The 72,089-nt window shown below is 39.8% G+C and overlaps 2 protein-coding genes across 2 annotated transcripts; both read left to right on the plus strand.

Moving 5' to 3' along the window:
• Window positions 1-18,287: 18,287 nt before the first annotated feature.
• On the plus strand, window positions 18,288-20,279 carry LOC141129047 (serine/threonine-protein kinase SBK1-like). The gene is made up of 3 exons (XM_073616787.1): window positions 18,288-18,462; window positions 19,007-19,209; window positions 19,602-20,279. The coding sequence occupies exons 1-3, from the start codon at window positions 18,288-18,290 to the stop codon at window positions 20,277-20,279; spliced, it is 1,056 nt and encodes a 351-aa protein (XP_073472888.1).
• Window positions 20,280-21,147: 868 nt separating this feature from the next.
• LOC141129054 (ribosomal protein S6 kinase alpha-6-like) lies at window positions 21,148-58,760 on the plus strand. Its single transcript, XM_073616798.1, has 8 exons — window positions 21,148-21,200; window positions 36,078-36,253; window positions 36,803-37,005; window positions 37,398-37,778; window positions 39,084-39,115; window positions 56,685-56,860; window positions 57,589-57,791; window positions 58,179-58,760. The coding sequence occupies exons 1-8, from the start codon at window positions 21,148-21,150 to the stop codon at window positions 58,758-58,760; spliced, it is 1,806 nt and encodes a 601-aa protein (XP_073472899.1).
• The last annotated feature ends 13,329 nt before the right edge of the window (window positions 58,761-72,089 follow it).

Raw genomic sequence — 72,089 nt, forward strand, 5'->3', positions numbered from 1 at the left:
GATCTCCAAAAGCTTCCCAAATGCTTTGTAAAATCTTTGTGCACATAATTGTCGTCATACTGTGTGTAGCTGCTGCACATCCATCAATATTCTTGTATTTTTCCTACAGATTTTTTTTTCAACTTCAAAATTCACCATGGTCTTCAACAAATTGCCCAAATTCTTCCAAAAGTGGTTTTTTTTTTTTTTTTTTTTAAAGCTTTTATTTCAGAGTATTGAATATAATCCATGTGATAAGCCCAGTTACCTGGATTCATCTCAATGGTCTCAAAATGTTTGTGCATTTTGGACTAAGAGCCTTCAGGATTCCATATCCACCTTTTGTGGCGTTCCCCTTATTTTTGGTAATATTGGCCACCCACAATCTGTTATCATTTTGTATGGGGTTTTCTATCATATTATTTTATTCAGTAGGCCACAATCAAACGTAATGTTGTTTTCTGCATTTCCTTCACATTTGGTCTATGGTTTCCCATGTCTTGCTTGATAAGATCTGGCAGCATGGGGTAGACTGGTGAGGGCGCCTCCTTACCTTTTTACTTTCACATCTCAAAAAGACTATTTCCCTCAGGATAGTAGAAAATCTGGATTTTGCCAGTGTCGGGGGATATATTAATAAAATAGCCATGCCATAGCCATGCAGGCAGTAAGGATACCACCTGCCGTGGTCAAACCTTTTAAGCTTTTTTTATCATTTTTACATGTTTTCACCTGTTCTTCAAACAAATGCTGGACATATGCCTAAAGCCTAGTACACAGAGTCGGGTGACATCGGTCAGTTTAATAAAAACTGGCTGACATTTGGCCCACGTGTATGGTGTCATGATGTGGATACATACATTTTTTTTTTTTTGGAATTCATAAAATACTCAGTCAAGGAGATTCCAGACCAGAGGAGAGCCCCCCCCCCCTCCCCACCAGGGGAAAGGTTGATTGAATTAAACTCTCAAGTGGGAGGTGGAAATTAGTATGCAAGCTCCTATATGTATAAAGAAGAGACCCAAACAATGGTGCCACTTTACACAACCCAACTGACAATGTTGTGACCTGGTGTTTTGAGATCAGGATATCAAGGTCTTTGTTCAAGGAAGACCCATGTAAACAGCCCCATTGTTTTAAGAACAAGGTTGCCCCTTCAATAAGAACTTACGTTGACACAGATGGTGTATGTTTTGACTATGTTTGTTCTTTTTACTTTTATTATTAAAACAAGTGTGATTTAACTGTACTTCTGTCTCGGTCCGATTTCATGGTTTCTGACATTGTGTTTAATTATTAGTGTAATTATTAGCGGTCTAAATTTCTTATAATCAAAGTACAACGAGATGGAGACAGCGAATAAAAGGAAGACAAGCAATCACCATATCACAGTAACGTGAAACATATTCAAATACATTTATTATATAGTACATGACACCATTATTCTGATTGCACAACTGCCATGATCACTAATGGGCGAGTGAGAAATGGACAGTTACTGCTCACATTTGGAACCAACCAATCATAAGATGGTAAACATGAGGTGGGGAGGTAACAATTCATCAGTAGGATTGCACCCCATAAAAGCGGAAACGCACATGATTTGTGACCGAGGACCAAACACCCTCACGCTGATACACTCCCTGGACGAATTTGAAGCTCGCTGATAATTGACCACTCCACCATCTCATTGGACTTTGCTGCCCGAACTAGACAAATATACTTGTAATTCTTTGGACATCTTCCCCTTTTTAACCATTTAAATACAGGGCATGTATACCCCCTTCCTGCCCAGACCAATTGTCAGCTTTCAGCGCTCTCACACTTTGAATGACAAATACTCAGTCATGCAACACTCTACCCATATGAAATTTGCATCCTTTTTTCACACAAATAGAGCTTTCTTTTGGTTGTATTTAATCACTAGTGGGTTTTTTATTTTTTGTTCTATAAATAAAAAAAGACCAAACATTTTGTGAAAAAATGTCTCTTTGTTTCTGTCATAAAATTTTGCAAATTAGTAATTTTTCTTCATAAATCTTGGCCGAAATTTACACTGCTACATATCTTTGGTAAAAACGCCCCAAATTAGTGTATATTATTTGGTCTTTGTGAAAGTTATAGAGTCTACAAGCAATGGTGCCAATCTCTGAAAATTGATCACACCTGATGTACTGAAGGGACTATCTTATTTCTTGAGACCCTAACAAGTCAGGACAGTACAAATACCCCCCAAATGACCCCTTTTTGGAAAGTAGACATTCCAAGGTATTAAGTAGCATGGTGAGTTTTTTGAAGTTGTAATTTTTTCCCACAATTCTTTGCAAATTTTTTTTTTTTCAAAATTGTCATATTAACAGGTTATTTCTCACGCACAGCATATGCATACAACAAATTACACCCCAAAATACATTCTGCTACTCCTCCTGAGTATAGCGATACCACATGTGTGAGACTTTTACACAGCCTGGCCACATACAGAGGCCCAACATTGAAGTAGCACCTTCAGGCATTCACCTATTATACTTTTGAAGGCCCTGGAGCACCAGCACAATGGAAATGCCAACAAAATGACCCCATTTTGGAAAGAAAACACCCCAACGTATAATCTGAGGCATAATGAGTCTTTTGAACAGTTCATTTTTTTTGCCAGAAGTTTTTGGAAAATGTGGAAAAAAAATGAAAACACATTTTTTTTTTACACAAAGCTGTCCATTTATAAGATGTCTTCAAAACATAGCATGTACATAGCATAAATGATACCCCATAAAAAGCAACCAACCAAAATAATTCTGCCCCAATCTTGGAGAATTTTTTGGTGGGTTGCCTGTGTATTTTTCACAATTAAGTATCTATAAGGAGTTGACATTGGATATTACGGACATAAATTAAGCTGTGGGACTGGACTGGACTACCGCTCAGCACCTGTGGAAACCATCCGGTGGGAAAGGCCCGGCACATTGGGACATCGCTTCAGGCTCCAGTCATCAGGATACTTCTCCAACAGGATCTCAGATCCAACAAGCCTTGTATGACCCCCCTGAATAAGGGTGGTCACTGGCTTTCTGGTAAGCCTCCTGTCTCTCTGTGGTGGTGGTCTCATGTGGTCAAGTCTATCTCATGTCCCACGATCTATGATGTTTACATTCCTTGTAATAGGAATAAAAGTGATCCCATTTTTTTGTAAAATAACAGTGTAAAAATAAAAAAATTAAAAGGTAAAATAAGAAAGTTTTTTTTTTTTAAAACGCATCCTGTTCCGGCGACCTCGCGTGCAGAAGCGAACGCATACGTGAGTAGTGCCCGCGTATTAAAACAGTGTTCAAACCACACATGTGAGGTATCGCCGCGATCGGTAGAGTGAGAGCAATAATTCTAGCCTTAGACCTCGGTAACTCAAAACATGCAACCTGTAGAATTTTTTAAACGTCGCCTATGGAGATTTTTAAGGGTAAACATTTGTCGCCATTCTACACGCGGGCACAATTTTGAAGCATGACATGTTGGATATCAATTTACTCAGTGTAGCATTATCTTTCACAATATAAAAAAATGGGCCAACTTTACTGCTGTCTTATTTTTTTATTCAAGAAAGTGTCTTTTTTCCCAAAAAAGTGTGCTTTTAAGAACGCTGCGCTAATACGATGTGGCAGAAAGTATTGCAACGACCGCCATTTTATCCTCTAGGGTGTTAGAAATATATATATATATATATATATATATATATATATATATATATATATATATATAAGAGGTAAATAGAAAACACCGCGCTAACCAGTAAAATAAATAAAAGCTGCTGCATACAGTTTGACAAAAACAACAAAATAGGCATATGGAAAAATGCAGCGCATGTACAAATGAATGTAGGTCTTTAAAATGGTGAAACAGTAAAGAAATCACTAATTGACCACAGGTGCCTTGAAACACAAACGTCCATAGATGGATGTGAATGTCCAACCGCACAGGAGGTGTAAGTACTCCAAGGGGTGGTGATGGTCTGATGGTTGTCAGAAAACACCTGGCATCATACAGCGACTTCCCAACCGAGAAACCGGGTCCCAATGGGTCATTCAGAGAAAGTGCAAAAAAGCCTCTTACCAGATCCTGTGGATTCCCATGTCAGCGACAGGGAATCGCATGTGCAGTTTGTCACAAATGACGTGGAATGGGAGCTCAGGAATCGCCAATCTCTTGGATTGTGGTCTGTATGGATCTCGGCCGGCAACCGGATGGGTCCTCACAACGAACCGTCCTCACACTGAACCTCTCATGCCCCTGTTGAAGACCCCTAGGTCGAAACGCGTCGGATACATACACCACTCTCTTTGTTGCCCATTTGTTTTTATCCACCGTGATCACGCTTTTATTTGTGCATGGTCGTTTTTGTCAATAAAAACACCCTTTTTTTATCTGCACCATGTGGAGGCACATTCTTTTTGTTTCCACATTTACCGCATGAGATCCAGTCCCTCCAACTGCTCCTTTCGGGGGACCGTTTGTGGAACTTCTGATGCACGCTGGGACGGTTCAGTGTGAGGACGGTTCGTGGTGAGGACCCATCCAGTTGCCGGCCGAGATCCATACAGACCACAATCCAAGAGATTGGCGATTCCTGAGCTCCCATTCCACGTCATTTGTGACAAACTGCACATGCGATTCCCTGTCGCTGACATGGGAATCCACAGGATCTGGTAAGAGGCTTTTTTGCACTTTCTCTGACCCATTGGGACCCGGTTTCTCGGTTGGGAAGTCGCTGTATGATGCCAGGTGTTTTCTGACAACCATCAGACCATCACCACCCCTTGGAGTACTTACACCTCCTGTGCGGTTGGACATTCACATCCATCTATGGACGTTTGTGTTTCAAGGCACCTGTGGTCAATTAGTGATTTCTTTACTGTTTCACCATTTTAAAGACCTACATTCATTTGTACATGCGCTGCATTTTTCCATATGCATATATATATATAATGTTTGGGGGTTCTAAGTAACTTTCAAGCAAAAAAACAGTTTTTAACACCAAATCTCAGAAGGAGGCTTGGTCCTTAAGTGGTTAATGAACCTTTTTCTCACAAAATTGTAGGGATTGTATGTTACCGTTTATATTTTTAACCTCAACATTTACAGTGTGCAGGGTAGTTTATAAATCCATCATTTTCCCACATTATTTGTCTAAGCTGTGTGTTGAAGCCGTTTCTAGGGGAAATTGGGTATAGACCCGCATTGCAACTAAATCGGCTATTGTGGTCCCAGGAAAATTGTCTATGGTCCACTCTAAATTGGCAGATTCTTAGAAGTTAGAACTTATTTCAAATGTGGTATATCTATCTTTTGGCTCCTCAAGATATATTTCTGTCCTTTCTTCTGGCCGGAGAAAGTCAGAACGTTGTCTTATGAGCAACAAGAGATATTAATTTTACTAGTTTCAGACACGGTTAAACACCCCCTTTTATAGTTGGTTGGGGCTGTCCCGGGGTTATTTTACATTCTTAAGAGAAATAGTTTTATTGTTGTTTTGATGTCTTTGAGTATGTGATGAAATATTAATCACCAGAAATTAAAATTTTGTATGAAGTTGTTTAATGTATACTTGTATATTAATAAATTCTATATACTTATTAATTAACAAACTCAGGAAATGATTGTGGTATACTACTGATTGTCTAAACAAAATTCATATTTAATTAAGTTATTTATTAGTTGCCGTAATAGGCTGGAGGCACTGCGAAACACTTTACTTTTATTCAGACACTACTTTTTTTTATAATTTACCATTTGCCAAAACACTAAATTTTTATTTTATTAAAATTCCCCATATTTATTATCATCAAAATTCTATACCACACTCGCAACAATGACAGCCGGTTCGACAGAAGCCAGTCATTTGGCTGACTTCTTTCGGACGAGCATGCTGGAAAACCAGCAGCAGACCGGATCTCAATAAGCACTTTCAGCCAATGGCAGAGAGCCCTGACCGGAGTGTTCTGGTGGGGGGGGGGCTGTCCCCCTATCAGAACACAATAGCTCAGTGGGGGAGATCGCTCTACTAACATTGGATTGTTAGTACATCGGCTCTGGCCGGAGCTGTCAGATTTTTTTTTTCCGTTCAATTCACAAAAAAAAACCTAGTGGTGTATACCAGGCTTAAGGAGTATCTTTACATTTAGCATCACATACAAATTAATTGTTCTTATGCTTAAATGCTACAAAGTAGGTAAATATGAGCTACAAAGCAGCCGTTTCTAGCAGACGGAACACATGGTTTCCAAGTAATTACATTAAAACTTTTCACTAACACGTTGAGAAAATGCAAAGAAAAGAAGTAATTGTAAAATAAATAACACAAAAGGTAACCAAAAAACATAATATTTTTAAACTATTAGTCTGAGACTGGAGTATTCAGTACACCTAAGGTGTTGAAGCATAGACATTTACCATAACAATACGATCTACCCTGAACAGTTTCAGTCTACACCCAACAAACAATATATAGAGGAGGAACTGAGAACAATGGTGACAGGATTCAGTAATTACAGGAAACAATCAAACAATTGTAGAGGTGATACCTCTACATACCTAGACAAACATTTGACAATGGATTCCAATTCCAACACCCAAAAAATAGTAGAGGTGATCACCTAGACAATGGCTTCCATTTCCACCAACCAACAATTATCTACCAATGGTAATCTTGATCCGCTTGAAACTCCACCCCCCCAATAATAACCTCCCATAAGCAGATCTAGAGGTTGTGGTGAAGGTATTGTCAGACTGGTATAACTTGTGGTAAAAGGATGAGACACTTAAGTGAAAGTCCTTCCACAAGAACCTGAATATGGCAATCCAGCAATCTATTAATATACAATGTAATTATCAGTCATGTTATATTAGCCAGTCTAATAGAGTAGCTGGTTATTTCCTGCATTTCCTCCACATCTGGTCTATGATTCTCTATGACTTGTTCAATAAGATCTGGCAGCATGGAGGTACACTGGTGAGGCCACCTCTTTATCTTGACCCCCAAAAAGGCTTTGGATTTTACCCATGTCAAGGGATTTATTAACTTCTTCAGTTAAAACAATTTGGCTCCCAATGTGATCTGGGTCTGTCACAATGGCACACGCTCTGTTTTCTGTATTGTGATGTCAAAGTGAACATTTAGAGTAAAGTGGGGCAGATTCCGGGAAACAAAATACAACAAGTACAACGTGACAGTGAAGATACAAAAGATCATCATTTCAAGGAAAGTTCCTCCAGATCTCTCCAATGAACATATAAATGTCGGAGCACATGGGGGATTCTTAGAAGGTACATTCTACTAAAACAGACTAGCAATGCAGCCCTCAAACTTTATATCTAAATCTTCTACTTATATAAGAGTAGTGTACACCACAAGATTTTGCAAAGCATTTGGGAAGCTTTTGGAGTTTAAGAATCTTTGTTAAGCCTCGTTGTTTAAAGAATAACTTCAGATTCAGGGCCCATTAACAATGAAGAATTTCAACCTTTATTGATTATTGGTTTCCCCCTTTTATAATTCTATATTAATTTGAAGATTATATACTGTATTTATTATTTATATCTGGAAGCTTGTATGTGTTTACTTATACAGATGTTTTATACATGATCTTAAAAGTAAAACTCTAATAGCCTAGATCACACTCATGTAGTGACTATTATGAGATCACTTTTTATAGTTTGTAGGCTTATAGCCTCTCGTTGGGTTCCACCCCACCATCGTACCCTTGGGGATTGGATTTGGGAAATGGACAAGCATGTAATGTTTTGAAAAATGTTTGAAAAACATACTTACATTCAATATAATGCTTCTTAAAAGTTTGTGAAGATATGAAGAAATTGGATAGATACATCACTTTCTAATCTCAATCTTAACATCTTCAATACTGGGCACTTTTACCCCCTTCCTGCCCAGGGCCAATTTTCAGCATTCAGCGCTTTCACATTGTGAATGACAATTCCGCGGTCATACAACATTGTACCCACACTAAAGTATCATCATTTTCCTCACACAAATAGAACTTCCTTTTGGTGGTATTTAATCACCACTGAGTTTCTTGTTTTTTGCTAAATAAATGGAATAAGTGAAAATTTTGCAAAAGAAAATACAAGTTTTTCTTTGTTTCTGTTATAAAAATTTGCAAATAAATATTATTTCTTAATGAATTTACACCAAAATATATTATGCTACATTTGTGTGGTGAAAATAACCCAAATCAGTGTATATTATTTGATCTGTGGGAAACTTATGGGATATATCTGAAAATCAATCAATCCTGAGATCTAAAAGGCCCAAAAATGCCAGGACAGTACAGATACCCCTCAACTGACCCTCTTTGGAAAGTAGACAGTCCAATGTATTTAGTAAGAGGCATGGATAGTTTTTTAAGTTGTAATTTTATGTTAAAAATGATATATATATACACACACATATACATACACACATACACATATATATATATATATATATATATATATATATATATATATATATATACACAGTGGGTGGGGACGGAAAGAATTCAGACCCCCTTAAATTTTTCACTCTTTGTTATATTGCAGCCATTTGCTAAAATCATTTAAGTTCATTTTTTTCCTCATTAATGTACACACAGCCCCCCATATTGTACACACAACACCCCATATTGACAGAAAAATACAGAATTGTTGACATTTTTGCAGGTTTATTAAAAAAGAAAAACTGAAATATCACATGGTCCTAAGTATTCAGACCCTTTGCTGTGACACTCATATATTTACCTCAGGTGCTGTCCATTTCTATTGATCATCCTTGAGATGGTTCTACACCTTCATTTGAGTCCAGCTGTGTTTGATTATACTGATTGGACTTGATTAGGAAAGCCACATACCTGTCTATATAAGACCTTACAGCTCACAGTGCATGTCAGAGCAAATGAGAATCATGAGGTCAAAGGAACTGCCTGAAGAGCTCAGAGACAGAATTGTGGCAAGGCACAGATCTGGCAAGGTTACAAAAAAATTTCTGCTGCACTTAAGGTTCCTAAGAGCACAGTGGCCTCCATAGTCCTTAAATGGAAGATGTTTGGGATGACCAGAACCCTTCCTAGAGCTGGCCATCTGGCCAAACTGAGTATCGGAGGGAGAGCCTTGGTGAGAGAGGTAAAGAAGAACCCAAAGATCACTGTGGCTGAGCTCCAGAGATGCAGTCGGGAGATGGGAGAAAGTTGTAGAAAGTCAACCATCAATGCAGCCCTCCACCAGTCGGGGCTTTATGGCAGAGTGGCCCGACGGAAGCCTCTCCTCAGTGCAAGACACATGAAAGCCCGCATGGAGTTTGCTAAATATAATAATAGTATATATATAATATAAATATAATAATAATTTTTTTTTGTGTAATCTCCTCTAATATTTAGGGCTTTGGCTATATTATTCTGAAAAGACTCTTTAAACACATAACCCGCTGGGTTGAATGAAAAAGGAAAAACTGGTGGTGTGTACCAGGCTTTAGACTGGAATATTCCACACACAGGATCAAGACACAAAATGTATAATAACAAATGAATCCACCCTGAATAGTCTGAGCCTACACACCCAACAGACAATAGACAGAAGATACGGAGAACTATAGAAATGGTGACACAGTGTGTACTGTAAAACACAACAAACAATAGCGGAGGTGACCCCCCAACCCAGGTGGACAATAGGAACAGTAAATATTGGCAGTTTTATGCTAATAACTACCACAACCAATTCAACTGACAGTGTTAGTGGGGTAGTAAGAAAATGCAGGTGATGAAACAAATAATAATACTATTATTAATATTATCATTAAATATTAATAAATAATATCAGTGATATCAGTCAGCACCCACTTTCCACCGTTCAGTAGGGGAAGGTCAGCAATGAAACTCACATCACAAACTGCAGGTGAAAAATAGTATATTGTACAAAAATTACAGTACAGTGAATAGCTTAGACAATACAATCACACTATAATAAGTTCGACAGAAAACTAACCAACAAGAATATCCCATATTAGCACTCCGAGGAGATTGAACATTCGCTGGTCTCTATGTGTAGGTCAGGTCTCTCTCTTCCATTCTTATCATTGAAGACTCTACCTATTGGTCTAAAGACAACAATCATATCTGTCTCATGAAAGTGATTGGATGACAACCCAAGACCCTTTGATGTGATGGATATCCAATATTAATTAAGATCTCTCCCTGGTATTCAGATTTATATTTAAAATTGTTTGTAAAGTTACAAAAAAAAGACCCAGCTCCATTCAGTTCAACTAATGTGTGTGACTTTTATTCTCTAACAGTTTCCATAGCCCGGTATATTCTGATCCTGAAGAAGGCATGTAGAAGTTTTTTTTTTAAGTTGTCAACACTCTCAGTCAGTATCACTTCCTGGAGAGAAAGTTTCACATTTTTACCACTCTAAAAGTAAAGAATCCTTTCTTCACTCTAATAGGGCGTACACACGGTCGGACTTTGTTCGGACATTCCGACAACAAAATCCTAGGATTTTTTCCGACGGATGTTGGCTCAAACTTGTCTTGCATACACACGGTCACACAAAGTTGTCGGAAAATCCGATCATTCTGAACGTGGTGACGTAAAACACGTACGTCGGGACTATAAACGGGGCAGTGGCCAATAGCTTTCATCTCTTTATTTATTCTGAGCATGCGTGACACTTTGTCCGTCGGATTTGTGTACACACGATCGGAATTTCCGACAACGGATTTTGTTGTCGGAAAATTTTATCTCCTGCTCTCCAACTTTGTGTGTTGGAAAATCCGATGGAAAATGTCCGATGGAGCCCACACACGGTCGGAATTTCCGACAACACACTCCGATCGGACATTATCCATCGGAAAATCCGACCGTGTGTACGGGGCATTAAGCTTTTTACAAAAACAAAAAAATATGCCTGATGACAATAAAACCAAACTGAAAAGAAAAATCCAAGAAAATAAAGCATGTTGTGTCTTTCTCCTCTCTCCTCTCCTCTCCTCTCCACTCCCCCTTAAAAACCATCCACATCATCATAATATGACAGATCTAACCCCCCGGGGGGTCAACAATGATTCTTGTAACACCCTAGTTTTGAGTATTTGAAAATGTTGTGTAGCAATGTGTTTCTTGTATTCTAATTTTAGCCCTACTTTTCCCTATCTTTTTTTAATGTAGAGCTCTTTTCATTCCACTATGCTTCTCTGTCCTGTAATTACCATTTCCAAAGTTCTTTCTAACTTGAACACCTGTAATAAGCTCCAAGTCATGACATCTCTTGCAAATATAAGTTTGTTAAGCTTTATCTTCTGAAATGACACCAACTCAGACACTCCAAGACGCCCCACGTGATTCTAAACATTGGCCTGTCAGTTGGTCTGTTAGCATATCAAAGTAGTCGGACATCATGGAGACAACACTGCCTATTACCTGGCTTCCACCTATTCACCTGCGTCTGAAGACAAAGGGTGACCCTAATTATGATGGGCAACATTTGGCTTTCACATAATAATCAAGGAACTAACAGGAGAGCCTTTGTCTCTCTTCAGAGACAGTTGTTGGTCTTCTAAAAAAGTTCTTCACACATCCATACTTAGGTCCATATCTCATATAAACCCATATTAATAGATAAATCTCATTTATTCCCTACAAATACTGACTTTACTGGACAATGACATTGCTTAAAGTGCACCTCAAAAGGCAATCTAAACTTTTAATAACAAAACAAAAAAAATTCTAACCTCTATCTGATTCACTGATTACATATAAAAAGCTATATACCCTAGAACATATTATTCATGCACAGAAAGATAAAAAAAACTGTCATCGACTCCCCTAACACTCCCCTCCCCCCAGCAAACGGTGGGAGAGTAGAGGAGGGAAGTTCAGCAATGTTGGGGAAGGCACAAGAGGATCGGTGTCTGCAATAAGGCAGTACAGCCATCCCTCCTGCTAGTAAAGGCCCCTATTATGAACTGATGAGGCTGAGTCCCGGTACGGGAGGGTCGGCCGTACTGCCTTATCAGTGAGCCTGGTTGAACACATATCTTGCAGTAATGATGAATGACACATATATAGAGCATTGTACCATAAATGTCTACTGCATGCTTACCGTGTATGTCCCTCTATTGGAGGCCATTTTTGTTAGCTCAATCAAGCTCCACAAATAGTACAACCAAATGTGTGCTCCTTTCCACTAATTATCTGTGAAATATTTACCAAAGAACTAATTTCTCTAAACTTCTATCAGTGGCAAAAAAAAAAACAGTGGAGACTTCTCATACTAACTCTGTGGATGAGCAAATTTCCCCATGTCCACCCACTGCTTGTATAAGATTCATGGACACAACAAGAGTCTTTTAGAGAGTTTTGAGCATCTTTGTTTAAGACTTTGAAAAGTAACCAATAAGTCCCAGGACCCATTTACACCTAGATATCCCAACATGGTTTAGGAAGCCAATTGATATACGGTATATTACCTACTTTATAGTTTCCGAGGTGGATAGAGTTTAATGTTGAATTTTGTAGAATAAATATATATATACATACACACACACATATACACACACACACATATACACACACACACACTGTATGTATATTTATTTTATTATTATTTTATTAAATGAAATACTCAATTGCATAATATTTATTGCAAATAATGATCCATTATATATTATATAAAATATACTATTGGTTAGAATACTAAGACATTTTATACATTACCTTTAGAAATCTCAGCATCTAGAAACTGGTTTCCTTAATTAAATCATTTGAAATTAGTTTCAGGGTAACTTTCCCGCCCTTAACACACTGGCACAGTATAAACAAACCCCATTCTTATGGACCTATTGGCCACACCCTCCTAGAGCTCAACCCAAAGTCTCCAGACACACATATAGACCTCCATTCCTTACTCAGTGAATCTCATTTTGCTTGTAGCAAAAGTGATTTATTTTCTCCATTGACCACTTCCCACCGGAATAGCTTTGGAGAAGACCATATAGACTTCCTCAGTGATACCAACTTGGAGACATCTATATCTTCATTGTTTAAGGTAAGTCATACAGAACCCCAAAGATCTATAGACCTGATAGTTTTATGCTTTAAAAAGCTGGGATTTTTCTCTGATTGAGGAGATGTATTTAGCAGGAAATGGAATAGTAAAAACTTTTTAATATTCTAAAGGGCCTTTTATTTTAGAGATGGATATATTGATTGAATATCCCCATTATTTTACAATATTTTATTTTAAAAATATTTCAACCTCATGCTTTACATTCAGATGTTCATTCTTCATGTACCGTCAAAAGTAAATTAAACAGTTTCATCTTAGGTTGTCCTAATTTTTGCCATTCCTGTAAATTTTGCTATTCCTGTCTGTCTTTTTTTGGACATAGCAAGTATTTTTCCTATTCTCTTAATTTTCACTTTCACCATATTTTACAATGACAACCTAACAATACAGATGTCTTAGCAGAAAGTTAAGTAGAAAAAAAATCTAAAACTTTTTGTTTTTATTGTTCCCTGAATTAAAATGATTTACATTATTTTTTTCCTTTGTTCACTTGCCTGTTGTGGTCCTTCATGTGGGATTAGATTATTTTCTTTTGTAAAGAGATCCATAGATTGATTGATTGATTGAATATCCATATTATTTTGCAATATTTTGATTTTAGAACCCAACCAACCTCATACATTACATTTAGATTTTCTATCTTCATGTCCCCTTTAAATAAAATTGAACAGCTCCATCTTAGGATGTCTGTTAGATGGTAGATTAGCAGTTGCATGTTAAATGCAATTCAAAAATCAAAAGTTTTTCATCTTTCACCATATGTTACAATAACAACCTAACAATACAGAAATCTTAGCAAAAAGTTCAAAAGAAAACTTTTTTGTTTTTAATGTTCCCTAAATGTAAATTATTTAAATTATTTTCCTTTTTTTCACTTCGCCTGTTGTGGCTCTACAAGTGGGATTAGATTATTTTCTTTTGATTAGAGATCCATATATATTGATTGAATATCCACATTATTTTTGCAATATTTTGTTTTTAGAATCCAACCAGCCTCATGCATTATATTCAGATGTTCTTTCTTCATGTACCCTTGAAATAACATTAAACAGTTCCATCTTAAGTTGTCTGTTAGATTGTATATTAGCAACTGCATGTTCACCATCAAAAGTTCTCTGTCTTTTTTGTACTTCCAAGTGTTTTCCTAATTTCACCCCAGACAAAGGTTTTAATGTTGAAAAAAATGTATAAAAACCGCACTATGAGAACTAAAAACTAAATTAGGAAGGTGATGGCAAGATGATTAACACCCAACCATCACTTAGGGAGCAGCAATGAATATGTACAGCATCAATACACACACAAAAGGAAAAAATTAAAAATCGCGCTGCCCTTAAACATTATTAGATAGTGAGTATGACATCTATATATAAACCTACGTGATAAGTGTTACATGTGTATATATGAACCAAGACCAATAGATAACAAACAGGGAAATTAATATACCATGCCGGTAATATTAAACAATAATAAAATAATAATCTGCTATTGAATTGTCTATCGATCACTGGTCATTTGTCATTGTACACGTTAAATGTCATTTTTATTATTGTTTAATATTACCGGCATGGTATATTAAGTTCCCTGTTTGTTATCTATTGGTCTTGGTTCATATATACACATGTAACACTTATCACCTAGGTTTATATATAGATGTCATACTCACTATCTAATAATGTTTAAGGGCAGCGCGATTTTTAAAGGTTTTAATGTTCCCTTAATTTAAATTATTTTTCTTTATTTCACTTGCCTGTTACTGCCCTACAAGTGGGATTGAATGTGTTTTTTTAATTAATTTTTTTAGAGATCCGTATATTAATTGAATATTCAGGATCTTTTTTTAGCATATAACCACCCCCATGCATACATTGAGGTGTTCGTTCTTCATGTATTCTTGAAATAAAATGAAACAGAAGTGGGGACAGTGGCGTTTTAGCAGCACAGTGGCTGCAACTGATGATCTTTTTTCAAAAAGTGGGGCTGAGTGAGGTTGTGGCTGTATTTTTTATTACAGAGCACACAGCATTACAGCACCTAGATAGCACTAGTGTATTTAACTGCTTGAGGGGCTTATTTTGGGCCTGTCTGGTTCACATGTATGTGTTTTGGTGGCCCACATTTGCGCAGGCACAGCAGCCTATTCATTTGAATGGGCTGCCATGCCTGCGTTTCCTGCAAAAAAAATGTGCATGCATCATGTAATAGGCTGCGCACACCTATGCCCCCCAAGCAGTGAAATACAGTACTGTCTGTCCATTCTGCTTTTGCACCATGTGACTTACCTGCAGTTCCTGCACCGGCAAACTTCCTGCATTTTTTAGATGTTTAGGCCACTCTTTTAAAAACACAGTGCGTTTGTGTGTGCGGGAACTGCAGGTAAGTTGCATTGTGCAAAAGCAGAATGGATTTCAAGGCCACTGCATTTGTAAAATGCTGCATGAACCTTTTTTTTCTGCAGGAAACGCAGGCATGGCAGCCCATTCAAATGAATAGTCTGCTGTGCCTGCCCAAATGTGGGCCGTCAAAACACATACATGTGAATGTGTGATGTGACAATGGCTTCAATGTAATTGGGGTGCTGTGATGTGTAAAGGGGAATGATGACATGAAGGGGACTCTAATGTAATGGGGGCGCTGTGATGTGTAAAGGGGCACTATAATGTGGAAATGTCTGTAATGTAATGGAGTGCTGTGACATGAAAGGGAACTGAGGTCACCGTGGGACTGCTGTGTGTTTTTTTTAGATAATTCTGTGTGTGTCTGTTTTTTTGAGATGTTGGGTTGAAGAGCAAGATTGCATTGGGCGGGCAAAAAAAATTTGCCCAAATGTTTAATAACCACATTAAAGACGGCCCTGACTGTAATCTATGCCATCAATTCTCATAGCTGATCTCCTCCATCCCCTATATATGAGCTCCTCTATCCCCATAGCTGAGCTCCTCCACCCCCTATAGATGAGCACCAATATCCCCATAGCTAAGCTCCTCCATCCCCCGTGGCTGAGCTCTTCCATCTCCCATAGCTGAACTCCTCTATGTCCCATAGCTGAACTCCTCCATCTCCCATGGCTGAACTCCTGCATCCCCCATAGCTGATCTTCTCCATCCCCTTATAGCTGAGTTCCTCCATTCCCCTATGGCTGTTCTGGAGTATTTCTGACTATGACTATTTCTGAATATCTTTGAATATTTTTGAATGTTTTCAAATATTTTGAAAAATAATAGAACAATTTTGAATATTTTTGAAACCTAGATGATAATGTATTAACTATGCGGATGTTGTTACTATTTAATATGGTAACTTGGCCTAGGTTTGCATGTTTGTTTGTTTTTTTCCTTTCTTTTCTTGGTGTTTTTTGTTATTAGATGTTTATTTTTTGCAAAAATATTTGAAATAAAAAAATAAATAAAAAACAATTAAAACAAACTTTACATGGCTAAAGTGTGCCAATGTATTTTACTTCAGAATGTTTGGAATATAGCGGTTGATAAAAATGTTCATTGCATAATAATTATAACAATCAGTAAGATTACTTGGTTTCAGGCTGAGGTTTCAACCCTCCACACAACAAAACAGAATACACAAACCCCATTGATATGGACCTACCTGCCCCACCCTTCTCGATCTCTTTCCAAACTCTCCAGTCTTATGGTAATGAGCAGCTCCTGTGTGCCGGCCAATCAGAATCTCCCATCAATTAGCAAAAGCCACTCTCTCCTCCCATATAAACCCCACATATATCCAGCCTTACTTCCACTTATCTTACTATTACTTGAAGCAATAGTGAGTTTGTTTTTCCATTGGCTATTTCATATTGCAATTATTTCAAGAAAAATTGACAAGTTGGGAAGTCTACAAAGATTCCATTAGTGAAGACCGAGTGGGAAACCATCTGCACCTTCATTTTCTAAGGTTTGTCCTTTAGAGCAGTATAGTTATTCCCTCTAAAATTATAGGATTTTTCTTTTTGAACCTGCAGTCTACAGATAACTTAGCATTGAGATAAATAAACAAACTCTTTAATGTTCTTTAAATTTGAATAGATTTTTCTTATTTCACTTGCCATGTATGGTCAGAGTAGAGATCCATCTATGGCTATTTTACAACACTGGCTGTTAGTGTATTGTATGGTTCTTGGTGTAGATGTTCAGGGGCCACCACCACCTATTGACACATAGCTGCAAATATGCTACTTGATATTTTTTTAATAGATTTTATGACTTTGCAAAAACAAAATTTTTACTTTTACTTCTATGAGTGTTGTGTGCCAATTAAGTCCATGGACTGCGGTCCAAAACTGAATACTTTTTTGTTTCTTTCAATCTATATTGATTTTTATTATTTCACTTGCCATTTATGGTCAGTAGAGATCAATATACAGATTGGAAATCCACAATATGTTGCAATGCTTATTTTTTTTTAATACAACCAACCTGATACATGGAGATGATCTGTCTTCATATATCTATGAAGTAAAATTAAAATGTGAAATCTTAGATTGTCTGATAATTCCATGATCCATCAGTTGGGTGTGAAAGCACAATACAATTTTTTTTTAGTATATTTTTTTTAATAGTACTTTGGGTTTCAAATTCCACCATTCCAATTTGTTTTTAATTTACACAAAAGTGGTCTAATTTCTCTTATACCTTATTGTTACAATACCAGTGACATTCACACCTCTATTTGTGACTAGAATGTTGGTCATTCTAACCAGCCGATCTCTACAAGTCTTGTAGTTTAGAGATCAGCTTCAGCCAAAACCCATTTCTTGGTTTGTAATCTCTGTCAGCTTTTTTTTTAACAAAGAAAAAAGATGCAAAAACAAAAAGAGAAGTAGAAGATAAAATGGGAGAATACAAAAACCCTTCAGTATCAATATTTCCTCTTTCTTAAACATAACCATGTATAAAGTCTAATCCTATGTATTTCTATACATGCCTTTATATCTTTCCTCCCATCTTATATAAATACTAATATCGTTATTTTTCCTAAAACTCTATTGGACTCCCTTAAAACATAAATCTTAAAATCTCTGTCTGCTTTTAATTGTCATGTGTTCATGTTGGTGAGACTTCATTGGTAACCACACTGAATATGTCATCTCCACAACCGGGATCCATATGGTTATAAAATACTGACCCTAGATGCTGGGCAATATTCAGAGGGATGTTTAATGCTTTTTTTGTTGTTGTGATTATAGAATGGCTTCTAACATCCATGAAGTTACCAAGAACACCGCAAGACATGTCCTCCAACTCATCACCCAGATGTCCGAAAATCTGAAGATGATGGAGGTTTCAGAGCACTTTGACCCCATCCAAGAACTTGGGTCGGGGTCATATGGAAAGGTCCTCCTGGCCAAACATCGGGGTTCAGGTAAATGTTATAGTTTAATTCATGTAAGGAAATTAATTTCTTAGTATTAGTCGTGCTTTTGAATCATATTAATTTAATGGAACTAGTGTAAGAAAACTTTTAAAAAATGCTAAATTGCCAGCAGGTAGAAGAGACTTGTATGTTTGTTCTGGAAAAAAAATGCAGAGTCTGACATCCAAGATCCAAGAATCAATAGAATTGCTTATCTGTAGACAATCAGTAGGACAACTTTGAAGCCACGTGTACACACAATTTGTTTAGCTTGTGAATATTATCCTGAGCATTGTGTACAGGAAACAATCACAAAGCATTAACCTTGCTTTAAGCAGCATTTTTTTAAGTTCCTAAAGCTGCTTCCAAGTACCTTTTCAAAGTAAGTTCTTAAAGCATCCCTCACTTCCAGTTTTAGGGCGATGATTATGTAACTTAATTAATGTCACTGCTGTAGATTTAATCAAGCATTTAGCACACTTTAAAAGGCTTTTAGCAAGTTTCTGCGTCTGTTTATGTTACTAATTCTTTTTTCTCTCTCTCTGTTTGACAGGTCAGTTAGTGGCTGTGAAGCTGCTTAGCAAACAGAAGATCCCAATGGACAACTTCCTGGTTGAATATGGGATGTCTATCAGCCTCAGCGGCCATCCCAACATCATCACGACCCATGAAGTTGCCTTTCATACAAACAGAGACTACGTCTTTGTCCAGGAGGTGGCGACAGCTGGAACTCTTCATTCCTTAATACAGCCAAATGTAAGTTTGTATGAAAAATGAATAATCCTTACATTAAGAAAATATATCATCTCTGCCCTCAATATCTTTAAAGTATTTCCGAGGTTTAAGGACTCCCCACTCATTACAGTGAGTTGGGTTGGATATTGTATCATTTGATTTATAGGCTTGATTTTAGATATGTAATGTTCTCATCTGTGAAGCAAGGTTAAGAAAGATAGTCCTGGATTTTGCACCATCAATGGTGATTCTCATATTTGTATACCAACAGGTTTCCTTTAAGCATCCTTTCAAGTGTATTGAGCTAATATTCTATGTCCCTGTATGATGGATAAGATAGGCTTCTTATTTGATTACATTTTGCCATGGTGGTGTCTAGTAACTAATTTTGTCCTGTTTTCTTCTTGTTATAGGTTGGTTTAAATGAAGAGACAGTAAAGAAGTGCATTCCTCAGATAGCCAGTGCATTGCAATACATGCACAACAAAGGGATGGTCCACTGTGATATCAAGCCAGACAATATTCTGCTAATGGACTTTGAATGTAATATTATCAAAGTGGCAGACTTTGGACTGGCAAGGCTCCAGGGAACTGAAGCACCATCCTTGTCCGGGTTCATACCCTACACAGCTCCGGAACAGTGTAACTTGAAACCAGGAGAACAATTGCTTCTACACCCGAGCATTGATATCTGGGCCTTTGGGGTCATGGTTTACATCGCTATGACTGGATACTTTCCTTGGCTAGGAGCAGAGGGTCATGATCCAATGTACAGAGAATTTGCTTGGTGGCAAGTCAGAAAGGATCTGACCTTAGCACCGGAAAAGTGGAGGGAATTCTCTCTTGAAGCCAGGAAAATGTTCTGGGACCTTTTGGCCCTCAATGCATCCGAGAGGTGCTCAGCCATGGACATTCTAATATATCTTCATGTACCATGGAAAACAGAAAATTATACAAGGAACACTGCAATACATATGGCCTACAGAGAACATGATGTACATTCCGGAGCTACAGCAAGTGCCGCCTTGTGTCTTCTACCTGATCACGAGACAACTTCACTTTCTATAGGAGCTGAGGTGGAAATTTCATAAAAAATTTTGATCACCTGGTAATCAAGGGACCAAATTGCTGAATGAACGCTGGGGATTTGTAAAAGTGACATAGTTGAGGGTAAGAACGTAGAAATCGTAGAACACTGTTGATTTTTTGCTCACGTGATTGCTTATCTACAGTATTGTTTTTTGGGAATTATGGATCAAAGCATCATAAAACTGTAAGATGGCCCTGGAAGTGATATGTTTCAGGAAAAAAAAATCATAGTGTGGGAAAAACTCTATATGATAGGTAGGGTAGAGTCAAACGTTAGGTCCGAGTTCAAATTGAACATTCTCGGTTTGGCTGTTTTATAGAAGATCTGAAATTTAAGGATATTTGGCTGGAATTCCTCCCACCAAAATGTCCCCCAATGCATTTCTTTAGCTAACACTGGCTAAGGTCATATACTTGACCTCTAGTCAGGTGCAAGATGTCAGCAAATGTTGGGTCACAGAATAATTTCAGCCCATACACTGTAAAGGCTGACATTGCAGCACCCTTTTGTCAGTGTGTTGGTGAATTTAGTGTGAGTGAAGGACAACTGACATTTGTTAAAGTGATTGTAAACCCTTATAATCCACTTTGTACTACAGGTAAGCCTATAATAAGGCCTAGAATGAGGCTTACTTGTAGCTACCCTGGATATCTCCTAAACCTGCACAGTTTAGGAGATATCCCCAGTATCAGCATGTGCCGACATCATCGGCACATGTGCATTGAAGCAATGGTACGTTTGTGCTATTGCTTCAGCTAGTGTGCCGTTACTGGCGGCTCCTACGTGCATGTGTGGGAGTGACGTCATTGTGGCTTAGGCCAATCACAGCGCCAGAGCCCGTGCGATACCCAGAAGTAACTCCTGGAGCGATGTCACCAGCTGGAGCTGTGTACTGGGACCGCTTCCGGGGCTTCCATCTAAGGTGAGTATTTCATAATGAGTTTGTATGCTATACATACTAGCTCATTATTTCTTTGTCTTGCAGGTTATTATTTTTTGTTTTTTAGTGGGTTTACAACTACTTTAAAGGGAAAGACGGGTTAGTGTTGTGTGCTTTCAGTATGGTGCTTTAAACTGTATTCAGTGTTATATGTATTAGTATATTGTATGCTGTATACAGTTTTCTATTGATGCTTTTATAGTAAATTGCAGTATCTGTGGCTTTGGAGAGTGGAGGGTAAGCCCCTTGTATTCACTGCAATATAAAAAGACCCAATAGTTCATTTTAGGAATGCTTTTTTAATTTTGTGGCGTTACTTAACATTTTGTTAATAGTAGCTAGTTTGTTTTCTTTTAAATTTGTCTTAGTGTTTTGAGTGGGAGTTTTTAGATTTATTTTGTTTTGTTTGGGTCATTTATTTATATAACCAACCCCAGCATTAGGTTTGAGCCAAACTGCCCTGGGTTATGTTCAAACAGGGTTTGGGGAACTTCAAAGAAGATCAGATGGCAAACCTGAACCCCATTGAAATCAATGGAAGCAGAATCTGTCAAATTAAACATGGCCATTTTCTGGGCAAAGGGTTTAAAAAAAAAAAAAAAAACAAACAGCATGGGGGGCCTGTCTTGAGTAACATTCACAAATTCAAAAAAATCAATTTGACTAATATTCACAAAAGGAAAACTGTGTTACATTGCCATTTCCTTTGCTATTTAACAAAAAAGTTTGCAGACCCCCCTCCAAAGGTCCCCAAAAATAGTATCCTCTTCCATCATCTCCATTCTCAATATTTCTCCTCCTCCATCTCTATTCTAACTCCTCCTACATCTCCATCTTCATTTTCACTCCTCATCCTTTATCTCCTTTCTCACTACTCCTCTTCTCCATTCTCACTCTTCCATCTCCATTCTTGCTCTTCCTTCTCCATACTTCTCCACCTCCTTCATCTCTGTTCTAAATCCTTCTCCCTTCCCATGTTCATTCTCACTCTTCCATCTCCATTCTCAATACTTCTCCTCCTCATTCATTTCTAGTCAAATTGCTCCTCTTTCTCCATCTTTTTTCTCACTCCTCCATCTGCATTCTCATTCCTCCTCCATTCTCATTCCTTGTCATGGAAAGGTGTGCCTTACAATGGTGGCATTGATTTGTCTACCTTGATACCGTATATCTTTGTATGACTTAACAATAATCACCAGTGATTTTTTTGTACTGATGACTTTATAAGATAGTTACTGAAGCTAACTTCTGCTCTTTCTACTTATTTTTACTACTTCCGAGTGTCACAACCCGGGGCAACAAACATCAGTGCCAAGTCTCCAGACATTACATCATCAACGTAGAAATGAAGAATATATCCAGACAACGAGAAATTCCAGCAAAAGACCCAGAAGCTACCAAACATCACCCCCGATTGTCGCCACCACCTTATTGTCACCAGCATCTTATCAATCGTCACAAACATCTGACAGATGACCAAAGACTGAACACCTTGCATCTTTTCTCTTTTATATATATATCTTTTATATACTTATGTCAAATCTGTAATAAATTAATAAGACTTTTTCAGCATATACTTGGTGTTTTGTCTGATCTCTTATACTCCAGTATGTGCCTTCAAGTTAGGCCTCACTGACTAAGATAACTCCACAACTCTCCTTCCCCCCTCTATTCGTACTCCTCATCCTTCATTCTACCTCCTCATCCATTCTCAATTCTCTTCCTCCTCCTTTATTCTTAGTTCTCCTCCTCCTCCTCTATTTTCACTCAACCTCCTCTATTCTCAGTCCTCCTCCATTCTTAGTCCTCCTCTTTCAGTGCCACTTCTGCTCCTCTTCCTCCTTCTCCCCCAATTTCATTCCTCCTCCTCCTCCATTCTCACCCCTGTTCAGGGGGCGTTGCTAGGTGGCAAAAAGACCAGGGGCTTCAGCCTGAAGTCCAAGGCCAACACGGGGGGCTCTAGGGCGCTGTTCTTGAAATTAATTCTGGACATATGTCTAAGCAATATCTTTAAATATAGTTTCAATATAATAACAATAATACATATAATAATAAAGAAGGACGGAATTGTAAAGAGCTGTGCAAACTGTTGGCGCTATATAAATCCTGTATAATGATAATAATTTGGCTATAGGTGCAACAATTGGAAAATTGGACAACATAGTTAATCAATTATTATAACAACTGTATACTAATAATAATATTTGTGGACATCACGTGATGTCAAAGGGGGCGGTACCACCGGGTGACATAGCCTGTTCGCCCCACCCCCTGCCTATATAAGAACTGTCAAAGTGCACAGCGGGCAGTTGGCTGGGATTCGTCCCAGAAGGTGGAGTGGGGTTTTTTTTTCTATTTTTCAGGTCTGTCGGGTGTCCTTATTGACGATGGATTACATTGAGGGACATTTTTTTTATTTTTATTTTTTAATAAAGGATTTGTCAAAAACTGTGTCTTGTGGTTTTTGTTTTTTGACACTTTTTTGGTGAATGGGTAATGGTATGCTGTACCTGATACCCACTCACATGGGGGGGGCGGGATCCAATAAGGCCACTGTCCACAGACCCCGACAACCACAGCTCAGGGTTGCTGTGGCATGTTCTATACATTGAACAGATGCGCCATTTTACAGGCAGACTAAGGGGACCCCCCAGGTATGGTATTTAAAGGAATTTTTCATTTTTATTGTTTCACTTTAGGCATCTTTAAAATCACTGCTCCTTAAAAAAAAACAATTGTTTTAAAAACTTTTTCTTGCATTGATACATGTCCCCCAGGGCAGTGCCTGGGTCTCCATACACTTTGTGTGGCAATAACTTGCATATTAGCCTTTAAAATTAGGACTTTTTATTTTTCATGTTTGTGTCCCATAGACTTTAATAGAGTTTGCATGTTGGCTAGAACTTTTTGCTTGTTTGAGATGTTCTGCTGCGAACTGAACGGGGAGGTGTTTGGATTATCCCTACTCCCTTGTTATCTCTCGCCTTGACTAATGCAACTCCATTCTCATTGGCGTACCTCTTCATAGGCTATCCACCCTTCAGTCTGTCATGAATGCTGCTGGCAGACTTATCCACCTTACCAACCACTCAGTGTCTGCCAACCCTCTCCGTCAATTCCTTTGCTGGCTCCCAATCACCCAAATTAAATTCAAAATACTAACTACAACATACAAAGCCATTCACAACTCTGCCCCGAGCTACATCACCAATCATGTCTCCAAATATCACCCAAATCGCCCTCTCTGCTCCTTTCAAGACCTCCTACTCTCAAGCTCTCTTGTCTCCTCCTCCAATCTGTCTGGCTATCTCCTACTCCTGCAGGCAATCCCTGAAAACTTATCTCCTTAGGGAAGCCTATCATTCCTCCAACTAATCTTTTACCACTTCCATCAGCTCATTCCCCACAGTTACAACCTTTTGTACCACCTGCCCCACCTTATTAGATTGTAAGCTATTCTGGGCCTCGTAATCCTCTTGTATTTTATTGTATTGTAATGGTATTGTCTCCCTGTTAATGTAAAGCACTATGTAAACTGTTGGCGCTATATAAATACTGTATAAAAATAATAATGATACCTTATTCATATAAAGGCAGTAATTATATGTAGAAAAATCCAACAGGTTGGTTCTACCCAAGACAATCAATAGATCAACTTGGGTATAGATCGACTTAGGTACAATCAGCCTGCCCTTACATGGATTGAAAACTCGGGTGGTCCCTGCTGAATCGGCCTGATTGTGATCCATGTACTGGAATATTCCGTACACAGGATTTCAGACACAAACTTTATAATAACAATGGTATCTTCCCTGAATAATCAGAGTCTACACCCAATAGACAATAGACAGGAGATAGGGTGGACAATGGTGATGGGATAGACTACAAACAGTAAACATACAATGAACAATAGTACAGGTGAACCCTCCCAGGCAGACAATAGGAACAGTAAACAATGACAGTATTATGCCAATAACTACCGAAAACCAATTCAACAGAAATACCATTTTTTTTTACCACAAATGATTCTGCCTTTCTGAAAAAAATACAGTGCATTTAGTGGACGCAAAATCTAAATATAAAAATATATCAAATTAAAAAATCATTGTTAAGGCTTTTAAAAGTAACAAAAAAAACAGCTTTTTTTCCTTTAGAGCATAAAAAAATCTGAAAAAAAATTAGAACTGTAAGGCTTTTTACAAAAACAAAAAAACATGCCTGATGACAATAAAACCAAACTGAAAAGAAAAATCCAAGAAAATAAAGCATGTTGTGTCTTTCTCCTCTCTCCTCTCCTCTCTCTCTTCTATCTCCTTTCTCTCCTACCTCTCTCTCACCTCTCTCTCCTCTCTCTCTCACCTCTCTCTCTCTCTCACCTCTCTCCCCCCCTTTTTCTCTCTCCCCCCTTTCTCTCTCTCCTTTCTCTCTCTCTCTCCTTTCTCTCTCTCTCTCTCCTTTCTCTCTCTCTCTCCTTTCACTCTCTCTCTCACCCCTCTCTATCTCCTCTCTCCTCTCTCTCCTCTCTCTCTCACCTCTCTCACCTCTCTCTCACTCACCTCTCTCACCTCTCTCTATTCCCTCTCGCCCTGCAGATGTTTGTTGGCTGTCCCTCCTCTACACTGAATCCAGGGCTGGGACCGATCATGTGACCAGACTGGAGCACACTCAGAATTGTTAAAGTGTAAGTCCACCCCAACATTAAAATCCTGGCATCTACAGACATCCACAATCTAACGCTAACCTATCTAAGAAATCAGTATACATACCTTTTTTGAAGCCGATCCAATCTGGTCTCCAGCGGCGGAAGCTCTGCAGAGGACACAGCCGACAAAGGATGTGAAATGAATGGGGAGTGACGTCACCCATAGAGTTACTATGGGGCTTCCGTTGTCTGCTGTGTCCTCTGCACCCACCTCCACAGCAAAGCCGCAGGTGACAGCTCAATGTGGGAATCGAGGCAGTTCAAAAAAGTATGTATACTGATTTTTAATTTACAGGGCTAGATAGGTTAGTGTTAGATTGTGGATGTCTGTAGATGCAGGGATTTTAGTGTTAGGGTGGACTACTACTTTAAGTATAGACATATTTTATTTCACAGGGTAGATAGAATAGTCTTAGAATGGGGGATGGGAGTAGATTTAGGCTTAGTTATCCCCCAGTTTTTGCTATGTGTGTTCCAAGGTCACAAGAACTTGGAAGATTTCCCCCTCTATTTTTGTTCTGGTGACAACCTTTGGTGATTATGGTCACAAGTACAAAGAGATAAGTGCCCCCTCAAGAGGGACACAGAGCTATAAAAACCTGACAGGTGTTCTGGTGGTTCAGAGATTCCTCCTAACCTTATTTTTCCTCAAGTGTTTGGATCGCTATAGACCTAACGTTCACAGACTTACATGGAGTGTTACTGATTGATGGGCATCTATCTAATCAATCTTATGATGTCTGACTAATTCTATGAGGACTGGATCTTTTCAGATATTATTTTGTAGCCATTAGTCTTACCAACCCAACAGTTCAGCCCCTTGGAGAGAAAAAACACACATGTACAGAAGTGATGAAGGTGGCCACCCTTACTGCTTTTCTTAACAAAGGATTCCTTCTAAGCTGATATCTGGAGTTGGTTCCCTTTGCTCAGATATACTAACCTGGCACCAGATTGTTCTCAGCCTATTGTCATGTCTTTCAGCCAACAGTATCACCTATCATTAAAAGAATCCCCCCCCCATCAGCTTATTCTCAGAACATGGACATATAATGCAACATATTACTCAAACATATTCAACATATTCATACTCTAACAAAAATATATTTCTAATTACGGGATTTACACCTGTTTACACCTGTTAATGGAGATTTCACATAAACCTCATGGTAACCATGAGACTAGACCACACATATAATAATGTTTTTTGTGTAATCTCCTCTAATATTTGGGGCTTTGGCTATATTATTCTGAAAAGACTCTTTAAACACATAACCCGCTGGGTTGAATGAAAAAGGAAAAACTGGTGGTGTGTACCAGGCTTTAGACTGGAATATTCCACACACAGGATCGAGACACAAAATGTATAATAACAAATGTTTCCACCCTGAATAGTCTGAGCCTACACACCCAACAGACAATAGACAGAAGATACGGAGAACTATAGAAATGGTGACACAGTGTGTACTGTAAAACACAACAAACAATAGCGGAGGAGACCCCCCAACACAGTAAATATTGGCAGTTTTATGCTAATAACTACCACAACCAATTCAACTGACAGTGTTAGCGGGGTAGTAAGAAAATGCAGGTGATGAAACAAATAATAATACTATTATTAATATTATCATTAAATATTAATAAATAATATCAGTGATATCAGTCAGCACCCACTTTCCACCGTTCAGTAGGGGAAGGTCAGCAATGAAACTCACATCACAAACTGCAGGTGAAAAATAGTATATTGTACAAAAATTACAGTACAGTGAATAGCTTAGACAATACAATCACACTATAATAAGTTCAACAGAAAACTAACCAACAAGAATTTCCCATATTAGCACTCCGAGGAGATTGAACATTCGCTGGTCTCTATGTGTAGGTCAGGTCTCTCTCTTCCATTCTTATCATTGAAGACTCTACCTCTTGGTCTAAAGACAACAATCATATCTGTCTCATGAAAGTGATTGGATGACAACCCAAGACCCTTTGATGTGATGGATATCCAATATTAATTAAGATCTCTCCCTGGTATTCAGATTTATATTTAACATTGTTTGTAAAGTTACAAAAAAAAGACCCAGCTCCATTCAGTTCAACTAATGCGTGTGACTTTTATTCTCTAACAGTTTTCATAGCCCGGTATATTCTGATCCTGAAGAAGACATCTAAAAGTTTTTTTTTAAGTTGTCAACACTCTCAGTCAGTATCACTTCCTGGAGAGAAAGTTTCACATTTTTACCACTCTAAAAGTAAAGAATCCTTTCTTCACTTTAAGGCAGTGGTTCTCAACCCCTGTCCTCAGGACCCAATAACAGGTCAGATTTTAGGTATTACCTTGGGGGGATGCAGACTAGAATATTGCAATCGTTGAGCTGCAAATTTCAGTTATCTTGCAAACCTGGCCCATTAGTGGGTCCTGAGGACAGGAGTTGAGAACCACTGCTCTAAGGTTAAACACAATTTCTTCTAACCTCAAATTATGGCCAAGTGTCCTCTTCAGGGACCTTAAAGTAAACAATTTATCATAATTACTGGAGTCACCTATGATATATTTGTACATTGTAATCATATCTCCTCTTATGCGCCTCTTCTCATAAGTGAATAACTAATCTATGCCATCAATCCTCATAGCTGATCTCCCCCATCCCCCATAGATGAGCTCCTCTATCCCTATAGCTGAGCTCTTAAATCTCCCATAGCTGAACTCCTCCACCCCCCATAGCTGAGCTCTTCCATCTCCCATAGCTGAGCTCTTCCATCTCCCATAACTGAGTTCCTTCATCTCCCATAGCTGAGCTCTTCCATCTCCCATAGCTGAGCTCTTCCATCTCCCATAGCTGAGTTCCTTCATCTCCCATAGCTGAGCTCTTCCACCCCCCATAGCTGAGCTCTTCCATCTCCCATAGCTGAGTTCCTCCATCTCCCATAGCTGAGCTCTTCCACCCCCCATAGCTGAGCTCCTCCATCTCCCATAGCTGAGCTCTTCCATCTCCCATAGCTGAGCTCTTCCATCTCCCATAGCTGAGTTCCTTCATCTCCCATAGCTGAGCTCTTCCATCTCCCATAGCTGAGTTCCTTCATCTCCCATAGCTGAGCCCCTCCAACCCTCGCCCCTTATTCATTTATTAAGAATTTTTTTGTACGATTTTTAAGGTGGACAATCTCTCAACAAATGTCAATGCACATGCGTACATTAAAATCCAATCTTTTATTGAAATGTAACCACTAAACAAGAAGTGGCTGGTATTAAAAAAAAGGCAACAATAGTGTAGCCATTATTAAAAACAACATACACAACATCTACCCTCTATGAACACAAACCTTAAAAACCATCCACATCATCATAATATGACAGATCTAACCCCCCGGGGGGGTCAACAATGATTCTTGTAACACCCTAGTTTTGAGTATTCGAAAATGTTGTGTAGCAATGTGTTTCTTGTATTCTAATTTTAGCCCTACTTTTCCCTATCTTTTTTTAATGTAGAGCTCTTTTCATTCCACTATGCTTCTCTGTCCTGTAATTACCATTTCCAAAGTTCTTTCTAACTTGAACATCTGTAATAAGCTCCAGGTCATGACATCTCTTGCAAATATAAGTTTGTTAAGCTTTATCTTCTGAAATGACACAACGACTCAGACACTCCAAGACGCCCCACGTGATTCTAAACATTGGCCTGTCAGTTGGTCTGTTAGCATATCAAAGCAGCCGGACATCATGGACACAACACTGCCTATTACCTGGCTTCCCCCTATTCACCTGCGTCTGAAGACAAAGGGTGACCCTAATTATGATGGGCAACATTTGGCTTTCACATAATAATCAAGGAACTAACAGGAGAGCCTTTGTCTTTCTTCAGAGACAGTTGTTGGTCTTGTAAAAAAGTTCTTCACACATCCATACTTAGGTCCATATCCCATATAAACCCATATTAATAGATAAATCTCATTTATTCCCTACAAATACTGACTTTACTGGACAATGACATTGCTTAAAGTGCACCTCAAAAGGCAATCTAAACTTTTAATAACAAAACAAAAAAAAATGCAAACCTCTGATTCACTGATCACATATAAAAAGCTATATACCCTAGAACATATTATTCATGCACAGTAAGATAAAAAAAACTGTCATCGACTCCCCTAACACTCCCCTCCCCCCAGCAACCGGTGGGAGAGCAGAGGAGGGAAGTTCAGCAATGTTGGGGAAGGCAGAAGAGGATCGGTGTCTGCAATAAGGCAGTACAGCCATCCCTCCTGCTAGTAAAAGCCCCTGTTATGAAGTGATGAGGCTGAGTCCCGGTACAGGAGGGTCGGCCGTACTGCCTTATCAGTGAGCCTGGTTGAACACATATCTTGCAGTAGTGATGAATGACACATATATAGAGCATTGTCCCATAAATGTCTACTGCATGCTTCCCGTGTATGTCCCTCTATTGGAGGCCATTTTTTGTAGCTCAATCAAGCTCCACAAATGGTACAACCACATGTGTGCTCCTTTCCACTAATTATCTGTGAAATATTTACCAAAGAACTAATTTCTCTAAACTTCTATCAGTGGCAAAAAAAACAGTGGAGACTTCTCATACTAACTGTGTGAATGAGCAAATTTCCCCATGTCCACCCACTGCTTGTATAAGATTCATGGACACCACAAGAGTCTTTTAGAGAGTTTTGAGCATCTTTGTTTAAGACTTTGAAAAGTAACCAGTAAGTCCCAGGACCCATTTACACCTAGATATCCCAACATGGTTTAGGAAGCCAATTGATATACGGTATATTACCTACATTATAGTTTCTGAGGTGGATAGAGTTTAGTGCTGAATTTTGTAGAATAAATATTTATATAAATATATATATATATATATATATATATATATATATATATATATATATACACACACACACACACACACACACACACTGTATGTATATTTATTTTATTATTATTTTATTAAATGAAATACTCAATTGCATAATATTTATTGCAAATAATGATCCATTATATATTATATAAAATATACTATTGGTTAGAATACTAAGACATTTTATACATTACCTTTAGAAATCTCAGCACCTAGAAACTGGTTTCCTTAATTAAATCTTTTGAAATTAGTTTCAGGGTAACTTTCCCACCCTCAACACACTGGCACAGTATAAACAAACCCCATTCTTATGGACCTATTGGCCACACCCTCCTAGAGCTCAACCCAAAGTCTCCAGACACACATATAGACCTCCATTCCTTACTCAATGAATCTCATTTTGCTTGTAGCAAAAGTGATTTATTTTCTCCATTGACCACTTCCCATCGGAATAGCTTTGGAGAAGACCATATAGACTTCCTCAGTGATACCAACTTGGAGACATCTATATCTTCATTGTTTAAGGTAAGTCATACAGAACCCCAAAGATCTATAGACCTGATAGTTTTATGCTTTAAAAAGCTGGGATTTTTCTCTGATTGAGGAGATGTATTTAGCAGGAAATGGAATAGTAAAAACATTTTAATATTCTAAAGGGCCTTTTATTTTAGAGATGGATATATTGATTGAATATCCCCATTATTTTACAATATTTTATTTTAAAAATATTTCAAACTCATGCTTTACATTCAGATGTTTATTCTTCATGTCCCGTCAAAAGTAAATTAAACAGTTTCATCTTAGGTTGTCCTAATTTTTGCCATTCCTGTAAATTTTGCTATTCCTGTCTGTCTTTTTTTGGACATAGCAAGTATTTTTCCTATTCTCTTAATTTTCACTTTCACCATATTTTACAATGACAACCTAACAATGCAGATGTCTTAGCAGAAAGTTAAGTAGAAAAAAAATCTAAAACTTTTTGTTTTTATTGTTCCCTGAATTAAAATGATTTACATTATTTTTTTCCTTTGTTCACTTGCCTGTTGTGGTCCTTCATATGGGATTAGATTATTTTCTTTTGTAAAGAGATCCATAGATTGATTGATTGCATATGCACATTATTTTGCAATATTTTGATTTTAGAACCCAACCAACCTCATACATTATACTCAGATGTTCTTTCTTCACGTACCCTTGAAATAACATTAAACAGTTCCGTCTTAAGTTGTCTGTTAGATTGTATATTAGCAACTGCATGTTCACCATCAAAAGTTCTCTGTCTTTTTTGTACTTCAAAGTGTTTTCCCAATTTCACCCCAGACAAAGGTTTTAATGCTGAAAAAAAAATATATAAAAACCGCACTATGAGAACTAAAAACTAAATTAGGAAGGTGATGGCAAGATGATTAACACCCAACTATCACTTAGGGAGCAGCAATGAATATGTACAGCATCAATACACACACAAAAGGAAAAAATTAAAAATCGCGCTGCCCTTAAACATTATTAGATAGTGAGTATGACATCTATATATAAACCTACGTGATAAGTGTTACATGTGTATATATGAACCAAGACCAATAGATAACAAACAGGGAAATTAATATACCATGCCGGTAATATTAAACAATAATAAAATAATAATCTGCTATTGAATTGTCTATCGATCACTGGTCATTTGTCATTGTACACGTTAAATGTCATTTTTATTATTGTTCAATATTACCAGCATGGTATATTAATTTCCCTGTTTGTTATCTATTGGTCTTGGTTCATATATACACATGTAACACTTATCACGTAGGTTTATATATAGATGTCATACTCACTATCTAATAATGTTTAAGGGCAGCGCGATTTTTAAAGGTTTTAATGTTCCCTTAATTTAAATAATTTTTCTTTATTTCGCTTGCCTGTTACTGCCCTACAAGTGGGATTGAATGTGTTTTTTTAATTTATTTTTTTTGAGATCTGTATATTAATTGAATATTCAGGATCTTTTTTTAGCATATAACCACGCCCATGCATACATTGAGGTGTTCTTTGTTCATGTATTCTTGAAATAAAATGAAACAGAAGTGGGGACAGTGGCGTTTTAGCAGCACAGTGGCTGCAACTGATGATCTTTTTTCAAAAAGTGGGGCTGAGTGAGGTTGTGGCTGTATTTTTTATTACAGAGCACACTGCATTACAGCACCTAGATAGCACTAGTGTATTTAACTGCTTGAGGGGCTTATTTTGGGCCTGTCTGGTTCACATGTATGTGTTTTGGTGGCCCACATTTGCGCAGGCACAGCAGCCTATTCATTTGAATGGGCTGCCATGCCTGCGTTTCCTGCAAAAAAAATGTGCATGCATCATGTAACAGGCTGCGCACACCTATGCCCCCCAAGCAGTGAAATACAGCACTGTCTGTCCATTCTGCTTTTGCACCATGTGACTGACCTGCAGTTCCTGCACCGGCAAACTTCCTGCATTTTTTAGATGTTTAGGCCACTCTTTTAAAAACACAGTGCGTTTGTGTGTGCAGGAACTGCAGGTAAGTTGCATTGTGCAAAAGCAGAATGGATTTCAAGGCCACTGCATGAACCTTTTTTTCTGCAGGAAACGCAGGCATGGCAGCCCATTCAAATGAATAGTCTGCTGTGCCTGCCCAAATGTGGGCCATCAAAACACATACATGTGAATGTGTGATGTGTTACAATGGCTTCAATGTAATTGGGGTGCTGTGATGTGTAAAGGGGAACGATGACATGAAGGGGACTCTAATGTAATGGGGGCACTGTGATGTGTAAAGGGGCACTATAATGTGGAAATGTCTGTAATGTAATGGAGTGCTGTGACATGAAAGGGAACTGAGGTCACCGTGGGACTGCTGTGTGTTTTTTTAGATAATTCTGTGTGTGTCTGTTTTTTTGAGATGTTGGGTTGAAGAGCAAAATTGCATTGGGGGGCAAAAAAATTTGCCGAAATGTTTAATAACCATATTAAAGACAGCCCTGACTGTAATCTATGCCATCAATTCTCATAGCTAAGCTCCTCCATCCCCTATAGATGAGCACCAATATCCCCATAGCTAAGCTCCTCCATCCCCCCTGGCTGAGCTCTTCCATCTCCCATAGCTGTACTCCTCTATGTCCCATACCTGATCTTCTCCATCCCCTTATAGCTGAGTTCCTCCATTCCCCATGGCTGTTCTGGAGTATTTCTGACTATGACTATTTCTGAATATCTTTGAATATTTTTGAATGTTTTCAAATATTTTGAAAAATAATAGAACAATTTTGAATATTTTTGAAACCTAGATGATAATGTATGAATTATGTGGATGTTGTTACTATTTAATATGGTAACTTGGCCTAGGTTTGCATGTTTGTTTGTTTGTTTGTTTGTTTTTTTTCCCCTTTCTTTTCTTAGTGGTTTTTGTTATTAGAGGTTTATTTTTTGTAAAAATGTTTAAAATAAAAAAATAAATAAATAAACAATTAAAACAAACTTTACATGGCTAAAGTGGGCCAATGTATTTTACTTCAGAATGTTTGGAATATAGCGGTTGATAAAAATGTTCATTGCATAATAATTATTACAATCAGTAAAGTTACTTGGTTTCAGGCTCAGGTTTCAACCCTCCGCACAACAAAACAGAATACACAAACCACATTGATATGGACCTACCTGCCCCACCCTTCTCAATCTCTTTCCAAACTCTCCAGTCTTATGGTAATCAGCAGCTCCTGTGTGCTGGCCAATCAGAATCTCCCATCAATTAGCAAAAGCCACTCTCTCCTCCCATATAAACCCCACATATATCCAGCCTTACTTCCACTTATCTTATTATTACTTGAAGCAAAAGTGAGTTTATTTTTCCATTGACTACTTCATATTGCAATTATTTCAAGAAAAATTGACAAGTTGGGAAGTCTACAAAGATTCCATTAGTGAAGACCGAGTGGGAAACCATCTGCACCTTCATTTTCTAAGGTTTGTCCTTTAGAGCAGTATAGTTTTTTCCCCTCTAAAATTATAGGATTTTTCTTTTTGAACCTGCAGTCTACAGATAACTTAGCATTGAGATAAATAAACAAACTCTTTAATGTTCTTTAAATTTGAATAGATTTTTCTTATTTCACTTGCCATGTATGGTCAGAGTAGAGATCCATCTATGGCTATTTTACAACACTGGCTGTTAGTGTATTGTATGGTACTTGGTGTAGATGTTCAGGGGCCACCACCACCTATTGACACATAGGTGCAAATATGCTACTTGATATTTTTTAATAGATTTTATGACTTTTCAAAAACAAAATTTTTACTTTTACTTCTATGAGTGTGATGTGCCAATAAAGTCCATGGACTGCGGTCCAAAACTGAATACTTTTTTTGTTTCATTAAATCTATATTGATTTTTATTATTTCACTTGCCATTTATGGTCAGTAGAGATCCATATACAGATTGGAAATCCACAATATGTTGCAATGCTTATTTTTTTTTAATACAACCAACCTGATGCATGGAGATGATCTGTCTTCATATATTTATGACGTAAAATTAAAATGTGAAATCTTAGATTGTCTGATAATTCCATGATCCATCAGTTGGGTGTGAAAGCACAATACAATTTTTTTTTAGTATATTTTTTTTAATAGTACTTTGGGTTCCAAATTCCACCATTCCAATTTGTTTTTAATTTACACAAAAGTGGTCTAATTTCTCTTATGCCTTATTGTTACAATACCAGTGACATTCACACCTCTATTTGTGACTAGAATGTTGGTCATTCTAACCAGCCGATCTCTACAAGTCTTGTAGTTTAGAGATCAGCTTCAGCCAAAACCCATTTCTTGGTTAGTAATCTCTGTCAGTTTTATTTTTATTAAATTCTCATTTAACAAAGAAAAAAAGATGCAAAAACAGAAAGAGAAGTAGAAGATAAAATGGGAGAATACAAAAATCCTTCAGTATCAATATTTCCTCTTTCTTAAACATAACCATGTATAAAGTCTATTCCTATGTATTTCTATACATGCCTATATATCTTTCCTCCTGTCTTATATAAATACTAATATCATTATTTTTCCTAAAACTCTATTGGACTCCCTTAAAACATAAATCTCAAAATCCCTGTCTGCGTTTAATTGTCATGTGTCCATGTTGGTGAGACTTCTTTGGTAAACACACAGAATATGTCATCTCCCCAACCGGGATCCATATGGTTATAAAATACTGACCCTAGATGCTGGGCAATATTCAGAGGGATATTTAATGCTTTTTTGTTGTTGTGATTCTAGAATGGCTTCTAACATCCATGAAGTTACCAAGAACACCGCAAGACATGTCATCCAACTCATCACCAAGACGTCCGAAAATCTGAAGATGATGGAGGTTTCAAAGCACTTTGACCCCATCCAAGAACTTGGGTCGGGGTCATATGGAAAGGTCCTCCTGGCCAAACATCGGGGTTCAGGTAAATGTTATAGTTTAATTCATGTAAGGAAATTAATTTCTTAGTATTAGTCGTGCTTTTGAATCATATTAATTTAATGGAACTAGTGTAAGAAAACTTTTTAAAAATGCTAAATTGCCAGCAGGTAAAAGAAACTTGTATGTTTGTTCTGGAAAAAAAATGCAGAGTCTGACATCCAAGATCCAAGAATCAATAGAATTGCTTATCTGTAGACAATCAGTAGGTCAACTTTGAAGCCACGTGTACACACAATTTGTTTAGCTTGTGAATATTATCCTGAGCATTGTGTACAGGAAGCATTCACAAAGCATTAACCTTGCTTAAAGCAGCATTCTTTTAAATTCCTAAAGCTGCTTCCAAGTACCTTTTCAAAGTAAGTTCTTGAAGCATCCCTCACTTCCAGTTTTAGGGCGATGATTATGTAACTTAATTAATGTCACTGCTGCTGCTGATTTAATCAAGCATTTAGCACACTTTAAAAGGCTTTTAGCAAGTTTCTGCATCTGTTTATGTTACTAATTCTCTCTTTTCTCTCTCTCTGTTTGACAGGTCAGTTAGTGGCTGTGAAGCTGCTTAGCAAACAGAAGATCCCAATGGACAACTTCCTGGTTGAATATGGGATGTCTATCAGCCTCAGCGGCCATCCCAACATCATCACGACCCATGAAGTTGCCTTTCATACAAACAGAGACTACGTGTTTGTCCAGGAGGTGGCGACAGCTGGAACTCTTCATTCCTTAATACAGCCAAATGTAAGTTTGTATGAAAAATGAATAATTCTTACATTAAGAAAAGATATCATCTCTGCCCTCAATATCTTTAAAGTATTTCTGAGGTTTAAAGACTCCCCACTCATTACAGTGAGTTGGGTCGGATATTGTATCATTTGATTTATAGGCTTGATTTTAGATATGTAATGTTCTCATCTGTGAAGCAAGGTTAAGAAAGATAGTCCTGGATTTTGCACCATCAATGGTGATTCTCATATTTGTATACCAACAGGTTTCCTTTAAGCATCCTTTCAAGTGTATTGAGCTAATATTCTATGTCCCTGTATGATGGATAAGATAGGCTTCTTATTTGATTACATTTTGCCATGGTGGTGTCTAGTGACTAATTTTGTCCTGTTTTCTTCTTGTTATAGGTTGGTTTAAATGAAGAGACAGTAAAGAAGTGTGTTCCTCAGATAGCCAGTGCATTGCAATACATGCACAACAAAGGGATGGTCCACTGTGATATCAAGCCAGACAATATTCTGCTAATGGACTTTGAATGTAATATTATCAAAGTGGCAGACTTTGGACTGGCAAGGCTCCAGGGAACTGAAGCACCATCCTTGTCCGGGTTCATACCCTACACAGCTCCGGAACAGTGTAACTTGAAACCAGGAGAACAATTGCTTCTACACCCGAGCATTGATATCTGGGCCTTTGGGGTCATGGTTTACATCGCTATGACTGGATACTTTCCTTGGATAGGAGCAGAGGGTCATGATCCAACGTACAGAGACTTTGCTCGGTGGCAAGTCAGAAAGGATCTGACCTTAGCACCGGAAAAGTGGAGGAAATTCTCTCTTGAAGCCAGGAAAATGTTCTGGGACCTTTTGGCCCTCAATGCATCCGAGAGGTGCTCAGCCATGGACATTCTAATATATCTTCATGTACCATAGAAAACAGAAAATTATACAAGGAGCACTTCAATACATATGGCCTACAGAGAACATGATGTACATTCCAAAGCTACAGCAAGTGCCGCCTTGTGTCTTCTACCTGATCACGAGACAACTTCTCTTTCTATAGGAGCTGAGGTGGAAATTTCATAAAAAAATTTTGATCACCTGGTAATCAAGGGACCAAATTGCTGAATGAACGCTGGGGATTTGTAAAAGTGACCTAGTTGAGGGTAAGAACGTAGAAATCGTAGAACACTGTTGATTTATTTGCTCACGTGATTGCTTATCTACAGTATTGTTTTTTGGGAATTATGGATCAAAGCATCATAAAACTGTAAGATGGCCCTGGAAGTGATATGTTTCAGGAAAAAAAAAAATCATAGTGTGGGCAAAACTCTATATGATAGGTAGGGTAGAGTCAAACGTTAGGTCCGAGCATAAGTTCAAATTGAACATTCTCAGTTTGGCTGTTTTATAGAAGATCTGAAATTTAAGGATATTTCCTCCCACCATAAATGTCCCCCGATGCATTTCTTTAGCTAACGCTGGCTAAGGTCATATACTTGACCTATAGTCATGGAGCAAGATGTCAGCCAATGTTGGGTCACAGAATAATTTCAGCCCACGCACTGTAAAGGCTGACATTGCAGCACCCTTTTGTCATTGTGTTGGTGAATTTAGTGTGAGTGAAGGACAACTGACATTTGTTGAAGTGATTGTAAACCCTTATAATCCACTTTGTACTACAGGTAAGCCTATAATAAGGCCTAGAATAAGGCTTACCTGTAGCTACCCTGGATATCTCCTAAACCTGCACAGTTTAGGAGATATCACCTGTATCAGCATGTGCCAACATCATCGGCACATGTGCACTGAAGCAATGGCATGTTTGTGCCGTTGCTTCAGCTAGTGTGCCGTTACTGGCGGCTCCCACGTGCATGTGCGGGAGTGACGTCATTGTGGCTTAGGCCAATCACAGCGCCAGAGCCTGCGCGATAACCGGAAATAACTCCTGGAGTGATATCACCGGCCGGAGCTGTGTACTGGGACCGCTTCCGGGGCTTCCATCTAAGGTGAGTATTTCATAATGAGCTTGTATGCTATGCATACTAGCTCATTATGTCTTTGTCTTGCAGGTTTTTGTTTTTTGTTTTTTAGTGGGTTTACAACTACTTTAAAGGGAAAGACGGGTTAGTGTTGTGTGCTTTCAGTATGATGCTTTAAACTGTATTCAGTGTTATATGTATTAGTATATTGTATGCTGTATACAGTTTTCTATTGATGCTTTTATAGTAAATTGCAGTATCTGTGGCTTTGGAGAGTGGAGTGTAAGCCCCTTGTAATACTGCAATATAAAAAGACCCAATAGTTCATTTTAGGAATGCTTTTTTAAATTTTGTGGCGTTACTTAACATTTTGTTAATAGTAGCTAGTTTGTTTTCTTTTAAATTAAGCCAAAAAAAGTTTAGGTTTTGTCTTAGTGTTTTGAGTGGGAGTTTTTAGATTTATTTTGTTTTGTTTGGGTTATTTATTTTTATTACCAACCCCAGCATTAGGTTTGAGCCAAACTGCCCTCGGTTATGTTCAAACAGGGTTTGGGGAACTTCAAAGAAGATCAGATGGCAAACCTGAACCCCATTGAAATCAATGGAAGCAGAATCTGTCAAATTAAAAATGGCCATTTTCTGGGCTAACGGGCAAAGGGTTCAAAAAAAAAAAAAAAAACAAAGAAAAAAACAAACAGCATGGGGGCCCTGTCTTGAGTAACATTCACAAATTCAAAAAAAATCAATTTGACTAATATTCACAAAAGGAAAACTGTGTTACATTGCCATTTCCTTTGCTATTTAACAAAAAAGTTTGCAGACCCCCCTCCAAAGGTCCCCAAAAATAGTATCCTCTTCCATCATTTCCATTCTCAATATTTCTCCTCCTCCATCTCTATTCTAACTCCTCCTACATCTCCATCTTCATTTTCACTCCTCATCCTTTATCTCCTTTCTCACTCCTCCTCTTCTCCATTCCCACTCTTCCATCTCCATTCCCACTCTTCCATCTCCATTCTCGATACTTTCCTCCTCCTCCTCCTTCATCTCTATTGTAATTCCTCCTCCTCCTCCCCATCTTCATTCTCACTCTTCCATCTCCATTCTTGCTCTTCCTTCTCCATACTTCTCCACCTCCTTCATCTCTGTTCTAAATCCTTCTCCCTCCCCATGTTCATTCTCACTCTTCCATCGCCATTCTCACATCTCCATTGTTACATCTTTCATCTCCATTCTCGATACTTTCCTCCTCCTCCTCCTTTATCTCTATTGTAATTCCTCCTCCTCCCCATCTTCATTCTCACTCTTAAATCTCCATTCTTGCTCTTCCTTCTCCATACTTCTCCACCTCCTTCATCTCTGTTCTAAATCCTTCTCCCTCCCCATGTTCATTCTCACTCTTCCATCTCCATTCTCACATCTCCATTGTTACATCTTTCATCTCCATTCTCAATACTTCTCCTCCTCATTCATTTCTAGTCAAATTGCTCCTCTTTCTCCATCTTCTTTCTCACTCCTCCATCTGCATTCTCATTCCTCCTCCATCCTCATTCCTTGTCATGGAAAGGTGTTCCTTACAATGGTGGTATTTACTTGTCTACCTTGATACCGTATATCTTTGTATGACTTTACAATAATCACTGGTGATTTTTTGTACTGATGACTTTATAACTTTGTTACTGAAGCTAACTTCTGCTCTTTATACTTATTTTTACTACTTCCGAGTGTCACAACCCGGGACAACAAACATCAGTGCCAAGTCTCCAGACATTACATCATCAACGTAGAAATGAAGAATATATCCAGACAATGAGAAATTCCAGCAAAAGACCCAGAAGCTACCAAACATCACCACCGATTGTCGCCACCACCTTATTGTCACCAGCATCTTATCAATCGTCACAAACATCTGACAGATGACCAAAGACTGAACACCTTGCATCTTTTCTCTTTTATATACTTATGTCAAATCTGTAATAAATAGAGACTTTTTCAGCATATATTTGTTGTTTTGTCTGATCTCTTATACTCCAGTATGTGCCTTCAAGTTAGGCCTCACTGACTAAGATAACTCCACAACTCTCCTCCCCCCCTCTCTTCGTACTCCTCATCCTCCATTCTACCTCCTCATCCATTCTCAATTCTCTTCCTCCTCCTTTATTCTTAGTTCTCCTCCTCCTCCTCTATTTTCACTCAACCTCCTCTATTCTTAGTCCTCCTCCATTCTTAGTCCTCCTCTTTCAGTGCCACTTCTGCTCCTCTTCCTCCTTCTCCCCCAGTTTCATTCCTCCTCCTCATCCATTCTCATCCCTGTTCAAGGGCGTTGCTAGGTGGCAAAAAGACCAGGGGCTTCAGCCTGAAGTCCAAGGCCAACACAGGGGGCAGGTGGCTCTATGGGTGCAGGTTTTTTTTTTTTCATTTTTGCCTGTTTTCTGTTCTTGACATTAATTCTGGACATATGTCTAAGCAATATCTTTAAATATAGTTTCAATATTCCTTACTAAAAAAGTTGATATACGTACTGAAAGACAGAACAACTTGTCTTTGAGATAAAAAGTTGCATTGCAATAAGTAAAGACCCAAAATGATAAGCCTTCCCATATCATAAAAAAGAGAAGGAATTACCATTACACACAGTGATATCAGGCATATAATAATAAAGAAGGACGGAATTGTAAAGAGCTGTGCAAACTGTTGGCGCTATATAAATCCTGTATAATGATAATAATTTGGCTATAGGTGCAACAATTGGAAAATTGGACAACATAGTTAATCAATTATTATAACAACTGTATACTAATAATAATAATTTGGACATCACGTGATGTCAAAAGGGGCGGTACCACCGGGTGACATAGCCTGTTCGCCCCGCCCCCTGCCTATATAAGAACTGTCAAAGCGCACAGCGGGCAGTTGGCTGGGAGGCGTCCCAGGTGGTGGAGTGGGTTTTTTTTCTCTATTTTTCAGGTCTGTCGGGTGTCCTGATTGACAATGGATTATATTGAGGGACATTTTTTTTATTTTTATTTTTTAATAAAGGATTTGTCAAAAACTGTGTCTTGTGGTTTTTGTTTTTTGACACTTTTTTGGTGAATGGGTAATGGTATGATGTACCCGATACCCACTCACATGGGGGGGGGCAGGATCTGGGTGCCCCAGATTCCAATAAGGCCACCGTCCACAGACCCCGACAACCACAGCTAAGGGTTGCTGCAGCAGGTTCTATACATTGAACAGATGCGCCATTTTACAGGCAGACTAAGGGGACCCTCCAGGCACGGTATTTAAAGGAATTTTTCATTTTTATTGTTTCACTTTAGGCATCTTTAAAATCACTGCTCCTTAAAAAAAACAATTGTTTTAAAAACTTTCTTGCATTGATACATGTCCCCCAGGGCAGTACCCGGGTCTCCATACACTTTGTGTGGCAATAACTTGCATATTAGCCTTTAAAATTAGGACTTTTTATTTTTCATGTTCGTATCCCATAGACTTTAATAGAGTTTGCATGTTCGCCAGAACTTTTTGCCTGTTTGAGACGTTCTGCTGCGAACTGAACGGGGAGGTGTTCGGCCGATCCCTACTCCCTTGTTATCTCTCGCCTTGACTAATGCAACTCCATTCTCATTGGCGTACCTCTTCATATGCTATCCACCCTTCAGTCTGTCATGAATGCTGCTGGCAGACTTATCCACCTTACCAACCACTCAGTGTCTGCCAACCCTCTCCGCCAATCTCTTCGCTGGGTCCCAATCACCCAAATTAAATTCAAAATGCTAACTACAACATACAAAGCCATTCACAACTCTGCCCCGAGCTACATCACCAATCATGTCTCCAAATATCACCAATCATGTCTCCAAATCGCCCTCTCCGCTCCTCTCAAGACCTCCTACTCTCAAGCTCTCTTGTCTCCTCCTCCAATCTACAAGAACATATTTGGGGGCACACCATACAATGCATTTAAATTCAAGATGGTGCTGCTATAAGACCTACAAACAGTACAAAATATTTTACAGCGCACACATACAAGAATGACATTTCCTGCAGGGCTAGTTAAAAACACCTGAACATATTCAAAAAATACGGGGGTTTGGTCACACTATATGGTCATATAGTGCTAAGCCCACTTACTGCGACAAAGTACCCCGAATTAGTGGGTCCTACACTAGTAATAGAATGGAAGATACTTTGTCTCAACCATGGGAGCTGAACTCCTCTATGTGGGATAACTGAAAGGGATACATCCTAAACACTGGTGGCCACTAAATAGGAGGTAATGAGGAGGGGGAGGGGTGCTCCAGCCCAAAAACCTGGTCAGGGCCTATTACAACATACAAGAACATATTTGGGGGCACACCATACAATGTGTTTAAATTCAAGATGTTGATCAAAATATTTTGTACTGTTTGTAGGTCTTATAGCAGCACCATCTTGAATTTAAATGCATTGTATGGTGTGGCCCCCAAATATGTTCTTGTATGTTGAAATAGGCCCTGACCAGGTTTTTGGGTTGGAGCACCCCCCCCCTCCTCATTACCTCCTATTTAGTGGCCACCAGTGTTTAGGATGTATCCCTTTCAGTTCTCCCACATAGAGGAGTTCAGCTCCCATGGTTGAGACAAAGGATCTTCCATTCTATTACTAGTGTAGGACCCACTAATTCGGGGTACTTTGTCGCAGTAAGTGGGCTTAGCACTATATGACCATATAGTGTGACCAAACCCCCGTTTTTTTTTAATATGTTCAGGTGTTCAGGTGTTTTTAACTAGCCCTGCAGGAAATGTCATTCTTGTATGTGTGCCCATGGATCAGGTGTCACCATAGATCAGGTATCCCAATCAATGACCCCATAGAGCATGTTTCCCATCAGTGTCCCCATAGATCACTGATTTATCAGTTTCCCCATAGATCAGGTGTCCCCAATCAGGTGTCACATCAGTGTCCCCTTAGATCATTGATCTATCAGGTGTCCCCATCAATCTGGTGTCTCCATCAGTGTCCCCATGGATCAGCTGTTGCCAACAGTGTCCCCATCGATCAGATGACACCACTGATGTCCACATCGATGTCCCTATAGATCTGGTGTCCCCATAGATCAGGTGTCCCATCAGTGCCCCCATAGATAAGGTGTCCCCATAGATCAGGTGCCCCCATCAGTGTCCCCATAGATCAGGTGCCCCCATCAGTGTCCCCATGGATCAGGTGCCCCCATCAGTTTCCCCATGGATCAGGTGCCCCCATCAGTGTCCCCATGGATCAGGTGCCCCCATCAGTGTCCCCATAGATCAGGTGCCCCCATCAGTGTCCCCATAGATCAGGTGCCCCCATCAGTGTCCCCATAGATCAGGTGCCCCCATCAGTGTCTCCATAGATCAGGTGCCCCCATCAGTGTCCCCATAGATCAGGTGTCCCCATCAGTGTCCCCATAGATCAGGTGTCCCCATCAGTGTCCCCATAGATCAGGTGCTCCCATCAGTGTCCCCATGGATCAGATGTCCCCATCAGTGTCCCCATGGATCTGGTGTCCCCATGGATCAGGTGCCCCCCTGGATCAGGTGTCGCCATCGGTGCCCCCTTGGATCAGGTGCCCCCATCAGTGTCCCCATAGATTAGGTGCCAACATCAGTGTCCCCATAGATCAGGTGCCCCCATCAGTGTCCCCATAGATCAGGTGTCCCCATCAGTGTCCCCATAGATCAGGTGCTCCCATCAGTGTCCCCATGGATCAGATGTCCCCATCAGTGTCCCCATGGATCAGATGTCCCCATCAGTGTCCCCATGGATCTGGTGTCCCCATCAGTGTCCCCATAGATCTGGTGTCCCCATCACTGTCCCCATAGATCAGGTGTCCCCATAGATCAGGTGTCCCCATAGATCAGGTGTCCTATCAGTGTATCCATAGATCAGGTCCACCATCAGTCTCCCCATAGACGAGGTCCTCCCATCAGTGTCCCCATAGACAAGGTCCCCCCCATCAGTGTCCCCATAGACGAGGCCCCCCCATCAGTGTCCCTATAGACGAGGTCCCCCCATCAGTGTCCCCATAGATGAGGTCCCCCCATCAGTGTCCCCATAGACAAGGTCCCCCATCAGTGCCCCTATAGACAAGGTCCCCCCATCAGTGTCCCCATAGATGAGGTCCCCCCATCAGTGTCCCCATAGAAAAGGTCCCCCCATCAGTGTCCCCATAGACGAGGTCCCCCCATCAGTGTCCCCATAGACTAGGTCCCCCCATCAGTGTCCCCATAGACGAGGTCCCCCCATCAGTGTCCCCATAGACTAGGTCCCCCCATCAGTGTCCCCATGGATCAGGTGCCCCATCAGCATCCCAGTAGATCAGCTGTCCCCATCAGTGTCCCCATAGAGCAGGTCTAACCATCAGTGTCCCCATAGAGCAGGTCTAACCATCAGTGTCCCCATCAGTGTCCCCATGGATCAAGTCTAAGCATCAGCGTCCCCATAGATCAGCTGTCACCATCAGTGTCCCCATAGATCAGCTGTCACCATCAGTGTCCCCATAGATCAGCTGTCACCATCAGTGTCCCCATAGATCAGCTGTCACCATCAGAGTCCATAGATCAGTTGCCCCTATGTTCCCATCTCCAATCTATTCCTCAGGCTTTGTCACTGTGTCTGCTGTGTTGGGCTAAGCTATGTAAATGTGTGAGCAGAGTCAGCGCCAGCATAAGCTCTTCTTTAGGGACCCCCAAAATTAGCGCCCCCCCCATCTCCTGGTGCCCTCCTGGGCTGCCTTATGCTGTCGCCGGCCTTGATGATATGTAGGGTAGACCCAAACATTAGGTCCGAGCATAAGTTCAAACTGCAAACACTCTTTTCAGAGAAGACAATCTAAAAAAAAAACAGAAACTTGTGATCTACCATGTGAAAATCTAAATGATAATTAGAGATGATTAAAGGACAGCTGCTAGCATAGATCACGTCCCATATGCTCGTGCCAAAAAGTTTTATACCAATATAATGCTGCGCTATCCAAATGTAATCATACGGGAACCGTACTAAATCATAATATTACTGGGTGCAGTTATATAGTGGTGAGGGGATAGGCCGGTGTGTGAGACAGTGGGGTGTTCTCAGAGCGGGAGAGGACACATCACCACAGCGACTTTATATTTGTCTGGATACAGAGTGGTGGGCTCATAGCACCTACTAAATGTGAGTACCCCAATATAGGGAATATTGTCATTTTACATAAAACTTTTAAAACGGTAATACACTATCCATTTTCCTCTGTTTTCCATATGAATATTGCTGAAAGCAACCACCCAAGGATCTGAATGCTGACCATAAACCCCGAGGTGGTATAAAAGCGTGTTCTGACCGAGCTTAGGTGTGAGGTGACACGCTCCAAGGTGAGCGCATACACCAAAGGGGGAGCACAAGAGAGGACACGAGCACTTTACTGTTATATCATCTGTTTTATCATCTGCAATGAGCACCAGAAGAATGGAGGAGTTATCAATGGACTTTATGCTGCCATTTTATGGACACAGATTAATGTATGAATTAGTTTGGCACAAGAGCACTTTAAACACGGTTTACTTTATTTCTATATTGATTATTGTATATTGATGCACTTTTATATAGATTTATGTAAATTACAGGTGGTCACTGCGATTATTGCACAGGGTTGCAAATTCCTCTATTACATATGAAGGCTACATGTGTATATAGAGGAGTGTATGCTACACGGGTTGTCATTGGGAGGATCGCAATTTTTAATTCATGATTGCAACTTATAAATCGCATAAGTTTGCATTATTATATTCACTAGATTTTTCATACAGGAATAGAATATCTCACCACCACTATTTATCTGCAGCCAGTAATATTATGACTTAGTACGGTTCCCGTATGAGTACATTTGGATAGCGCAGCATTATATTGGTATAAAACTGTTTAGAGAAGATCTGAACTTTAAGGATGTTTGGATGGAATTCCTCTCACCAAATGTCCCCCCGAAACATTACTTGAGCGATCGTTGTCTCAGGCAATGTTCATATACTTGACCTCTAGTCAGGTACAAGAGGTTGGCCAATATTGGTCACAGTAAAGTTTCAGCCCAAACACTATAAAGCGACTTCACAGCACTCTTGTCAGTGTGTTGGTGAATTTAGTGTGAGTGAAGGACAACCAAACAAGATATTTGGGGGGCACACCCTAAAAGATCCATTAAAGATGGTGCAGCCATAAGACCATATAACAGAACAAAACATTACAGCACACACAGGCAAAAGACATTTACCTCCTGCAAGGCTTATTTAAAACACCTAAACATTAACAAAAAACATGGGGATTTGGTCACTCCATATTACTATATGGTGCTTAAGCCCACTTACTGCGACAAAGTACCCCATGATTAGTGGGTCCTACACTATCCATAGAATGGGAGATCCTACTTCTCTGAACCATGGGAGACATACACTCCTCTATATGGGAGAACTTGAGGTCTCCACCCATGACACAGGTGGACACTAATGAGAGGCACTGATGGGGGAGTTTGTCTATTGTATGGATTCTGACCAAATCCTTTTGGGCTGGAGCACCCCACTCATAATAGGGAAGCCTATCATTCCTCCAACTAATCTTCTACCACTTCCATCAGCTCATTCCCCACAATTACAACCTTTTGTACCACCTGCCCCACCATATTAGATTGTAAGCTCTTCTGGGTCTCTTAATCCTCTTGTATTTTATTGTATTGTAATGATATTGTCTCCCTTTGTTACTGTAAAGCATTACGTCTACTGTTGGTGCTATATGAACCCTGTATAATAATAATATTAAATATACCTTATTCATATGAAGGCAGTAATTATATGTAGGAAAATCCAACAGGCCAAGATAATCAATAGATCAACTTAGGTACAATCATCTTGCCCATACATGGATTGAAAACTTGGGCGGTCCCTGCTGAATCGGCCTGATTGTGATCCATGTACTGGAATATTCCGTACACAGGATTTCAGACACAAACTTTATAAAACAATGGTATCTGCCCTGAATAATCAGAGTCTACACCCAATAGACAATAGACAGGAGATATGGTGGACAATGGTGATGGGATAGACTACAAACCGTAAACATACAATGTACAATAGTACAGGTGAACCCTCCCAGGCAGACAATAGGAACAGTAAACAATGACAGTATTATGCCAATAACTACCGAAACCAATTCAACAGAAATATTGTATATACTCGAGTATAAGTCAATCCGAGTATAAGTCGAGGCCCTAATTTACCACCAAAAAATGGTAAAAAATTATTGACCCGAGTATAAGACGAGGGTGAGAAATGCAGCAGCTACTGTAAGTGGAAAAAGAGGGTCAACAATGCCCATCTGCAGCTGTATACCTCTCTGTGTCCTGTGTATATGTGCATGTGTCATGTATATGTGCATGTGTCATGTACCTGTGTCCTGTGTATATGTGCATGTGTCATGTATATGTGCATGTGTCATGTACCTGTGTCCTGTGTATATGTGCATGTGTCATGTGTATATGTACCTGTGTCCTGTGTATATGTGTCATGTGTCCTATACCTGTGTCCTCTGTATATGTGTCATGTGTCATGTACCTGTGTCCTGTGTATGTGTCATGTGTCCTATGTATACGTGCATGTGTCATGTACCTGTGTCCTGTGTATATGTGTCATGTGTCCTATGTATATGTGCATGTGTCATGTACCTGTGTCCTGTGTATATGTGCATGTGTCATGTGTATATGTACCTGTGTCCTGTGTATATGTGTCATGTGTCCTATACCTGTGTCCTCTGTATATGTGTCATGTGTCATGTACCTGTGTCCTGTGTATGTGTCATGTGTCCTATGTATACGTGCATGTGTCATGTACCTGTGTCCTGTGTATATGTGTCACGTGTCCTATGTATATGTGCATGTGTCATGTACCTGTGTCCTGTGTATATGTGCATGTGTCCTATACCTGTGTACTCTGTATATGTGTCATGTGTCATGTACCTGTGTCCTGTGTATGTGTCATGTGTCCTATGTATACGTGCATGTGTCATGTACCTGTGTCCTGTGTATATGTGTCATGTGTCCTATGTATATGTGCATGTGTCATGTACCTGTGTCCTGTGTATATGTGTCATGTGTCCTATACCTGTGTCCTCTGTATATGTGTCATGTACCTGTGTCCTGTGTATATGTGCATGTGTCATGTACCTGTGTATATGTGCATGTGTCATGTACCTGTGTATATGTGCATGTGTCATGTACCTGTGTCCTGTGTATATGTGCATGTGTCATGTGCATGTGTCATGTACCTGTGTCATGTGTATATGTACCTGTGTCCTGTGCATCCTCCGTGTGCCGCTCTGCACCGATCAGCGTGTGCGGCGGCCATTCACTGTTCAAAAGCCGTGCCTCCTCCTCGTCCATGATAGGCAGAAAACTCCATTTCCCAGCGGTCAGCCTATCAAGGACATTCTCTCATCCTCTTTCCATGGACGAGGATGAGAGAATGTCCGTGATAGGCTTACGCTGACTGCCTATCACAGACGAGGAGGCACGGCTTTTGAACAGTGTGAGGCTGCCGAGTGGTATGTAGCACATGCTGGCCACCGTCTGCCTGCATGACACGCTGATCATGTAGGCAGACGGCGGTGACTCGAGTATAAGTCGAGGGGGGCACTTTCAGCCCCAAAAAAGGGGCTGAAAATTTCGACTTATACTCGAGTATATACGGTACCATTTTTTTACCACAAATTATTCTACCTTTCTAAAAAAAATACAGTGCATTTAGTGGACGCAAAATCTAAATATTAAAATATATATATAAAAAAAATTGTTAAGGCTTAAAAAAAAAAACAACAACAAAACAAGCTTTTTTTCCTTAATAACATAAACAAATGTGAAAAAAAAATCAAACTGTAAGACTTTTTACAAAACAAAAACATTTCTGTACTTTTCTAGCAAAAAAAATGCTCTTATGCTTAAAAGTATGAGCTGTAAAGCTTTCCATACTAGACATGGCAGCCATTTCTAGCAGATGGTACGCACGGTCTTCAAGTAATTACCTTCATACTTTTCAGAGTTACACTATCAAGTTAAGATAATGCAAGAAAAGAAGCCATAATAATAAGATCTACCCTGAGTGGTCTCAGTCTACACCCAACAAACAATAGACAGAGGAGGAGCTGAGAACAATGGTGACAGGATTCAGTAATTACAGTAAACAATCAAACAATAGTAGACGGGATCACCTAGTTTAACATTTGACAATGACAATGGCTTCCAATCCAACACTGAAACAATAGTAGAGGTAAATGCTTAGACAGACAATGGCTTCCATTTCCACCAACCAACAATATTTGCAGTTTTGTATGCCTGGAAAGACACCAACTACTGATAATATTGTGTGTTAATGGCAATGAATATTAAAAATTATAGACAAATACCCATAGGAATGCCAGAAGAAACTTAAAATATGTCATATTCTGATCCACTGACCATACACAGCTTTAAAGTGGTTGTAAACTCTCCCCGACAACTTTGTCCTGTGTAAATCAGCATAAAAAACCCTAATGAACACTGCTTGTAGATATCTACTTTACTTGCTTAACATTGTTGTAATCCCTTTTGTTCTTTAGAATGACTTCACGGAGCATGCCCAGATCTCCCCTGATTTACGGCACTCTGTGTACTTGTCTGTCTATTATCAGATATTATCAGATCTTTCTATGGCACAACTCTGAAATCCCACGAGACTTCACAATCACTCAGAGCTTCCTACTACACCCCATGTGACCATGTGACATCACATGCAGTGTAAACCTGGCCATCGGACAGCATTACTGCAGCCTTATCAGCTGAAGCTGATAAGACTGACAAAGGCAAACACTAGATAATTGGCACAAGTAAATACTATGAAATAAAACAAGTCAGCTATGAGCAGTAAAGCAGGGTTGCCATAGAAACGTTGGATTGAGAAGGAGGCTTGGTTAGCAGTACAGGAAGTGCTCAATGTAAGGGCGGAAATACACTCTACTGTGGACTCAGAAAACAATACTTAAGATGGTGCTGCCTAACCTCTGGAAACAAGTTTTTTTTAAAGTTTCTTTAAACAGTAAGTAATATGCGATTTGGGCTGGATTACAGTGGCTATAGTTTGATAATTACTTATTATAATGGAATAAATGAAAAGCAGCATCAAAGTGGGAGAGTTTACTTCCTCTTTAAAGTTTTTACATTGCACAGAAAAACAAGTGCAACTATAATTTATCCACAACTGTTCTCACTGTTTTCAGTTCAAGCATCTTCTATAAAATTTAAATTTTTCCAAAAATATGGATACTAAAACCCGTGTACATTCCCAAAATTCCTTAGGCTGCTTTTAGATTTAATTTCATACAAATACAGTTCATTTCAATGGATCAAGTCAGAATAAACTAACATAAAACAAGGCTTTTCAAAAAAGTTTAATCTGCCAACCCACAAAAACAATATTTTCTTACATTATTAACAGAACAAACAACTAAGAAAATGAAACAAACAAAACACACTTCCTGTTCGGTCTATAATCCCTATTAAACTGACCAGATTTTAATGGTTCTTCCCATATACTTTTCACATAAAATTTTAGGATATATAAATATAATAATGAAAATGTTGTACATTCTCCCTCCTAGAGTTATTCTAATACCCCCTCCCCCAACTAAAACAACAAGGTACCCGCTTCAAGTAAATAGTATTGCTGAGGTGGCAATCACTGATTGTAATCTGGATCAGTTTAAACCCCCCAAAAATGACTTTACTTTCATAAACAGATGTGGGGGTTGTGGTGAAGATATTATCAGACTTGTATAACCAGTGGTAATAGGATCAGACACTTAAGTGGAGATCCATCCACAACATTTTTTTGGGTACAGTAAAAGGACCTGAATATGGAAATCCAGCAATCTAATAATTTACAAGGTAATTCTCAGTCATGTTATATTATCCAACCTAATACAGAGTAGTTGGGTATTTCCTGCATTTCCTCCACATTGGGTCTATGATTCCTTATGCCTTGTAATAAGATCAGGCAGCATGGGGTACACTGGTGAGGTCACCTCCTTACCTTCACCCCCCAAAAAACTATGCATTTTACTCATGTCATGTTCTTCATTTTAAAGAGTTTGCCCCCCAATGTGATCTGGGTCTGCCACAATGGCACACTCTCTGTTTTTTGTTTTGTGATATCAAACTGAACATTTATGCCCTGTACACATGATCGGACATTGATCGGACATTCCGACAACAAAATCCATGGATTTTTTCGAACGGATGTTGGCTCAAACTTGTTTTGCATACACACGGTCGCACAAAAGTTGTCGGAAAATCCGATCGTTCTGAACGCGGTGATGTACAACACGTACGTCGGGACTATAAACGGGGCAGTAGACAATAGCTTTTGTCTCTTAATTTATTCTGAGCAGGCATGGCACTTTGTGGGTCGGATTTGTGTACACACGATCGGAATTTAACCGATCGGATTTTGTTGTCGGAAAATTTTATAGCCTGCTCTCAAACTTTGTGTCAGAAATTCTGACAGAAAAAGTCTGATGGAGCCCACACACGATCGGAATTTCCGACAACACAATCCAATCGCACTTTTTCTGTTGGAAAATCCGACTGCGTGTACGGGGCATTAGAGTAACGTGGACAGATTGTGGAAACAAAATACAACAAATACAATGTGACAGAAAAGATACAAATATCATCATTTCAAGGAAAGTTCCTTCAGATCTCTCCAATGAACATATAAATGTCGGAGCACATGGGGGATTCTTAGCAGTTCCATTCTACTAAAAATGACTAGTAATGCAGCACCATAGCAGAAAAGTGTGTTTTATCCTCAAACTTTATATGTAAATCCTCTCCTTGTATAAGATTAGTGTACACCACAAGAGTCTGCAAAGCATCATGAAGCTTTTGGTGATCGAGTCTTTGTTGTTTAAATAATAACTTCAAATTCAGGGCCCATTTACAAAGAATTTCAACATTTTATGGCAGTTTATATTGGTCCCCCCTTTTTTTTAGTCTCTAAGATGAATATAGTTCTATACTACTTTTATGATTGGATACTGTATTTATGATCTATATCTGGAAGAATGAATGTGTTTACTAATACAGATGTTTTTATACATAATTTTAAAACATAGAATTATAGTTAAAGCGTGTCAATGTATTTGATTTCAACATTTTTGAATGTTTGGAATGTAGTGGCTTGATTTTTTTGAATTTTTCGAAACATAATAATTTTTATTAAGTTATTAAAATCCTTCAGATTACCTAATTTTAGGCTCAGGTTTCAACCCTCCACCCAACAAAATAGAATAAACAAACTCCATAGATATGGACCTACCCGCCCCACCCTTCTAGATCTCTTTCCAAAGTCTCCAGTCATATGTTAATCAGCAGCTCCTGTGTGTTGGCCAATCAGATTCTCCCATCAATTAGCAAAAGCCACTCTCTGCCCACATATAAACCTCACATACAGTATATCCAGTCCATACCAATCTTACTTTTACTTGAAGCAAAAGTGAGTTTGTATTTCTATTGACTACTTCATCCTGCAACTATTTCAAGAAGAACTAACAGGTTGGGAAGTCTACAAAGATTCCACTAGTGAAGACCCAGTGAGATCCCATCTGTACCTTCATTTTCTCAGGTTAGTCATAGTTTTCTCTAAAATATTAGGATCTTTCTTTTAGAACCTGTTGTCTACTCTCTGGAACCTATAACTTAGCAGTGAGCTAAATAGGCAAACTCTTTAATGTATTTTCAATTTAGATTGATTTTTAATTTATTTCTCCTGCCATGGTCAGAGTAGAGATTCATACACGGATTGGAAATCCACATTATCTTGCAAGACTTATTTTTTTTAAATATAACCAACCTCATACATGGAGATGTTCTGTCTTACATTTTTACTTCATAGATAGAACGGTGAAATCTTAGGTTATTTGATAATCTCCATGATCCAACAGTTGGGTGTGAAAGCACAATCCAATTTTTAATAGTATTTTGGGTTCCAAATTCCACCATTCCAATTTGTTTTTAACTTACACGGGAGTGTTATTTAATTTCTCTTATGCCTTATTGTTACAATACCAGTGACATTTGCACCTCTAACTAGAATGTTCATAAATTCTAACCAGCTGCTCTCTACTAGTGCTGTAATTTAGAGATCATCTTCAACCAAAACCCATTTCTTGGTTTGTAATCTCTGTCAGCTTTTACCTGTCATATGTATCCATCACTGGAGATGACACAGAATATGATATCTCCCCAACTACATCTTTGTTCATGTATCCTTAAAAAATGAAAGGGATCTTCTTAGGTTGTCTTTTACACTGTTTCAATTTTTAGTTGGGTCTGAAATATTTTTTTTTTCTATAAATTTGTATTTGAATTATAAAAGACAGCTATACATATTACATACATGAGCACAAATGATGTATAGTAAATACATTATTCAGTAGTCTGTACATATATAACTCTTGATAGAAGAGCAATAAAGAATTTTACAAAACAAAAACAGGGAATAGTAAGCAGAAGACTTTCAGATATCATATTAGCATCCTACAAGGTACACAGTACTGAATATCAGAATAAGATTAACATCTAGGGAACACCAAAACAATATCACTGAGCCCCTTCCTGACATCTATTGATATGCTAAATCTTGTGGAGAGAGTAGATGGAAATGTTATATATGCCCAGTAAGTACAGTCCAGATGGGTCATGTTTGGCATTTTTGATGGCAAACATTAATTCAAATTGTGTTTGCACATTGAGATTTTGTAAGAAGATTGATTTGTCAGGGGAGACTGTTTGCAAATATTAGTGTCCACCTGTGTCATGGGTGGAGACCTCAAGTTCTCCCATATAGAGGAGTGTATGTCTCCCATGGTTCATAGAAGCAGGATCTCCCAGTCTATGGATAGTGTTGGACCCACTAATCATGGGGTACTTTGTTGCAGTAAGTGGGCTTAAGCACCATATAGCAATATAGCAATATGGTGTGATAAAATCCCCATGTTTTTGGAAAATGTCTAGGTGTTTTAAATAAGCCTTGCAGGAGGTAAATGTCTTTTTTGCATGTGTGCGCTGTAATATTGTGTTCTTCACCAAGAACGAGAGCCGCACCGCCCATCCGTCATTTGATGGTGGGCGGGCGGCAAGTGGTTAAAGAGCTTTTGTTGACCACACATATGAAGTGAGGGAAAACCTTCCCACTGACATTGGAAATGGCAATAAAAAGTTTACAGATGTTCTAACCTGTTCTTTTTTTATCCAAATTCTTGGATTGGATTTGTGCCTAAAGTATAAGGAAGTCATGTATTTGACTCTATGTGAGATTTTAGTAATTCATTTTACTTTACAAAAGGAACGTAAAACTGGGGACTTTGTAGGATGGCACTCAGGGATATAAATTCAAAACCTAAAAATAAAATAAAACGTGACTAATACATTTGGAAATATTTTTGTAGATTTGATTTTTATATCTATGTTTTGAATTTATATCTCTGGGTGAAATCCTAGAAAGTTGTTACTTTGTTGTAGACATGTGTTGGTTTGGAATGATGGCGCTCTAGGTCCTTTGCCCAGTGTCATTGTCTCTCTTTGTCTTTGTCTTTTGTCTCTCTGTCTCTCTCTTTGTCTCTCTCTTTGTCTCAGTTTCTGTCTCTCTCTTTGTATTTATAATCTATAATTGTATGCATCTCCAACATCAGATTAAGGTCTTGTGTAAATAGAATCAGTTTGATGTCCGTTTGAGACCCTTCTAAAATAATATATATAATATGATGACAGGTGAATTTAAGGTTACTTCAAGTAGGGTTTGCATTACCATAGACTTATATAGGAATACAATACCCACTTGCTGTAAACAAAAGCCAATCTTTATAGGCCCAAAATGTATTTAAAAAGAACTGTAAGCATATACCTTCCTTAAAATCGCTGTCTTTAATTATAGTACTACCCTTCCATCTAATGAAGGTTACAATTAATAGATGTTGGATAATATCCAGAGGGATGTTACATAGTTAGTAAGGTTGAATGAAGACACCAGTCGAACCAGTTCAACCTATGTGAGTGTGTTTTTGTGTTTGTCACTACCATTTTCCATATCCCTATATATTACTTTCTTTATAATGTGCCTCTAAGTTTTTTTAAATGATCAACAGTCTCTGCTGACACCGATTGTGGAAGGGAGTTCCAATCCCTTACCACTCTGACAATAGAGAAACCCTTATGCAGTTTAAGCTTACATGGCTTCTCCTCCAATTTCATTACATGGCCATGTGTCTTCTCAAGCTACCTGAGAATGAATAGTGCTCCCCTATGCTAGAATCACCACTGAGATATTTTTATATTGCCATCATATTTTCTCTTAAGCACCTCTTCTCCAGGAAGAATACGTTTATTATTTGTAGTCATTCCTTGTAACTGAGTTCCTACAGCCACCTTATTAGCTTTGTTTTCCTTCTCTGGATTCTCTCCAGTTACAGCACATCCTTCCTGAGGACTGGTGACCAGAACTGGACAACATACTCCAGATATGGCTGAAACAGAGTCTTTTAAAGTGCTAGAATTATAGTTCTATCTCTTGTGTTTAATGCTGTTTATTAGAGATTCATGTGAAATAAAACTAATTTGTATTTTCTGATGTTGTGATTCCAGAATGGCTTCTAACATTGAGGACGTGACCAAGAACACCGCAAAGAATCTCCTTGAGCTCATCTCTGAAACCTCTGAAAACCTGAGGATGATGGAGGTGACTGACTTCTTTGACCCCATTAAAGAGCTTGGGAGTGGATCGTATGGAAAGGTTCTGCTGGCCAAACATCGGGGTTCAGGTAAACTTTGTAGCTTCATTCATGTAAAGAAAATATTTTTATTTTAATCATTTTTGTTTCTAAATTAGTGGAACAAATCTAAATAAAAAATAACTAACAGGTAAAATTTCTGTGGTGATCAGGGGACCTTGCATCACTAGAGGAGGGCAAACTACAGTGAGCAAGTCTACTATAATGTGCAAGTATGATCTTAAAGCCCCATACACACTATCAGATTTTCTGCTTATTTTTGCCTTCAGATTTACCAAAACCAGTGCAAGGGCCTGCCTGATTGCATACAAATTGAAACTCCTAAGGTTTGACCTCATATTATATGGTTTTAGTAAATCTGAAGGAAAAAAATCAGCATAAAATCTGATAGTGTGTATGGGGCTTTAGAGAGTATAGTCAATGTTCTGGGGCTCCTCTTGGGATTTAGTTCTATTTAGCGCAAAACATCAAGAAAGTTTGAGCAGATGCCTAGAGGGTCTCTACTTCTAAACTGAGAATCTGAGATTTAACAGAATGGTACAGCTGCAGAAAATTTCCAATGCTTTGAGCAGCATTCTTTAAAGTTTTCCAAGCAACCCCTCACTTCCAGTTTTTAAGTGATGATTATGGATCCTAATAAGTCAGTGCTTTAGATTTACACAAGCTTTTAACTAAATTCAGTAGGATTTTAGCAAGCTTCATCATTGTTTGGTTTATGATGCTAATTATCTTTTTTTTTTTCTCCCTCTTTCCAACAGATGAGTTGGTGGCTGTAAAACTGATGAGCAAGAAGACAACTCCAAAGGACAACTTCCTAATGGAATATGGAATGTCTCTTAGTCTCAGCAGCCATCCAAATATCATTGCAACCCACGAGATCGTTTTCCATACCAGCAGTGACTATGTCTTTGTCCAGGAGGTGGCGTCAGCTGGAGATCTTCTCTCAATAGTAAAGGAAAGGGTAAGTTTGTATCAGAAATTGAATGATATTTAAAAAGTTATAATTTCTATCCATTGCTCCTTTTAAAGCATTTCTGAGGTTTAAGGAATCCTCTCCCAGTGCAGTGAGTTGGTGGGACCTATAATGAGCATAAGATTGTTATTTTAGGTATGTGACTCCCTCAGTTGTGAACAAAGTTAATAAGGAAGGAGTAAGGTGGGTTAAGATGGATCTTGCACCATTAATAGAAGCTCCCACTTTGCATGCAGGTTTCATTTAAGTATACTCCTTGTGTACGCAGCTAATGTATCTTCTGCTTTCCTGTGCAAGAGATGAGATGAGTTTCATATTTGGGTAACATTTTGCTATGTTGTCTAGCAATTAATTTTGTATTTTTTTTTACTATAGGTTGGTTTGAATGAAGATATAGTGAAGAGCTGTGTTCTACAGATCGCGAATGCTTTGGACTTTATGCACAGCAAAGGAATGGTCCATCGGGACATTAAACTGGACAACATTTTGCTCATGGACATGGAATGTAATAATGTCAAGCTGGCAGATTTTGGACTGACAATGCTCCAGGGAACTCAAGCACCCTTTATGCCATGGTTTATACCGTACTCCGCTCCGGAACTGTGCACCCTAAAACAAGGGGAAAAGTTGCTGCTGCACCCGAGCATTGACATCTGGGCCTTTGGGGTCATGATATACGCAGCTATGACAGGGTCCTTCCCCTGGAGAGAAGCAGGGAGTCATGACCTCAAGTATCAGAAGTTTGCTTGGTGGCAAACACAGAAGGATCTGACCTTGTCACCAAGAAAGTGGCGACAATTCTCTATTGAAGCCAGGAAGATGTTCTGGGGCATGTTGGCCCTCAACGCCTCTGAGAGGTGTTCTGCTTTGGATGTTTTAAAATATGTCCACCTGCCTTGGAAAGCAGAAATGCCTCCAGAGAATCTATCCAGGAATACGGTAGTACATATGACATAACTGTGCATGATGTCCATTATGGAGCCTTATCAGGTGCTGTGTTGTGTCTTCTTCTAGATCAAAAGAAAATCCCCCTCAATATTGGAGGAGATGGATATCATTTAACACGCTTTCGGTCACCTATTAATTACAAGACGGATGTGTTGGATGTACTCTGGGACTTGTACAAGCCTCATGTCCTATGTGACGGTAAGACATTTTAGAATACTGTAGACTTTTTTGTGTAAATCTTTAACTGCTAGATATATCTGCACAAATTTTTGTTGGTTTTCTTCTCTATTTTACTATTCATTGTCAAGTGTAATAAAATGTGGGTTTTGCAATTGTTCTATAGCAGGAGTGTATGGTAAGTATATTATTGTCATGACTGAAATAAAGATCTTAATTACTCTGTTGCAGCTGACTGAGGAATCGTTGGATACATTGATGGAATAATTAGGTTACAGAGCCTGAGATCAGCAAGTCCCCCCCAGCTGCATAGTGTAGTAACTTTTACTATCCTGTGGTTACTCCTCCTGTGCATTGGGTGGTGCTCTTGTGCTTCTTCGCCTCTTGTTTATTGAATATTACATAATTATGTTTTAAAAGCCATATGACTATTTTTTTGTTGTTATTTTGTTTTGTTTAAAAGTTTTTAAGGTTTTTCAATGTACAAGAATAAAAACAATGATCAGTTTATAGTCGTACATAAATGATTGATTCCATTCATAAACAAGATAATAATAACTTTTAGTAATATCCACAGAAACCTGGTGGTGCATAAGATTAAGGAACCATTTGGGTCTAACCCAAAGGAAAGTAAGGTGAGACATGTGGGGGACTGTGTGTCGGACTGATAGAGAAACCGGGCGTGCCTCCGAGGCACCCAAACACCCCTATTGGGAACAAACTGTGAGTGGGTGGGGGCAATTATAGCCGAAATGTGTCTCTTTATTCCTTCCAGTTCTCCAGGGAGTATATTCGAGTCACTCTCTGTCACATTTTACATTTATCTGCATGGATGTGCCGTGAGGGGGAATCCCCTGGCACTATGTTAAAGTGGAATGTTGTACATTTTAGCTGGGGTAGCTCTAAAGCCTAATGTTGAACCTTAGTTTCTGTTATTTGGGGGGGGGATGCTGGGTGAGGTGAGTGAAGTGTGAGTTGATTAGCTGGACCAGGTATCCAGAATATTGTGGGAGCCCCTGTTTTGGATTCATAATAAAAGTTCTGAAATTATTATATCCACCCCTTTATCAAATTAAAGCATGCATGCCATTAAGAAGTAATCACGCTCTGACACTTAGTTCGGAAAAAGAAACCTCTAGTCTTTAATTTCCGCTTTACAGTGGGTTTTATACCCTCACAAAATAGTACAGCATATGCAAAACATGTCAAAGTCAGCAGTTTTAGTAACTTTTAGCAATAATCTCAACAAACTTGACAATTAATCAAAGCTATTATTATATGTTGACGTCATGTCTGGTTTTGATGCAATTTCTGGGAGATGAATGAGGAAGTAACAGAAAGCTACAGGAAGCTACAATCTATTGATAACTCAATGCGGTCTGGTTCCAGCCAGAAAAAGAGGAAGTAGCAAAATATCTGGAAAGTGTTACCTTTTTTAACATTCAATGTTTCTGATACAGATATAAAATGTTTGGAATAGACATTTTAATATACCTCACCTAGTAACCTAGTAACACCTGATATAATTATTATTCACATCCATTACAGTTCCCCCCTTGAAAATGTCTATTTAAGAATCTGTCCCTCACACTGAAAAAAAAACCTACCCCACCCGGCCCATTTTACCTCTGCAACTCTTTTAAGCTGTATGTAGAGAAGGGGCAGTGACTAGCTCCCCACTCCCCTCGATACAACTGGCAAAATGTGGCCAGGTGCTATCTATCCCTATAGCCCTATGGTTTTGCACCCCGAGGGGAGGTGACTGTAACGGAGTGCATTTCAAAACTTTCATCTGGTATTTCCTGATTCACAAAAGCGAAAGAACATTGGTTAGTAACTTTCCCGACACACTTTTTTAAGAGAAGAATTAAGGGAGAATACAGCAAACTATGACAGCCAAGGTCACCAAGATTATTAGGATGGTTATTCCTATCTGTGTTAGTAATCCCTGCCACCCTCCCCTAACCCAGGTGAAGTATTGATCCCAAGGGTTGGTGAGCCCTGAATTCTTTTTTAATTCTTCGGACAAATCCTCAAGTTTCCTGATGTCCAAAGTCACCTTACCATTTGGGCCAGTGTTCTCTGGGATGTAGGTACAACATGTACCTGTTTTAGGCACCATTTTACACACACCCCCCTTTTCAGCTAGGACCATATCTAAGGCCATGTGGTTTTGGAAAGTCATGTGTGACGCGGCTTCTAGTTGTTCGGCTAAACCTTGGAGTGCATCTCCGGTGTAATTAACAAACCTTTGTTGGTTATAGTAGATGTAATTTATCCAGTCTACATTTTTATTTACAGTGATGGTGGGGATCAAGATTCAAATCCTGCTGCTATTTGGTCTCTTGCTTTGAACTCATCTGGGACCCCTCTAGGGACCCCTATGTTGTCTATGTATACATGAAGGTGAAAGCTTCCTGCTGGGGCACTCCTACGCCCCCTGTTAAGTCTGGGTATGTTGTTTAAATCTGGTTCTATTTGTGGAGTGGCCTCTGGAGAAATGTGTAGAGGCATTATAGCCTTGGCCAATGCGCATTCCCCTGTCCTCTACTCTGTTAATATGCTTCTGATTTTCATGTCCCCGCAAATCCAGTATATGTCTCCCAAGGATTGGACTTGATTTTGTACTAGATCTATGGAGGCCTCACTATAAGATCCACAGTAACCCCTAGTCAAATTCCCAAAGGGTTTCCCCATTCCCTGATACCATCCATGGCATGTGTAATTGCCAGGGTATATAGTGATACCTTCTCCTTACTTGGGAGTTTTGGCGACTATGGTATATTCCTCCTTCCAATGTTCACACAGGGAGTGGTTAGTGGTTGTGTTTGTAAACAGGCTAAGGAAACATGTCTCATGTTTGGGGGGTATGTCTAACGGTACTGTTCCCAGATGAGGCCTAGCCCCTCCAATTGGTCTTGTTATGTTTTTCTGCATTGTACCTCATAAATTCTAGCCACAAGTTGACGTCTGAGAACCCAGTTTCTGCAGCCATCATTTCCTTTCAGGTAGGGTCTGCTATGGCCACCATGTCCCCTAACTTCTGTATATGGGGCTCAGGGGGTTTACTAGATGTGGATTGGGGAACTTCCCACTCAGGATTATTGAACATATCTTTCAGTTGGAAAGGCTTTCTAATGCCCACCTCCCCACCATAGGCTCAGAACATAGGTCCCACTGTCTTCTGGGCTAGGATTCTCAATGGTCAGCCTGAACTCTTTGGTGTAAGGCTGATCTGTGTGTTTGTTAACTGTCATTTTATCTAAGAGTGACTTCCCATTTTGTCTTTCCTATTTTGGGTGTTTTCAGGTTTGTACCCCCCGTTTGTACCCCCAGTGTTCCAATGAAAAGGATATACAGAATCATTTGGTTCCCTTGGCCTCTTCCTCAGGTACAGGAGCTTTCTTGCAGTGGGAAGCGTGTATCCACAAGTTTTTCCCGGCCACCTTGACTGATGTGGCGCTTGTTAGGAGAACCTGGAGAGGACCATCATATCTGGGTTCAAGGGTGTTCTTTCTCACAGACTTCTTTACCAGGACCCAGTCTCCGGGAACCAACTTTTGTAATCCTGTATCTCACTCAGGATCTGGAATGGAGGAGAACACTTCCAAATGGACATAGATTAATGCTCGAGATAAAGCAGTCACATAATCAGTTAATACATCAGATTGGAGTTACAACTTTTGTAGGAAATAACAACCTAGTCTGGGGGCTAAAGTAAATATTATAGGGTGACAGACCATGGTTTCCCCTTGGAGTGTACCCAACACTGAATAAGGCTATGGGCAGGCTATCTGGCCAACTCATCCCTGTTTCCTGTGACATTTTAGCATTCTAAATGTTATTGTGCCTTTAATCTTTCCACCTTCCCAATGATCTAAGGGTGGTATGGGGTGTGGAAAGATAATGTGACCCCTAGAGCTGCCTATATTTCCTTGGTTACTGAGGCCATAAAGGCCGGCCCCTGGTCACTCTCTATAACCTCTGGGACACCATACCTGCCCACTGTTTCTGTTAAAAGTCTTTTTTCCGTGTTTTTTTTCTGTCAATCAATGCATACTCATATCGGCCACTCTTTGGCATCTGGATGCGGTTGATCTGTATCCTTTGAAAGGGGTACTGGGCCTTTGCTAGATGCTTCAAAAGGTACCTTTTCCATTCTTCCTGGGTTACATCTAGCACAGATAGTGCATGACTTGCAAAAGTTGTTGGTGAGTGGTGTAATCCCTGGGGCTAGGTAGTATTTATTGATCAGGGCATTCATCAAAGTTTTTGACAGATGAGAGGCACCGTGGGCTCACTGCACCACTGCAGGAAACATTGATTGTGGCAGACACGGCTTCTTGTCTAATTCCATGATCCCTTCAGTTTCTGTGGCTCCTTTCTTGATTCACACTTCTTCTTCTTCTTTATCAGCTGCTTCTTGCTGCTCCTTGAGATGGGTCCTGCTCACAGGAAGGTCTTGTAGAATCATCAATCATGGTGGTCTGTACCGTTTCTTCAGGGGTACCCACTGTACCATCCAGGATGGGTGCATCCACTCCACTGACAACTTCTTGTGTTCTGTTTGCAGCTTGTTTCGCAGCAGTATCCACCACGTGATTGCCTCATGTTTCTTGGGAATCCAGCCTGAAGAACTGTATCTTCGGTGGTGACTGCGTGGTCCTGTGTGGCACCGTCCAATGCTGTCAGCATACCTAGACCCATCCACAAAGATTGTCACGTCAGGATTCTCAAGGGCTGTTTCACTGACTGTTGTAAATGTGAAGTCTCCATCTTCATTACCTCAAAACAGTCATGAGCGGTGAGACGAACATCTTTCTCCAAAAAGGATCCCCCCTTCAAGAAGTGGAAGTAGAGTGGATGGGTTGAGAGTATCACATCGGAGGAGAGTGATGTTGTCAGGGAAGAGCAAGGCACACTGGAGTTTGAGGTGTCTTGCTGAAGACAGGTGCTTGGGCTGTACTTGGTTTAGTATGGCAGCTACGTCATGAGGGGCATTGTACTTCAAAGACTGCTCTGAAGCCACTGAGTCCAGTTGACAGGAGTAATACCCAATGGGTCTGAGTGTGTTGCCATGGGTCTGAACCAAAACTCCTGTGGCATGTTCTGGTCTCTCTGAGACAAACAGTTTGAAAGTCTTTTAGTCCCAAAGCGAGGGCTGTTGAAAGAATCTCCTTCAGAGTTTCAAAATAGTCGCCAACTTCTGGAGAAAGCAAGAAAGGGCATCATAGAGGGGTTGCATCAAGAGGAAGGCTTCTGGGATTCATTCTTGAGGCAAAGGGATGGCTTTGATTGCAGCAACTCCTTCTTCATTGAGATGTCGGGTACCTTGGGAGATGCAGAGGCCTAGGAAATTCACTTTCTCTCTGGACTTTTTGCTTTAAGGCCTTGCATCCTTGCTCTGCCAAGTGTTGGAGGAGACTTTTGGAAAAGATTAAGGGCATCCTCAAGGGTATCTGCACAGAGCAGAAAGTCATCTACATACTGAAGGGGTAACTTCATCCAGTAGTCCAGAATGAGGGCCATTACATTGGCGGATTGGGAAGGGGAGTTCTGGGCACCTTGTGGCATAACAGTCCAGCTAAGTCTTCTACTGTAAAGTATTTTGCTGTGGGCAGTATTCCTGCCAGCAAGGTGTGTGGGTTTCCCAACCAGGGACGCCATAAGTGTCTCCAATACAGTAATTTTGTTCACAGCCTTAAGGTCTTGTACCATTCTGTATTTTTCTGGCTCTCCTTTTGCAGTTTGTTTCTTCACTGGGGACAGTGGTGTGTAGCACGGAGATGTGCAGGGTATCAAAACTCCATTTGACAGAAGGGTTTCGATTAACTTTGAAATTGATGCAGCTTGAGCTGGCTTCAAGGGGTACTGTGGTCTTCTGGGCAAAGGGGCCCCAGACTTTAGCTGCACACAGGCGTGTAGGGACTTGATCCAGAACCTCTTTTGGGATTCGGGATTCCAACCTCACATTATGCATCCAATGATAACAAAAAGGGGAACAGAGCACAGAGCTGAAGCATCATCGATGGTCAGTGGTGAGGAGACCAGAACACCACCATCGGGTTGAAAGGAAATAGAAGCCTGGAGTCTGGATAAGACATCAGCCCTTAAAAGATTTAAGGGGCATGTGGAAAAGACCACAGGAAAGTTGCCCACCTGTAAAGGGCATGTAAATGGGTTTTTCCTGGGTGTTCCATCCACCCCTACGCATGTTATGTCAATGTCTGATAAGAACAAGGTATCGGATAGTTCTTCTGTCCTAACTACACTTCTGGTAGTTATTTTTTGCAAGAGGACCTCCTGAATCCTCAGAGGATTCCATTGTAGGGGTAAGTGACACAGGTTTGCCGGAATCCTAGTTGAGAAAGTCTACATGGTCTGGAGGGGATGGGGGAGGAATGTCATGTCTCCTATTGGATATCTTCACGTGGGTCACAGTTGGGGCCTGTGGGCAAGCTTCTGCTGTCTTCAGTATTCTCTTCTAGAACGGCCAGGTCTTCTGCAGTTGTAGCAGACACGTGGAGTTGGTACTGATGGGCGCAGATAGGGTGTGTCAGAGGCCATCATGAGAGGAGCTACTCTCTACTGCTTTGTGAGGACCTAACTACTACTAACTCCATTAGCTCCACTAGCTACTACAGCCTCGGGCTCCATTAGCTCTATACTCAGACCCTTTTGGATTAACTCTTTAAGATGTGAAATAAATTATGTGTCTTTGTTCAGCACACTAAAACCCAAATCAGTAAACTTCTTGTGCTTTTTCTCAACAAATTTGCCTTTCCTCATGTGATTTCCTATACACATATAGGCGTCAGACATTTCAGAGTGCATATATGAATACATACAGAATAAATGTTGTTTTCTTTTCTCTTTTTTTTTTTCTCTTTTTTTTTTTTTCTAAATACTCAGATGTGAATGAGCCTTCAAATCTAGATACAGATTTGAGTGAAGAAAACACTTCCTCTTTCGCTTTTCTCCTGGCATAACGCCCAGAGCATAAAGTTCCTCTTACTGTTAAATATATTCTCAATTGAATTTGAACATTTTAAACTTCATTTTAAAATCATTTCTTTCTAATACAGCTTAAACACAATTACATAATTACAATTTGCATGAATATAGCACATTTGCTACATTCACTGTTTTAAAGAAACTCCTTAAAGTCAGACTCTCAGTTTCTCAGTCTCTTGGTGATGAAAGGAAAGGACCGTATTGAAAATGGCCCTTCATATAGACATACATTTTTGAGTACTTTAAATATATCCCCAATAACTCTGATCAGGCTCTGTTGCCGCTTCCCCCCACTGTTCCTCCCACTGTGTGCTGGCCTGGATCCCCCAGCAGTTCTTTGAGCTGGGGATTGTGGGTACTGGATTACAAGGGGTGTAAGAGGGGCTGTAAATGTATGTCACCGTATATGCAGTCGAATGGGATGTTGGACAATGGCACAAAGGAAACCATTCCCCCAGCTTGTGAGTCATACATGGGGATGGATCCGATGCAGGGTGTGCCTTACAATGTAACAGTCTGTCGTTTTGGGGTTGCACCTGTTCCAGCATGCCTGTCAACTTGGTGCATCCTAACAGGGCCGGCGTGACCCTGGTCAGGACTTTAAGAGGAGGGACCGGGTTGGGGCTAAAGTTGGGTCCCCTAGTCTATTAGCATTAGGTCGGGTAGAGTCTGAGTCCTTAGTCCTAGGTCTATTAGGGCAGGAGGGCTAAGGGGGGGACCTCCTGAGGCTTGAGTGTCTGTGTTTCCGCCCTTGGGAGCTGTCCGAGTCTTTCCCAGAATGTACCCTTGTCATTACTGGGGTAGGTTGGGCTCTGTAATACGATAGCAAGGACTGGTCTATCACCGGATGTATGTGGGTAGGTTCCGGTGGGGGCAGTGGTACAGTTTGTGTTGGGCGTGTGTGACAGCAACCACCTGAGCCGTATAAAGACAAGTGCACATTGTCTATTATTAAGCACAGTGGGGGAGGTGTCACAGGCTCCCCTGTCACTTGTAGCAGAGGGGGAGTAACGTTTTGGGAGTGTGTACTTCCTGGGGTCCAGACACCATTATAGGGCGGTGGCTGGCTGTCTGTCTTAGCTTTTGACCCCTTTTCTGGCTTCTTGTATACATACATAATACAACCATTCAGAAATATTTCATTTTCTATTCATCCTTCTTCATGAATGGCTTTGGCAACTTTAAACCAAGCGTCTGCTGTTTGCAGCAGCCCATGGCCCCATAACAAACCCCTTTCCCTTCTTAACAGAGTACACCATTCATTCGGCTCTAGCCGACCACCCAAATGGCTAGTGACTCCACACACTTTTGCCAATCTCTTCCCTTCCTTGATAGCATCCTCTCCTTCTCGCTCTAATACCAGATCACAAGCCAAACTACCCTCTTTAGGTCTTTCTAACTTCTGCCCCATCGTTAGCTATTGGGAAGTTTATGTGTCCAGGCTCAGGATTTGTATGGCGGTTTTATGAAGCTGTCCTGGACTCGAGGGTCCGACAATCCTCTGACCACCACCTGTCCTCTTTCAGACCACTTTCCAATATATATCACTATCTTGCTATGTTCTGTCTTGATGACTGTGATATTTATGTGTGTCTGCTCAGGACTTTCAACGGGTCATGAGGCTGTCCTGACTCAAGGGTCTGACAATCCTCTATCCGTCACCTGGTACCAGTTCAGACCATATCACAGTCTCAAGTTAACGAGGACAAAAGTCAAAATGGATAGAGAGAGAGAAAAAACGTCTACAGTGTTCGACTGCCAAGCAAGTCTCCTTACACGCGTCTTCCCAAAACGTAGACCAGTCACAGCAGTGTCCACTCAGATGGCCACAGGTAAGGGAGCGGGCGGGTAATACGTGACTACTTATTACCCTCAACAAGACAATTAACAAACAGATAAGGAGTACAGTAATTAATATTCAATGCACCACTTTAAATCTCATTTACATGTCCCAATTCAATACCCAAACTTCTCACTCTGTCTCTTTCCCCTTCTTCTAACCCTTCCGGTTGTTCAAGTTGCAAGGGGCACCTTTCGGCTGCACGTCCTGTTATTCTGGTTTGAGCCTCTATTACTTCCAGTGATTTGCCAACAACAATTTTTACTGGATAATGCACATTCAATCTGAACACCAATAAACGCGGGGTATATGGCAGTAGAGGTTTGTAACCAAGAGACTCAACTCTATATCCTGGCTCTACCACTTCAATCAACCCCCAGCCCTCTTCATGTATCCCAAATAACAGACCACAAACACATTTAGGACATGACATAATCAACCAACAAGATATGTGACGGCTGCAATGGAGTACAGGATCTCTCAAACTGTCACGGGATCCCCCATGCCACTGTGCGTGTTCCTGACGCCCCCCCTGAGGTTTCCCGGTTGCCCATACTTCTGTACTTATTGTACCCGTGCTTTGCCTGCATAATTATTTATTTTTATTCCCTCAGGAGGAGTTTAACCACGTCCTGACACCTTCTCCTAGTCCCAGGAGAAGTTTAACCACGTCAACTAATTTCATCTGTCATCCATGACTATATAAGCAATCCCCAACAGCCATCACCAAACACAATGATCAATCAACAAAACAGAACAGAACAAAACAGGCGGTAGATATAATTTGCAGGTTCTTTAACTTATCAACAGACTCGAGGCAAGATTAATACCTGTCTTTGAGGATCGCAGGAAGCCGATATGGGCACAGAGATTGATCAGCCACGGATACAGGATAAACAGCAGACTAGATATACAAGATATCAAAAGTGTCTTACCATTTCTAGAGTTGATCAGTCTCCTCCTGCATCCTGGTTCCTTCTTGAGATCGGCTACCTGGCGATCCTAGCCTCGAGCCCCATGTTGGGCGCCAAAATGTTTTGGATTCAGAATAAAAGTTCTGAAATTATTATATCTACCCCTTTATCAAATTAAAGCATGCATGCCATTAAGAAGTAATCACGCTCTGACACTTAGTTCAGAATAAGAAACCTCTAGTCTTTAATTTCCGCTTTACAGTGGGTTTTATACCCTCACAAAATAGTACAGCATATGCAAAACATGTCAAAGTCAGCAGTTTTAGTAACTTTTAGCAATAATCTCAACAAACTTGACAATTAATCAAAGCTATTATTATATGTTGACGTCATGTCTGCTTTTGATGCAATTTCTGGGAGATGAATGAGGAAGTAACAGAAAGCTACAGGAAGCTACAATCTATTGATAACTCAATGCGGTCTGGTTCCAGACAGAAAAAGAGGAAGTAGCAAAATATCTGGAAAGTGTTACGTTTTTTAACATTCAATGTGTCGGATACAGATATAAAGCGTTTGGAATAGACATTTTAATATACCTCACCTAGTAACCTAGTAACACCTGATATCATTATTATTCACATCCATTACACCCCCAGGTCAAGCTATTGAGATATGTTCAATAGATTGGAATTCTACAGATTCTGTGAAATGTAACCAGCAGGCCCAGACTTGAAATTTCGTCGGGCTCTCTCTAGCCTGGTGTACTAGGTCTTCCATTTCCGCTATTCTCCCTACTCGTTGAAGCCATTCTGAGATGCTGGAGGGGTGCTGTCCTTCCAATGTAGAGGAATACACATTTTAGCTGCATTAATGCGGTGAAGGGTGAGAGATCATTTGTAAGTGGATTGTGGTATGGAAGGTTAGTGGAGCAAGTATTGAGCCGGTGTGACGTCTGGGGAGTAGGTCGTTATATGGGAGGTAAGGCGGTGTATTTCTTTCTAGTATGGTTGTAACAATGGATATTCCCATCATATGTGGAGTAGGGAACCTCAGGCCATGTTGCATCTCCAACATTGTGGGGAGGCACTGGGATGATATTAATGGATTCTATCTGGGGTCCTGTACCACCTAGAATAGATTTGTACCCATTTTCCTGTGCGTTAATGTTGGTTGACCCTTTGTGGATGTGAGTGTGGTTTTGCTCCCACTCTTCCTTTAACAGATCTATTGCGAGTTCTTTTCCCATTGTTGGCTAGTCGCGTTTTCTTTGGGATTGCTATCGGAGCATATGACTTTTATTAGTACTACCAATATTTACTACTACTTTACTACTTCATGTCTGGAAAACCTATACTTCTATAATGTTCCAGTGTACAGATTTGGATTCTACTGTTTTTTTTACTGTTTAATAACTTCCATTTAAAACACTGTATTAGCTAGCAGGTGAAATGATGGGCTCCAGTGATCGATAATTACCAACTGTTCCAGATTTGCTTTGACAGTACTACTTTTTGGTCAGTTTTTCCATCACAGTTATGTTTGGGTTGTGTCCTGTGATGACAGCATGAGGTTCCGATGCTTTCAGTGGTAGCAGCATTAATATCAGTGCTGACCACTAGTCCTATTTCTTGTTTGCCCACATTCCCAGCAGTGGTAGCAGCTGTGCCCACTGGTCCCACCCTCTACAAACTCACATTCCCACCCCCAGATTGCAATGCCAGTGTATTGCATGCTGTGCCAGATGGCCCTTCTACCCAAATTGACAAAAAGCAGCTAATCTTGTAGAGGCTCTGACGGACTTCATGGTTGTGTCTACCAAATAAGACTTGGAGACCACCTGAAGGATATTTACAATCTGTTGCAAGGTGCTGACCTAAGTGGTCAATCAAACATATGGGGTGTGAGCCACACACATTAGGCTAGTGCCATGGAGGAATACCTTACATCCTAGGCTAACCTAAGGAGAGCCTTTACCTTCCTATCCATTAGGGATAAGCTGGCAATTCGATCTGAACTTTGGTTGTTTAGTTGAATGCCCAAACCATCAAGCATCATAATTAGAAGCAGTATTTCTACAACTTCTATATATAACAGCTTCCTGCTGTCACTGGTTCTTAGGAACCACTGTCGTTCCTGAAACAATGGAATGGAACATTAATGGATTAACAAACCTTCGTCAACAAATCCAGTAAAACAATCTGCATGGTGGTGGATGCGAGTCAACAACCTAAAACATCATCGACACATTGTGCCCCCTCAGCCGGAAATAAATCACATCGGACGCAAGGCTCCAAGGTTGCGGAGCACATTACCGAGATCAGGCGGTACAGGGCCATTGGTTTTTTCGCCCCCAGGGTGTAGTATCGAACATCCTGGAGCTCAGGGCCGCCTTTCAGGCTCTTTTAGCGTTCAGGCTATACCTCACAGGGAAGAGTGCATTAGTACGCACGAACAATACGGTGGTGGTAAATTAAATCCGGAGGCAGGGGGGCACACGGAGCAGCGCTCTCATGCGGGAGGTGCATCCTATCCTCGACTGGGCCCAAAACCATTTGGAAGACCTGAAAGCGGTGTACGTCCCAGCAGTGCAGAACCAACTTGCAGACGATCTAAGCAGAATGTTCATCTCGAACAATGAATGGTTACGAAATCACCAAGCCTTTTCCCTTCTAACACGCAAGTGGGGCATTCCCGATATTGACTTGGCAGCAAACCCAAAGAAAAAACAAGTGTGCCAAGTTCCTGGCGAGGGTCGCCTATCCAACGGCACTAGGGGTCGACTGTCTCCATCACCAGTGGAGGTTCCGCCTAGGTTATATATTTCCTCCACTCCACTTAATAGCCAGATTCCTGGCCAGACTGAGGAACTCAACATCCACGGTGATAGTAGTAATACCGTTTTGGCCGAGGAGGCCGTAGTTCACGACCATCCTACAACTGAGTACAGAGGACCCATTACCTCTTCCGGTAACTCTGGATTTACTCTCACAGGGTCAGTTCCTACATCCAGCACCAGAAAGACTACACCTAATGGCTTGGAAAATGAAACAGAGTGTACTAGATCAAGGTTGCGCTATAAGGGTGGTGGCTACCCTGCAACAGGCAAGGAAGAAGTCGACTATCAGCACTTATAACAGAATTTGGGAAAGATTCACTACATTAGCACAACAACAGTCCTGGGACCCACTTTCTCCTACAGTGTCACAAATTCTTGAATTTTTACAACTAGGCCTGGAAAGAGATCTAAGTTCAAGAACACCAAAGGTTCAAATATCTGCCTTATCAGCCATGATGGGAATCAAATAGGCCTTCAATTGCCTCATAATTCAATTTCAAAAAGCAGGTTTTAAAATAAGACCACCTAGGAAGCCGACCTTCCCAACATGGAACTTA

This window comes from Aquarana catesbeiana, linkage group LG01 (assembly GCF_042186555.1).
Source record: "Aquarana catesbeiana isolate 2022-GZ linkage group LG01, ASM4218655v1, whole genome shotgun sequence".
Classification (NCBI taxonomy): Eukaryota; Metazoa; Chordata; class Amphibia; order Anura; family Ranidae; genus Aquarana; species Aquarana catesbeiana.

What these genes read in the sequence shown, in the direction of transcription:
- LOC141129047 (XM_073616787.1), top strand. Translation starts at nt 18,288, where the DNA reads ATGGCTTCTAACATCCATGAAGTTACCAAGAACACCGCAAGACATGTC. An exon ending in GGCCAAACATCGGGGTTCAG is followed by an intron (nt 18,463 to 19,006) that starts GTAAATGTTATA and finishes TCTGTTTGACAG; the next exon opens with GTCAGTTAGTGGCTGTGAAG. An exon ending in ATTCCTTAATACAGCCAAAT is followed by an intron (nt 19,210 to 19,601) that starts GTAAGTTTGTAT and finishes TTCTTGTTATAG; the next exon opens with GTTGGTTTAAATGAAGAGAC.
- LOC141129054 (XM_073616798.1), top strand. Translation starts at nt 21,148, where the DNA reads ATGTCACCAGCTGGAGCTGTGTACTGGGACCGCTTCCGGGGCTTCCAT. An exon ending in ATTCCTTAATACAGCCAAAT is followed by an intron (nt 37,006 to 37,397) that starts GTAAGTTTGTAT and finishes TTCTTGTTATAG; the next exon opens with GTTGGTTTAAATGAAGAGAC. An exon ending in TCTCAATAGTAAAGGAAAGG is followed by an intron (nt 57,792 to 58,178) that starts GTAAGTTTGTAT and finishes TTTTTACTATAG; the next exon opens with GTTGGTTTGAATGAAGATAT.